Below are 60948 nucleotides of genomic sequence, written 5' to 3'. Positions count from 1 at the left end.
GGTTTCAAATAATGTGTGCTCATTTATTGGCTTTATTATAATGATTCTGTCCCCTGCCTTTATTTTATTGATCCTGTATCTTCCTGTGTCCAAACCACATCATATGTGACTAATGACACTGATTTCAGCCGCTCTCATCAGACATTTACGTAATGGGCTTATGGGAGATTTTAATTCAGGAAAGCAGGAGCAAATTGGTGATTAATAAAAATGAAAAAAGATCCTTGTAGCTCTGTTTCTTCATGACTCCGAGTCCATGAGGAGGCGGCTGCAGATTAGGAGCAGCTTTTCCTGGGAATTGTTTAAAAAAGAGCTCAGTGTCACAGCAGCACTGGGTTTTTACCTGATGTTTACAGATGTTTCTACAGCATCCTGTGACTCCTCTTCAGTTGGGAGGCTGAGTAAGATGCTGACACACCGGCCACTGGCATGAAGTTTCCCCATCTTCTGCGAAGCATGTGCGTCACAAGAGGCGATACTGGGGAAAAGCCAAACAAACTGCCTGTAAAAACAGCAGCTCGGTTCAGATTCACACAGGCGCACATGAGTTTTTCTTTTCCCTCACACATATGGACCTAATCATCTTTGATACGTGATGGGACTGACAACAGGGTGTTAACTTCCCTTTTGTTCTAATGAAGAGACCTCCTTCTTCTCCACTTTCAAGTTTACAGAGAGGATTCAGATGAGATGCAGCAATAATCGGATTAAACTATGCGCGCTACAGCTGCTGTTAACATGAACAAACACATCAGTTTTGAGTTCTTACAAACCCTTGTTGTAAATAAAAATGAATGAGATCACTTAATGATGTGTGTAATACTTTTAAGTGGTAAAAAACCTTCATGTCCCTTCTAGGTGGGTTCATACACTTCCACAATTTGTGACAGTTTTACGGCCGTGGGTCCAATAAGGAAGTGACAGAGCACTGTAGAAACAATAGGAAAGGGAAGAGAAATTAGCAGGGAATAAAAAAAGCAGCTATATTTAAGTGGTTTATTGGAAAATGGATCTCAGCAGTTTGTGTTCGCCATGTGTGAACTCGACAAATCACCTTACTGTATCTAACATATCAGGTTGGCTTTGTCGCTCTAATGTAAATATGTTGTCTTCTACTGAAAAGACAGATGTAAACTAAACCATGATGGTATACAACTGTGTTGAAGCTGTAGACGAGCATCTCAACCGTTTTGTTTACTTACTGACAAGTTAAATAAACTTTCCAAAACATGCCCAAATTAAAGGTTAGTGAAAAGATGCAGACCCAAGTTTAGTTCCAGCAACAAAAATGAATCTACCAGTGTTATACAGTAGTTGCACTTTTTTCATCTTAAAATCAACATTTTCTGTCTTTTTTAGTCACTAGTAGACAGAAAAACTCCATACATAGGCCCTAAAAGTTGTAGTTGTGAAATACGTAGCATTTAAACTAACATAAACTGAGCATTTGCAAAGACCCATTACTTAAAGTAAGTCAGAAAATGAAGGATATGTTACAGTTAGCAAGCCCCTTGTGTTTTGGGTTTCACAAGCTGATGCAAAAGCTTTGAGAGAAAATGTGATTTACTGTAAAAATGGGAGGAACTGGTCAGGAAGAGCCGTCTCTTTATTACGTGGGAGAATGAGGGCGATCCGAGCCGCCAGCCCCTGTGGGAGTGTGGGCAGCCAACGCTTCAGACACTCCAAGAACCTCTGGCAGCACATGAAAGAATCAAAGATAGAGACTGTCGTGCAGAGCCACCGTCACACTGCAGAATGCTGCCGGCTCTTATTGTGTTAAGCGGAGAGGTTTTTTGCACTTTGATTTTAGGCCATAAACTGTGTCCTTTTGCACTTTTTTGATAAACTTGGAGTGGGAGAGGTTTGTCAGAAAGACAGGGTGACCCAAAAGAACGAAAAGATCCAGGACTCTGCCCAACATATGTCTACCGCCTGTTCTATCGAATGTTGGTTTGATCACTTTCTCTAAAGTTTCAATAGTGTTTCGGCTCATCAGTATAAAAGTGTATATTTCGGTATATTTCAGTGTGGCACTGGCTGTGAATAACCCAGAGATGACAACAGGCAAAGACATTTATTGGACAACTCATCTCCAAGCCTTACATCCACTTTGATTTTGGTGTGAATTAGCAAACTAGCACCAGCTCAGAGCACCAATGTCAAAGTGAAGTCTAAGCCGATACAGAAATGTAATATATGACATATACAACAATTAGGACGTTGCCATATATGTTTTGTATAAGGTAATTTCTTATCATCACATATAGACATCTTCTTTCAAGTTTATAAATGACATGAAATAAGATTTGTACTGTATATGTACACATATTAAAAATCTATACTGTATTTCTTCCATGTATGCATATGTTTATAATGTTTAATTTAAACATAAGTTAAGTTTATTCAAACACATGTGTTTATATGTTTTTCTTGTAAAATCAACATATACTGACATGGCGTTATGATGGATACCATGAGATTTGATAGGCTAATGTTATTAATTGTAAACCCAACAGAGACCAAAAACTAGGATTTGATTATGCACCAAAAAAAACTCCATCCTAATAAGCAACAGAGAAGTCTATTGGAAATAATCATCTCAGTTCTCCTGTGTTTGGTTTCAATCTGTCATCTTCGTCTACTCACTTTCCAAAAAACACTTTTCCTAACAGATCTTATCAGCTCCTTCAGGCCTTTTGTTCCTTGTCCAGCAACAGATGACTGTAGAAAAATGTTGACATTCAGATGAGCTGAACCAGGTCAAGTAAAACATCTGGCTCCACGTCGTCGTCGACGGACAAAATAACCAAGTCCAGTTCAGTCCGGTCAGCTGATCTGAGAGCTGTCAGGTCAGGTCAGCTTCAGCCTGTTCGTGCTACGTGGGCACAGCTGTTCTGTTACAGAGCTGGACTGAACTGACCGGGATCCCTGTAACGCTGCTGAGCTCATTATGTTTAATTGTGTTGGATTTGAACAATGTGCAATCGGTTGTGTTGAAGTCTGGAATTTCAGACTTGAGTTTGTTCTGTGTTTGACTTCTTCCTTTGTTTGAGGGAATCTGTGCCAGAGCTGAACGGACTGTGTTTCTGCTTCTCAGGGGGAAACTTGACGGTTAAATCCACAATATTCAACAAACTTAGAAGATAAGCTCTACCATGAGACTTTCATTCGTTCTGTCATTGTCTTCTTATTCTTCCATCCTTTTTTATTTCCTTGCTTCCACTTTTGTCTTTAATTTTTTTGTTGTTGTTGTCATCTATCTGTGTTCTGTCTACCTTGATTCCTTTCACTCATCATGTCCTTCCTGCCCTTCTCTGTTTTTTACTCTCTGTTTTCCCCTCTGGCTGTCCCTTTCCTTTCTTTATCTTTGATTTTTCGTTCTTTCCTTGTTAGCTTATTTCCTCTGGACCTTTCCTTATCTTTTTTTCTTCTTCTCACCTTTCTATCAGTCTTTCTTTTTTCTCGAACTCATTCTTACCTTCAGTGCCTTTGTTCTCTTCCTATATACAGCCACTTTTGTCCCTCCTTCCTTCCTTTCCTTTTTCTTTCCTTGTCTCTTATCGTTCCAGATTTCATTGTTTCCTTCCTTCCTTCTTTCCACTTCCCCTTTGATTTCTTTATTTTTTTCTATCCCGCCTTTCTTCCTTTATCCTTCTTTCATTTATCTCTTTTATCTTTCTTTTGTGTTATGTTGAGTGCTTCTTCTATCTGTCCTTATTTATTTCCTTTACCAACCCTTTCTATCCTATCTTTCCTTTTCCAACAATCACAAGTTCATACTGTGAATATTTCTGCTTTAGCTCATTACCCTAGACATTTTATATGCATTTCTTGAGTATGTCCTCATCATTGTTGTGTTGTAGTTAATTCCACTTGGATGACTTGAGTTCTTTGCTATTTATCAATACACTAATGTGGCAGTGTGGCGCTGAGTGAAATGACAACCATGTGGGGCACAAAAAGGTGTCAGCAGTGTGTAAAGAAGCTGAAGACACTGGTGGAGAGCACCTGTCAAACTTCATATCAAGTCACCCATTTTTCCAGCTTCAGACGGCCCTCCTCTAACCTGACAAACAGGGAGGAGGCGCCTCACCCTGTCACATGTGTCCCATAAACGTGTTACCGATCCGGGCTGCGCGTCCATACGGTACCAGCCTATAGCCGATCTCGCAAAAGTGACAAAGTGTGTTGTAGGTTCTCCTCTGACGCAAGGAAACCATTTAGTTGTAGTGTCTGGTGTCACAGGGACGCATAGCAATGCAAATGCTGCCTATAAATATACTTCCACGTCCAGGCTAATTTTAAACTTAACAGGGTCAAACAGGAGAGTTCAACTTCCTTTTACCACAGAGAATTTATATCCTGAAATGTGAAATGTTATAAAAAATGATTAAGAGTCAGGCAGTGGATTGGACTACTGGAGATAGACTATAAATCTATCAATTAACCTCCTCATTCAGAAAGAGAATCAATTATTGTTCCCTTTGTCTGGGCAAAACTGCACTATCAATGATATAACAGGTCAAAGCGAGACATTCTTGCCTCATTCGGTTTGATTATTTGAAATAATCAACATGAAGCAGGAGTCTGTATATTTGTGTGTGAAGACTCAGGCACACCCATGTACGTCACATTTCCTTCAATTCAGTGCCGAAAGGCCGAGAGCTGAATGTTAATATAATAACTCATCACTTCTCCAGCCCATAAACCATCTCTCAGAAACACAAACACTGACGTCACGTTTCCTATAAACACTGAAAGCCGGACTAATTCACTGTGGCAGGTGGCATCAGCTTGTTAATAAACTCAGGCCTTCTCACCAGTGTTGTTTGTTTCTGCCCCACATTGTCTCATATTCAATAAGAAAATGCCACAGTGATAATGTGGTAATGAAAACGGCTATATAGATTAAAAGAGGCCTATTGTTTTATACCTGTGTGTTATGTCCAGGGAGAAACAGTGAAATACGCTTATCAATGTTGCAAAAGCTGATCAATCAACACATTGTATGTAGAAACCAGGTGCTGGGTGGTGAAGTCCTGGAACTATTTATTTGACAGACAGCGACTGAGTGTAAAGACCGTATGCATCCTCCAGCAGTGTTGTCATTACAGCGAGGTTGACAGGGTTTAAACCATATGAGCCTGCTGCCTGTATCTTATAACCCATGCTAAAGCTGGAGCCCGTCAATAGGGAAGTCCAAGCCTTGATCAAGTGCAGACAGCAGCTGAGCCATTCTGGACAATGACTGAATATTAAATGGCTGCATAATTATGCCTCATGTAGGCAATTTATAATAATTATTTCTGTCACATAAATGGCTGCATCACAAATGGGGGAATTGAGGCATCTTTTTTATTACATTTAATCAGTTTTTTTTACTGTTTTATCAGTTTCTTCTTTTTTAATATGACTCTGATTTGCTTGTAATGATGATGAATGCCATCTTGTCCTTGATATGCTGCTAACGTTAGCAACTAGCCTGTTAGTGAGAAGACTGGCTGCAATGCATGATGGTCTATAGCTTGATCAATGTAGCGCGCATTGCATTTTCACCAATTTCATATTGCATTAAAGCAGAAAAGTTACAATTAAAAAAATCCAACACAAAATAATGGGCAATGCTAGGCTGTGCTAACCCCATTCAATCTCCTTTTCTCAACTGTGACACCTTTTACATGTTTGTGCATTTATGAGTTTATTAAACCTCATGACGTCCTGTTGATACATGCAAAAGATTACATTGAAACAAAACATATATTTTTTTTACAATATGGAGGTACACAGTAGACAAGAAGATCATTGCCACAATTTTAACTATTTAAATGTTCCATATTCACCGTAATAAGCAATAGTACTCAACATTTGGATGTATCACTTATTTGAATTTGTTAATACAGATTATGATGATTATGAAGGATCAAAGTGCTTGAAGTGAATACATATTTAAGGTTAAATATTCCCTCTGTATGTATAACATCACCTGCCATCTAATCGTATGTGCTGGACAGAATATATCGGCAGATCTTTAAGAGTACCATACTTCCATCGTAATAGGCAATTCATAATCGCTCCCTGTGAGATGAACAATAACAGATATGTGCAAGTGGTAGTGTAGAAAATGAGGCATGAATCATTGTCCTGGATTTTTCCAGTTTCCCTCTCCTTTCCTGGGCTCTTAAAACCACAATCCCTCCCATTACAATCAAAGCCGCCACATCCAACAGCAGATTAATGGGGGACTTCCTCTACATCGCTTTGCGCCGTGGTAATTCATCTTAATTGTGATACATTCCTTCTGGCTGCGTTCCCAGTTCGCCAGATGCTCCTGCGTCTGTTTGACAAATAGATCCCTTACAATGTCTTCAAAGCTTTAAGTTCTGGGCCTTGAGTGTCTGAAGTTCGTGCTCGCACACATTAGCCATACAGGACAACATCTGTATACAGCTGGTTCTCCAGCTCTGAATCATTTGAAGATCAGGCCTAGAAGTCAAGAGTTTGTGACGTTCACATTGAGTCAGTTCAGGTAAAAATACTCCTGTGGTTCACGACCAGGGCCGTTTGGCTCTCCCGTCTCCTCTCCTTCTTCCTCTCCATTCTCACCTTCCAGCAGACGACGCTGGACGCTAGGAGCACCAGCCCGGCCGAGAGGAGCACCAGGCCGAAGTAGGAGATGGTGGATCCGTGGGAGTTGAAGCTGTAAGCCACCGCAGTGACCACGATGCCTGCGATGAGCACCACCACGCCGAACGGGACGGTGCAGCGATAGCAGGACAGCTCCGCCCCGCCGGTGGCTGCGGTCAGCTGGACCTCATTGACCAGGGGGATGTTGACCGTCGTCGCAGTGGAGACAGGGCGCTCATTGTTATTGGCCTTCTCCGGGGTGGCAGGTGTTCTCATGGCGTCCTTTGGAGTGTTTTCTGGCATCGCAGGGACCGGCAGCCTTCAGTTAACCAACCACAGATGGTTCGGCAGCCTTGCCCTTTTACCCCTTTTCCTTGCTAGGATCTCGCAGTCTGTGTGGAGACAGAAAGCATCAGTCAGACTTTATTGCTCAACACTGGACACAGCATTGCAGAAGGGAAAACAAAAGACCACGCAGATGCTTTTTGTTGGAACCCAACCCAACATTTCACAATTCACCTCCACTTTCTGACCACCACATGCTGCTTTAATAAACCCATGTAACCCCTCGGCGCAGTCCCAGCCGCCTCCTGACCCAGTCAGAGGACTTGTCTGAATGACGCAGGACCACTCAGCCCAGCACGAGCTGAGACATTCCCTGGAGAGCGCAGGATATGACATTACAAACTGCTCCGTGAAATGCGAGGAGCTTCAAAATCACCAGCAATTTCACAAGCACTCATTCTTCACCCCCCCTCACGTCTGCTGCTGGAAAGATGTGATTCAGATGCTGAGTGACAATAAGTGGGAAGTAGCTACAGGTTGAGTTATACTTTCCATCATTGTCAGGGTTTTTCAAACACGGCTTATTTAATCTTTCTTCACTATGGGAACTGTGGCGGTCAGGCCCCACCAAGGTGTCATGGCTCCTACTGATGCTGTTGTGGCTTATACATTTCTGTAAATGGTAATTGGTATGTTGTTGGCCAATTTGAGTATATTTGGACTCAATATATTGAAATCTGCAACTTTCAAAACTATAAAATTAAGAATTATGTAAATTTCTCCAGCTAAATTGTCCATTGTGTATAGACACCTTTGAATTTCTTTTTTGTTAATTTGGTTCACTGCAATATTCTGATATATTCTCATTGTAAAATACAACATGTCTGACGTTCCCTTTTGCAGTCACCGATTGTTTTCCTGTCGTCCAACAACCTTTTCAGGATTGGAGATACGCATATTCAGTCTCTTAGAGAAATAGAAAACACTAGGATCTTTTCAGAGAGCAGATGATAATCAAATGTTGACCCAGTATGCAGACATCTGCGTCTAGAAAACTTTTTAATATATAAATTTTTTTCCTCTCAAGAAATGAAAAGAAAAAAAGTTGATTTACCTCCAGTAATATAGTTGCACTACTTTTATTCTTTCGTTTCAGCTGTGTGAGTCTCTACTTTCATTTCCTGTCATTTCCTGTCCCCTTCTCCATGTGTGTGTCTTACCCACACAGAGTGAACCACAAACAGGTTGACATTTGATTATGTTTGGAGCAATAAAAGATTATAGCCTATCAAGGATAAACAGGCATTGAAGAGTCTGCATTTGTTTTTTTAAATGCAAACAATGTGTGGTGACAGGGGTGAGAGTAGTAGCAGGTAGAAAAGAGAAGTCCACACCCTATCTAAAAAAAAAAAACACATGTTGCGTAAAGCAAATAAAGCAATTAAAAGAAACTTAGAAAGTTTCACTTTGGCATCTGTTGCCTGTTTTCTAAGTGTGGGGGAATCACTGTGTTGACTCAATAAGTGTTTCCACATCTTGGCTAAAGCCCTGTTGGTGGTCATCAGATAACTCCGACATGTCTCAAGATGTTTACTTAGACGGAAAAAAAGAAGAAGAATCATTTATGTTTAAATCCCTTTGGAGAAACACTGGAGACTTTGGCATTTTAACAACTCTTCAGAACAAACCAGCATGAGAAGGAAACATCATTGATAATGGGTCATAAGGGTCTACACGTAGCCTATGACTTCACTATAGGAATTGGGAATCATTGCTCTAACTTGCGTTGATTCCCACTTGGTTTGTATCAGTTCTGTTAGAAACTGGAAACAGAAGTGTCTCATTATAAAAACCTGTAATCAGATAATTGATTCTTCATCTGATTAGAAAAACAACTTGTCTAATGTCTATACTGATGATGTTTCTTCCCATCACCTCAAGTTGTGTTTGTGATTCCTCTCATACTGTCATATCAATTTACTGTCATCTGCCAATAATTTTTTCTATGACATGTCAGACTATAATGAATAATGATGATGAATAATAGTGATGTCAATGCAAGAAGCACAGAATATAAAAAAAATACATTCAATATATAAATTATTAAAATGGTGGCAGATTAATCAACATCTCATCGCACAGACTGAAGATTTAAGTGGAGTTTGTGGTCAAGGATAAATTAAAGGGAGTAGTTAGGGGAAGAAAAACAGCAATAAAACCATCATCAGAGGAGGATCAAGTCTGTTCAGCTGTTTTTTTAGATAAAACAAGTGTTAGTGTTAAATACTGAAGTTAGAGGTTTGTTTACTGTAACTAAAGCTCAGCCTAAAGCTGTTATTTTAAGAATAAGTCCTCTAAATTCTCAGCAAATGAATCTGCAGCACCGCCGTGTAAACTACGGGATTACCTCAGTACAGCTGGTAAAAGATGAGCAGTCTGTTTTAACATTAAACAAACTCAAACTTCTCTCTATTTTCAGTGCGGTGACTCTTCATGACATGTTCGACAAAGCTTTGAATAGAAAACAGAAAAGTGAAGTTTATACCTCTCAGCTGTTTTCCATGTCGTGTCCAGTGTCCTCACTGGTGTACAGACTCCTGCGCTGCGGTGAAACTTGTCTCTGAATAAACCCGCTCATAAAATATTCAATCACATCGATCTAATGAAAAGTGAATGTTGTTTTTCCTCTGAGAGCTCAAGAAGCCCGCAGCCAACAGCGTCTCCTCCGGCAGGGGAACCTGACTCCCATTCATGAGACACGTCCGACTGTGGTGTCCCCCAGGTTATGAGCCTCACTGCCATTCCCATTGAGAGCAACAATTTCAAGTATCGATGACTGTGAAGCTCACAATAGTTAGAGAAATAACCTGTTTCCGTCTCGCATTTCAAATTAAAACGCGTGTTGCTGCGAATCATTTGTAAGGACTTTGCAGTTTACTGGATGCATTTATTTTGAAGTCCCTATTTGTGTATTTCCGTTGTTATTATTATTAGCCTATTATTTTTTAATTCTGTAATAAGAAATTAGGCTAATAAAGATAATGGGCAGAAATGTGAAGGTGAAGCAAATTGATGCAACAATTTATTTGGTCTGTTTCTGGTTTTATTTTTATTTTTTTTGTTGTTACTTGTTTGTTTTTCATGATTGCAGAATTTAGATTTGGTTATAAGAACATACAGTGCCTATAGCACTTGATAAACTGTTTGTATGTCCAACCTAAAGTAGCATTATTGTGAAATCAAACAGTTACAGTAGGCTACTATGTTTCAGTCACATTCAGTGTGCATGTGACTCAAAACTAACTGTTCTATGGTGCACATGAGAACATTAAGCATGTAATTTATAATTTTCCACAGATAAAATGTGTCATGTGTAAGCTTAAACATCAGAGTCAGTGTTCACAATAAAGTAGCCTAGGTGTAATTCTGTATTCCTGTGTCTTCAACTTCATAGATTTGTGTCAATGCAACAGCAACTATATGTTTATTAATTTAATTAATTCAATCTAATTTCTTAATTGGATTTTTTTTTTTTTTTTTTTTTGCGCCATCATTGCCTCTTTTATTTTGAAGGTGACACCCGGAAGCCGGTGTTGGGCTGGTTGCTGGGTGACAGATTAGTGTCAGAGAGGAGCCGCGAGCCGTCATGTCGCTGCAGTTTACAGATGAGGAGTTCCAGGGCGCGTGGAGGGAGCTGGACGAGCCGCAGCTGGACGGAGGATGGGAGCTCTTCACCGAGACCATGGGCGTCAAAATCTACCGCCTCTATGACAAGGTACCGACGAGCATTAGTCAAAAGTGCTGTTTTCTTTACAGCAGGAAGTGGCTGCTAACCGAATGAATGAGTGAGTTCCTATCGGCCTGTAGCGTCACTAGCATCATTGCTTCTCACTCCCTCTTTTCCCAAAATGATGTGATATTGTTATTTATTTATTTTTATCTGTGGGCTAATTTATTTTTTCTGTAACAAAATGCATTAAAGCATTGGTGTCGGTATCCTAGCGGCAAAAATGGGAAACATCCCCGGAAACTGAGCAGGAGCTGGTGTGTTTTTCCTTATTGACTCCTGTCACACCAAAACCCATTCAGAAACCTGCTGATTAATTACTGCCTCACCAATGGGACAGATATGCACGGCTGCTGCAGCTTTATTCAATATGGTTATATAATTATGCAATCCACGTTGCAGCTCGGCATTATTCTGAAAAATCTCAGCAGCAGTCCTCAACAATTTGAAACTGAATTTGAATAGAAGTTATTCAAATTCAGTGATTGAAGCCAGTAATGTTAAAATCAAAGTATAAACTTTACATAGGCCTAAATCAAATGCGATTTGGTTTCAATTATGCAAGAAAAATTAATCATACAATACATAAATCTAAAAACAAAACAATGCAATACATAGAAATATGTCCTTCACCATTAAGTTCAGTCAATAACACTGAATTCTCACCAACATATTCCTGTAATGTAAGAAAAAAAACCAAAAAAAAAACCCAATACACAATTCTAGTATCAACAGAGTAATAGTTTTAAGATACTATGTCCACTGCAAAGAGAAACCAAAGCAACTTTAAATGGATGGTTTTCTGAATGGAGTTTGGTATGGGATTGCTTCCTCATCAGACCGACACAAATTCAGCCACAGAGTCGTCAAAACTTGTGACAAGAGCTGTTATGGCAGTTAAGGGTGTTAACTGTATCTGACCTTCTGAATCAAATCCAACAACACTTCCTCACTTGGACTGAGACAGGGTGTGACGCGGAGAGGCTGTAATCAGAGTTATGTGGTTTGGGATTAGTTGCATACTGTGGGGTGTGGCTTGCAGCCTGCAGTTCGAACACCGAACTTTCATGTGCTGTTTACAGGAAACTGGACTTTATGAGTACAAAGTCTTTGGTGTGCTCACCACCTGCACCCCAGAGCTGTGTGCAGATGTCTACATGGACTTGACCTATCGTAAACATTGGGATGGATATGTGAAAGGTAAAAAAGAAAGAAATGGCAGGACGAGGTTCACGGTCCAAGTCAAATCACCCTCATACATCCTCAGCCTAAGAAATGGACTAGTCATTGCATTCAGATTAGTTTCAATAGATGTTTAATTGATTGTTTACAGCAGCGAATATGTAGCCTCTTGTTGTCGTAGCCTAATGTTTCAGTTCTGTAAGTAACATATTTCATTTTTGACTCTTGTCTTCATGCACCACTACAGTGACAAGGTAACATGTTGTATTGTTGCTCTGGTTCGTAGTCATATAGTCACGTAGTTACATATTCTATTAGAAACAACTGGATTCAAATACTGTCAACAAACTTCAAATGATTTTGTAGAAGTAACTACCCTGTCTTAGGATGTTCTTTTTGGATAGACTTGCTGTTTGTGGTGGAGTTATTTTTGTCTTCCCCTTATAGCCTAGCTATAGCTTTTCCCCATCAAAGTGTTTTTTTGTTGTTGTTTTTTTACAGAACTTGATCAACAAAGGGAAATGACTTATTTTGCAAATCAGTCAGTCAATACTATCTGATGGACAAAGTAACAAACTTTGAAATAGCACTAGTTTAGTTTAGTTTTAGTTTGGTTTTCAGTTTATTTCGGACATGTAAAAGGAAATAATAAAATAATACAGTAATGGACAGGCATAACAAATAAATACTTTACAAAAGACAACACATGAAAAATGAAAATACTACATGATGATTGAATTCTTCATATCCCAAAAGCAGTGGGAAGAAGTGAAACTTATCTACTCCCACCCTCTATTATCAAGCTGGGCAAAAGGTCTTGTAAACACCCTTAGATTTCCTAGACCTGGGTTTACAAAAACACAAGCTAACAGACTACAGTTTTTTGGTGCTGTCTGTCTTTCTTGCATCATTTAAACATGAGCATGGATTTTCTCATTTAAAGTATCCTCTCAGATCACAGAAATACAAGTTTTATATCATCTGAAAGCGTTTTACTAAATGTTTTTGTCTTGTCTTTATTCAGAGCTCTATGAGAAAGACTTCGAAGGACAGTCGGCGATCTACTGGGAAGTGAAATACCCGTTCCCTCTGTCGAACAGGGACGTATCCTTCTGGTTTATGTTTACGCCCTGATCAAATGTAGTTATGGGACACACTTTCACAGAGTATCTTCCCTGACAGCACGAACCTCAGTATGTGTACGTCAGGGAGAGGAAAGACCTGGATGTGGACGGCAGGAAGATCTGGGTGATCCTGGCCAAAAGCTCTCCAGAGACGCCATGTTCAGAAAAGAGCGGCGTGCTGCGGGTCAAAGACTACAAGCAGAGCGTTGCCCTGGAGAGCGACGGTGCCTGTGGAACTAGAGGTAACACAAGATGAGCGAATGTAATGATGCTACTGTCATCCTTTTTTATGTTTGCACAGAAAGGAGTGATAAAATGTTTAGCTGGTTTCATGGTTTGCATAAAGAAACAACATTATAAATGAAATTAAATGAAGAAGTTGACTTTTCATTGGATGTTTAAGCCATTTAAATGATGTAAAAAACCTATGCATGCACACAGTAAACATACAAACTTCTAATTTACATGAGGAGATGTAATGGAGTGACAGGACCGGGCAGTATGGAGAAGATTAATATTGCAATATCGGTTTTTATATTTCACCAATACTATTTAACACCATTTTTGGGCAAATATATGCCAAAATAAAATAATCAGTTTGATTCGATGAAATCTGCTTGATACTGTTGCAAGCTCCATTATCATCACTGTGTTAATGTGCTTTATTTCAGTTTTCCTGAATTACTTTGACAACCCCGGTGGTATGATTCCTGTCTGGCTGGTGAACTGGGCAGCTAAGGTGAGTCCCATTTGACTGCAGTACTACAGTACATAAACACACAGAAAAAAAAAATGCAACGTGCAACCTCCTTAAATCTGATTAACCCATTAAGTAGCTTTGGGGCAAAGGCTTCACTGAACAGTTACAGATGGGTCACATGTGGAGAATTTCCCCCTCACAGGGATAAATCAAGTGTGACTCAACCTGTGTGGGTTGAATCAAGGCTTCCTGTCAAACATCAGAGTTGCAGAATTGATTGATTTTAATCTTTTTAAATGTTTTTGTTTTGAATGTGACTCATTGTGCTTGTGCTTTTTTGTCTGCCTTTAGCTGTGCCATTGATGCTCAGAGTTTGATGTTAGATTAAAGAAAGAAAAGCCTTTAAATAGGTGTTTATTCCACTAAGTCCGAGAGTTATTGTGTGGTATTTCTCCCCCCAAATATAATGTGTTTAGACTTATAGAAATTATGGATACTCGAACTTTCACCAGCATGGGAATCGTGACGGGACCATTTCCCACCAACACATCATGATCTTTGAAATGTACACATGTTTGTTGTTGCCCTACATAAAAGGGTTCACTCACAGGCCTCGTAGAGCTCCATCCCTCCGCCTGCTTTATGGTTCTTCTGCGTTATTGTTTGCAGATGTGCGGCTGGGTGATGTCAGCAGCTGCTCAGTTCGTTGCCCCTCCTGGGTGGGACCCGTTGGCACATGTGTTTGTGACGCTCACTGACAGATCCTCTCTGTCTGTTTTTTTTTTTGTGAAACAGAGTGGGGTTCCAGGTTTCTTGACAGACATGCAGAAGGCCTGCGGCAATTACCAATCCTACTGCCAGAAGAAATGAACGCAGCTGACGGGACAGGAGCCTCGCACACAAGGGCTTTGATCCATTTTATTTTCTTTCTGTTTTTTTGGGAGATATTGTAATGTTTTTATGTTCAAATTTGACTTGAGGTGAATGGGGCATGGTGTGGGATGCTAGCATGCTGTTTCCTCAGGCATGATCTGCATGAACTGCCAACCTGCTAGATAGGCTGGATAATCAATTGAACCTAATCAGTTATGTTCCATTGTGCTGTAATATCCAATATTGTATTGTCTTTTCTGTGCAATCTCTGTAAGCTCCAGCCCCCTCCAGGACTTTGGAGCTTTCACACTATAGTATATTTTTAAGCAACTGTTTGTACAAAAACATAAAATGTATCATTACCTTGGGTGCTATGGTGAGACAATGATTAGTTGGAGCTTCTCGTATTGGTCTTAGTCACTTATCCTTGTTTGAATTTTCTTTACTGTGTAAGTTAAATGCGATACATGCAGTATAATTTTAATTTGTTGACACTGGAATCTCTGTAAGCTCCAGCCCCCTCCAGGACTTTGGAGCTTTCACACTATAGTATATTTTTAAGCAACTGTTTGTACAAAAACATAAAATGTATCATTACCTTGGGTGCTATGGTGAGACAATGATTAGTTGGAGCTTCTCGTATTGGTCTTAGTCACTCGTTTGAATTTTCTTTACTGTGTAAGTTAAATGCGATACATGCAGTATAATTTTAATTTGTTGACACTGGAATCATCTTAATGTCCAATTCAATTCACTTGAATTCGCTCATGTACAATATTGAGGTGAAAACGACAAATCTGTACTTGTAGAGGAATTAAGCCTCTTTTCTTTGGGTTCACTACTTATGCAAAGATAATATTATGAATGCATATGGTCAAGGATACAGTATCTAAGGTAGTACTGTATTTAGGCCATACCTCTAATCTGATGATGAAATGACTATTACTGTGTAATATTGCTATGTTAAAGAAATGAATAAACTTTAAATTGAAATGAAAAGACCTGACTTTTTTTCAGTACAGACCTGTTTCTCTCGTCATGGTCCACATCTCTTCAAACTACTTTGTTTGAACATTTTATTTGGAAGTTTTCTTACTTCTAATGTTTTTTCCTTCTTTAACTAGTTAAAAATAAAATAAAATGTATTGGCTCCATACTTGTACCTGTATATGTACAAGGAGTAAGTTTTTTGTTATGAGTGCCTTTTTATCATTACTAATATAGGCTATTTTACATATATTACCAGTCAAAAGTTTGGACACACCTTCTCATTCAGTGGTCTTTCTTTCGTTTTTTTAATTACTCTTTACATTGTAGATTCATACATAAGGCATCAAACTGTTGAAGGAACACATGGAATCATATTGTAAACACAAAAGTGTGTCACTTGACCTAAACCAGAGACGTTCTACCCAACTGAGATGGTTTGGGGTTGAGACACAGAGTAAAAGCAAAACATCCAACAAGTGCTCAGCACCTCTCCTTCAAGACTGTTGGAAGATCAGTCCAGGTGATGACCTCATGAAGCTGATGAGAGAATCAAAAGTGTGCAAAAATCTGTCATCAAAGCAAAAGGTGGCTACATTGAAAAATCTAAAAACTAAAACTTAGGCCTACTCAAAAAAGAGAAGTTGAGTCCAAACATTTGATTGGAAGTACATATTGTATATTTTTTGGATATTGTTAAAAAAGAAAAGAAAAAAGAAAGAAAAAAATATGTAGCTAGTAGTTGCAACCTTAGAAAAAAAACAAAACGAGACTACAAACATGTGGACTACTGAGGCCTCTGATTGGCCAATCAATCAAACCTGCATCACTGGTCAGGTGCTGTTGTTGCCGGCGGGTAAATTAAAAAATGGCTCCTTTCCAACGCGGAGCTTTTGGCAAACCAGGAGGAGGAGTAGGGTGCTGCTGCTGTTGTCGGTAAGAACCAAATATTCATCAACTTTTGGGACTAGGGAATTGTCTAAAAACCTTTTGCCGTGTTTTGTAAGTTGATTTTTTTTTTACGACCTCTCTTTACTGTATGTTTTGCTGGTGAGTGGATTATTTATTCAACCAGTTGTCTGTACTGAAGCAGGTTTTAATGTTATGGAGGTAACGTTACAGTAACTAACGTTAGGCCTAAATTGTATTTCTTTGCTTTAAAATACTCTTGTTATAATTTAACAGATTTGGAGGGAAAACAGAGTAGGCCTATTATTAGACACTCACACTTTGGAGCTACAAGTGACTATAATCTGTTATCTTCTGTAATGATTATCTGCTTGAGATTTTAACTCCTATGTCGGTGGTTCACTCGTTACCTGGGCAAATCTCCATAGTAACGTGTGTTGAACTGGGCTGTTGCTAGACTTGAGCAAGCTCGCTGCCTTGCTATGACAGCCCTTTGCTAAGCTAGCTAGCTGGTTAATCTAGTGATGTTTGTTTCTGAGTGTGACCAAAGTTGACATGTAAAACCTTTAAAAAGCAGCAGGAGTTTTATCTGAGGACATTTGTGTAACCATACAACTTTAACTAGTTTAATCCATAGACTGTAGTATGGTTTAATCAGATGAAGGTGAGCTATACAACCCACATTTTTGCTAACTTACACTAACAACCTTTAAGAGTGAAGAAGTTGTAATTCATATTCTTATATTCATTTTTTTTTTTTAGCCTTTATCCCATGTAACAGACCTAACAACAATTTTGAAAGCTTCAGAATACTTTAGGACTTCAGCAGGGCTCCAGACTGCCCCTAAATGCCCCTATAATTTAAGACAGTGCAAATGTTTCATCTTGCAGTAAAGTAAATGTGAATATTTGCTTCACAAGTTGATTTGTGCCCCTAAACTTAATGTTTGTGCTCTATAAATTTTAAGTTAAGGGCCACTGTGCACCCAGTAAAAAAAGTTAGTCTGGAGCTCTGGACTTATTTCACAAATTGGATGAAATACAATGATTATTTGTTGAATGATATGAAGATTTCAGCCAAACTGAGACTCCATAAGTATTCATCTAATCAACATGCTTTGATTGATAGGTACATCAAACGTTGTGCAATCTAAAGATGTTTTGCGCTTCGCTGAGTTAAAATGTTTTTACCACCTCCGCGTTTGTTCCTGTCACTGTGATGAGAAAATACGCCTCTGGCTTGATCCCATTATATTATAATGTGTTTTTACAAAATGTTTTGCATGATAACAAAATTATATAAGACATTTACAAGACAAAAGTTGGCCTCTCTTGAGGCAGACATTGCCAAACCAAAGAATAGTGAACAAGTGATTTGTGATTTATTCCTGCAGAGGGTCAGTGAGATCTTCTCCCTGGTGTGTGATACTGAAGAAGAATTTCAAAGCTGCAGCTGGAAATATTGAAGTGGGTCATTAAAGTGTCTTCTGTCTTCAACAGGTGATCCTTAGATGGTGTTTCTGTACACAAAAGCAAAGTATGGGAATAGACTGCCACATCCTGAGAAGGCTGGAGTGTCATGTTTTGCGGACAAGGCTGCTGCAGGTTGGAAACTGACTTTTATCACTGGCATTTTAATGTGACGTGATGTAAAGAAGTCTTAAAGTGGTTTAGAGCTGTATCTCTTATGAGTGACTGGTGTCTTTATCTTTCATTTGGACAATACACTACACTGTAGAACATTTTGAATTATAGACCTGATATACATTCGTTCACCTCTCGCTGTCTCTGTGGAGTTCTCAGTGGAAACAATGAATTACAGGGTCATTTCCTTTTTGCCTCTATAATGCTCCTGATTACTCTTCTACCACAGAGGCATAAATGAAACCAGGCCAGAGACCTCCATCCCCTCCCTAGCCATGACACACCCTCACGCCCTCCCACCCCTGTGCCCTGTGTCTTTTTTTTCTCTTTGCTGATGAGTCGTGAAACTAGTGCTGGCCCAGATGTTTCCTGATGGAAGAAGATGGTTGTAGTTTCCTATGAGGTCACTTTGCTGGTGGTGCAGTGATAGCTTTGGTGGTCTTTACTCCCTCCCTATTGTCCATCTACCATCATCATTAGACTGGATCTTTGCTCCTGCTTCATCAGGCACTATAAAAGCAAAATACTGTAATAGGTTGCAGATCATGTACAAAACATCATGATCTTGTATTTTGGTGTGTTTAACCCATAACCACACATAACTAACATTAATTGAGAAATAATGTTAAGCAACACTGGTATATTTTAGTCCAAAATAATAACGACTGTGGAGAGTGGGTCATATATTATTATGGTAATTAACATCCCAAGTGTTTATGACAAACATCAGTTTCAGATATAATCTTTTGTAGCAAATTTAAGTAGTGTTTTATATAATACAGCTTATGAGCAAACTAGGGAGAATAGCTGTCATAAAATGTCTAATATTATGCATGTCTAGTTTGAAAGGAGACATTTGGTCAGTCAGCGTAACAGAGAAATCTTTTTTGGGGACAGATCATTTCAGATCCTCCTCAATATGTTTTGTAGACAAGCAGACTTGTAAGTTTAATGTGATGTGGGTTTTATTACAAAAAAAGACAGCAGCAAAACCAATTTCAGCCCCATTATTGAACTAAATTGTCCCTTCTGTACAGCAGCTCTTTTATTCTTGCTCACTCCACCTACTTTGGACACAACCAGCCATTTATTTGTATCCTGTCGTCCCTAGACGCTATTGTTTCTCTTTCATAGTGGATAATTATTGTATCTCATTTCTCTCAGTGATATATAGACAATAAAGACATCCCCGTATTGCTCTGGTTCATACCTTGTTATGCTTCAGTCCATTTTCACCATGGCAAAATAAATTATTGTAACATTAATCAAATGATGATAACGGTGATCTTACATGATTTACTAATGCTATTAAATTTAACAGTCCAGAGTGATAAAACACACGTTAAAATATTTCCCACAGTAGGCCATGAAAAGAATGTTTTTTTCCAGGCGCCATTATGCCCATAAATGTGCTGTTTACTATGGAAGGACCACAAATTTTCAGTACAAGGCTGCTATGTGCAGAAATGCATTTGCATGAAATGTCACTGCCTGTCAGCTCGCTGATCTGTGATGTTTTTACTCCCTCTGGTGGTGAAAGGTACATATTACTTGTGCATCTTGGACAACCTCAACTCCTGGTCCATGGCTCAAATATGCCACTGTAACATGAACAAGCTTAATGCCTGAAAACACAGTCACAATATAGGCTATAAATGTAAATGTGAACCAAATGGAAAAAAAAATCAAATTTTACACAGTACAGTTGGATTCTGAATCAAGAGGGAGATCTGAAGTTGAGCTAAGGACATTTAGGACCAATTTACTTGAAAAATAACAGACACTGGAGGTTATACAAAAGATGCTGTCTTATTATGAAAACGTCAACCACCTAATTCTACGCCCCTTTGTACATGGGGATATTGTGACATCTGCTGTCAGAAATATACAAAGTAAAGTGAATAATACAAACAATAAAGTGAGATGGCTGAAACTGATAATTATATTGCCCACACTTTATCAGCATGTGTCCTATTGAACTCTGTTGGAAGGTTTAGCTCCGACACAATAAATTAAACTCATGAAAAACAGAACATTTAGAAGGAAAAATACTGTCAGGCATTATTTGTCTCCTTTTGGTAGTATAGTAAAGTGAGGTCAACAGGCACAATCTAGATTTCTAGGCAAACAGCAGTGAGTTAGTCATTAATATCACAATAAAAAAAGAAAAGAAAGTTGAACTCCAGTGGTGATGTTATAAGTTCATTTCAGTTTTTGATGTTAACTGTCTGACTGATTGGATTTGAAATGGTGAGATGTGGTTTCAGCAAAGTTCTCATGCGTTTGTTTGGGAATAACAGCGGCAGCAGTGACAAAAATCAGACGCTTAGATCCCACTTTAATGCAACATTTTATCCCCTGGAATGTCTTGGGTGAATAATATTCAGTCCTGGAGTCTTTCCACTGCCAGTCTTTCACAAATGGAAGACAAATATATTTCTTGGCCGGCCATTGTGTTTCAGAGTGAGGTTCTTTTGATTGGTAATATACAGGGCTAATTAGCTTAAGAAAGTGATATAGTTTTTCTGCTGGACTGCTGCTCCCCCTTAACGTCAGCTCAGATTTCCCAGGTGCCTCGCTGTCTGCCAGAGGTAACAAAATAATGGCTCCACTTGGAAGCCTATTTTTCAAAGTCGTTTTTTTGTGATTTTTAATAGATTACTATTAGAGATATTGGTGTACTCGGGGGAATCCTTGATCCTGAATAGGCTTTTATGTGTTTTCTTCTTTTTCTACACTCCGCTGTGCAAACCAGCTATACTACGGTGGAAGGCTCTCTGCCCCATTATGCATGCAGATTCACATGAAAGCTCAACGTGAGCCTGTTTTATAAAGAGGGAAAACTGCAATTTCAATGCTTGAATTTCTTTTTTTCCTTCTCTGTAACAGAATGAAAGAAAATCCTCCTTATTTTCTGTGATGTCTGACATTCCTGCATCTAAAGAAGTGTCATGCTGTAAGAGCAACAGTTTAACATTTTTTGTGATGGGGTGCATTTGAAATGACTTTTTTTTTTTAAATATATTGTTGATCCTTTGCATTGTAGCGGTTTAGTTTGAACTAACTAGGTCATGAAACCACAAATTGAAGGTCATTAATGTTTGTTGCTGTTCAGAATGGCTACACTCAAAGGCAGGATGAAGTCAGTCAAATCTGAGCCTGTTGTTCTCATGAAACCAGTGGAGGTAGTTGTACTGGGAATGAAGAAAAGAACTTGAAGTTCAAACCCTGCCTTCTCTCTCAGTCCCTCGCACCTGGCCAATCACGTAAAGTGAGCGTGCTAGATCGACTGTCGGCTTCGATTGAACTAGAAACAGAAATTTTTGGACGCAGCCCCTGCAGTTCTGACATTGGAAAGATGTGAAAGGAGGAGGTTTCAGACTCTCAGATGAGCTAACAAGCCTTCCGTTACTAGCACACTGACCTGACATGATATCTATCAGGGCTGTGACATTATTGTGCAACTCTGACGTGGTGGCAGGCTGGCAGCCACGCTGTTTTGCATCGTGCTAATTTAAATATTCTGGTTCTTTTCTGGTGATGTTAAGAAAAAGATGACTAAACTATCCAGTGAAACATCTGATGATACTTTCCCTAATTCAGCAGAAGGTCTCCACTTTCTAAAACCTCTGGCTCTTTGTCCAAAGAAAATCAGTAGCGCTGCTGCTTATTGAATTCTGAATTCCTTTGGACAGTCATGGACACGTTCAGGGTTTCACTATATGAAATACATTTTACAGTAGTCGTGACTGTCTTTTGACCTTTTGACTGAATGAACTCTTCCTCAACATTTTGATTTCAGTCGTTATCACTTGTAAAGTTACGAGATGTAGTGTCACCACTTTGGCTCTGTTTTTTCTTTTTCTTACACAGAACTTTGAATCTCCCTTGCTTCACTGCAGCCTCTTGAAAAAACCAAGTACAATATACGGCCTGTCTGTAGATACATGAGCGTAATGAAGTCATTTTAACCCATTGAAAACCTTGGATAGGTACCAGCTGATAATGTTCTGATGCCTCTCTAACTTTCACCTTCAGGCTACATAAGTTACACAATATAGTTTTCATTGCAGTCAACACCAGTAACTTTAGCACAGCTGTATTTCTCCTGCCAGTCTTCAATAGAGTAAATCAAACACTGGACATTTTGAGGTAATTCAACCTCTGCAAATGATAATTCATCAAACTGTACAAAGCTTAAGTGCTTATTCAGATGACTGGTTTCCTAAAAAAAAGAGGGAGTTGTCTTCAGGCTGTGTAATTTAGATATGATCTATGTGTGCATTTAGGAAACTACAACAAAGTCCCGCTTAAAAAAACAAAAAAACTTGCACTTAAACACATCTGTGCATTTCACTTTATTTCTACTCTTCTACTTGTTTGAGAGGAGAAATGTTTAGCCAATAACTACATTACATCCAGCTTCTAATTTATCAATCCTAATGTCTTTTACATATCAGAAAGGATTTTTGGTGAATTGGAAAAACAAACAAATTTCAAACTTGTCTTAAATTTGTCTCTGCCAAAATTGAGGATGGAAAAACAGTAAGACAAACAGGCTTTCTAAAATGCCAGTATTTTAAACATGGTTAATAAATGACTTCTCCTGTCTCCTGTTACAGAAATTACTTAGACTATTTGTACTTTATATTTTGAATCATGGTGACACACTTGAACAAATTCAAATGACACTTATCTGAACTACCTTTTCTCAGGTTTTTATTTTTATGAGCTCCCTCCACATTGGACAACATAGGAAAAGTGGCTAAAACTCAGCTACAACAAACCTGTGCATCACATGCAACATGTGATCAGTATGAACAGAAGCAGATTGAATATGATGATGATTGTCACCCAGTTTCTTCTCTGAACCAGTAGTTCTTCACATTCAAATATGTTTAGCTCCTGGTGTCTGACATCTGAACAATCTCAGGTCATAAACGTTTTAACAGCGATCCAATCAAATCCTTTTTTTCTGATCCGAAAACTGTCTGGAAATCAGATCAATTAACATTTATGTAAAATCTCAGTGAAAGTTACCTGCAAAATAGGGTTTCTTTACGCAGCCCCTGAGCAGCTTCGGGTCATTGTTTTCCAGCTCCTCTGTTTTCCTCATCCCTGTTAAAGACAAGTTTTCAGATTTGATTTACTCTGGACATAATGTTCAGGAAGCTCATGCCTCAGGTGTGAAAAACAGTGGTTTTATGTGGAAAGTTGAGAGACAAAGATTCACATTAGTCTGGCTTAGTGTGGACGTGCTACTGAAGTTGGGTCAGTCCGTACTTTTCATAAGAGGCTTTTAATCGTGCATATTATCACGAGCCAAGCGAGTGGTACACCGGCTTCTGTTAGTGGTGAGAGGCAGCTACAGCGCAGTTCAGACCTCCTCCTCTTTACAGTAACCTTACAGTAAATGCATGTCTAAATTTAAAAGGCTGAACTCTTCTGCTTGTCTGTGCTGGTTTGGGTTTGATTGCATAACAGTAACGCTCGTGTGCTGCAGACTGCACGGCTAATGCCAGCTATTTGTTTTCTTCTGTGTTTTTTTTTCTTGCATTCATTAAAAATAATTGTGTTTTCTGCTGAGCAGACCACAGACTGGCACCTCCTCTCAGTCACAGCTCCTCTCTGGGCCAACATAAGCCTTGCATACCAAGGAGGGACGACTTGTGTTTACCTCACCCTACCGGCACAGACCGACGGCAGACTGAGGGTCCTCTCCTTTTTCTTCTGTGGTTTCTGGCAGCCTGCGCCAGATTCCTCCATGTCTATCACTGCAATCAGCAGGCCAGACCCAGAGTCAGCCAAGCGGCTTGAAACAAAGCAGCATGAACGGCTGAACATAAAGTAGGTGAAGCGTTTCTTTCTGGATACTGAGAAGAAGAATCTGTTTTCTCTCTCAGCTTCGTCAGTTTTCCGCTCTTTGTCATTGGAGGACAGTTCTTCTCTTTCGTGATAAGCCAAAGTGCAGTACGCTCAGTTTCCTCCTCAGAAGCGGAACTCGCAGCAGCATGACATGTCCTACAATGTATTATAATTCTCTTGAAAATGTCAGTACATCTTCTCCATGATCTGTTTGTGCCATTGGTTCCTAATTAAATTTGATTTTTTTTGACTGGCTACAGAGCAGATTCATCCCTCTGTCTAAATATAACTCTCAGGATCCCACACCTCAAATTATGTCATTAACCGTAACCATCCACATAAAACCAAAGTATGTGCTGATAAGCTAAATGTCTTATTTAAATGGCAGAAGGTGTAAAGCACCCAGAAAATAAGGGTGTTGGTTAAAAATGCTTGTAATGCAGAGACATGTTTACCGAGGAATGATAAACAGCATGATTCTGCTCTGGCACCATCCAAGTGCTTTTCTTGGAGCGGTGCTTCACCTTCAGGGATTATTTGGATTAGACTAAATCATAGTAATGCCAGTCAAGAAAGAGCAGAGAAATGCTAGAGCTGCAGGAAACCAAGGTGAAGTTCTTGTCTTTGAAAAATGAAACAAGCTTTTGACCTCTGCCTGGTGGACTGGTGTAGTGTTGTGAGTAGTATTATGTCAGTCTGGTTGGGATTTTCAGAAACTGCTTTTGAATGATTTAGTTGGCAGGCGACTATAGGAAAATATTTATAGTGATTTATAGCAACTTCAAATTATTCTGGGTCAAATGAGCCAATCACATGGAGCTGTCAGCTCTTAAATCTTCCTGGCGCTCTGCCACAGTGTCAAACACAACCACTGGAGAAGCCAGAGGTGGCATTAAAAAGTAGCCTGACGATCAGTGTCATTTTGTTTTCACTTTAGTCAGACGTTTATGGGCATATTAGCAGTTTTCTCCTGGAACAGTTAATTTTGCCCCGATCAGTCAGTAGTGCCTTGTGTATCTGCCCCGTCTGTCAACAGCTGCAGTAGCTGTTGCTATAGGAGCAGTTAACTCTGGGTTTGTCATGAAATATATTGAAGGGCTCTCCTGCCTCTAGTCTAGGTCGACTCAAAACGACCTGATCGGCCATGCTTCCTGCCATTTCTTTGGCACATGGAAATGGTGTCCCCATTTCTTAATCCTGCCTAAAATGCTACGATCAGCTCGGCTGGCTTCGATCCTGGGAAACAGCCGTCAATAAGTACAAGACCAGACCCATTTAAATTGCTGAAAAGAAGAAAAAAAAATCAGATCAGAGTCCAGAACTCAGCAGGATCAGTGCAAATGGCAAACATCTGATCAGCGGAGTGACATCTTTTTACAATCTGTATATTTATGAGCTCTTACCGTTTTTATATAATCCTGCTAGAATTTTTTGTTCCAGTTTTTCTTTAAATATATTATTCAGCCTTGGGGAGCACATTGTTTTGTTGCATGCTGCATTTCACACCATAATTATCACATTAACCAAGAATGACACTGCACTGAAGTATGTGTTGATGGCAAAGAAGAAAAAGTTATGTGTAGTAGATATGAATCTTTGTGTCTCCACTGCTATTTGGATTCCATTAACCACGCACTTTCTATTGAGCAGTGAAAGAGTTTTTAAGAGAAATGTTTGTTATTTCACACCAAGCGCACGGAGCCAGCAGTAAACCCGTCTGTGAACTTAAGTGCTCTTCTATAAACTTCCTAACAGTGTATTCCCTAGTAAAAAAAAAATGCTGTGTTGGTCAGAGATGGATAGGGGGCATTTTGGGACCAATAAACCCAAAGTACACAAATGCCTCAAATGAGATGTCTCATTGTAGGCTGCAGACTGATTTACTGATTCCCAGAATCAAAGGCCAGTCACCCTCATGCCGTTGCGTTTCACAAACAAAGTGGGAGTTGGGGGAGGATGCACAATGGCTGTGACAGTATTACTGTTATTATCATTCCGCTGTTGCTCACTCCACACTATCAAATCACTGGTAATGGATATAATTGTTACTGCAAAGAGTGTTGTTGAAATCCCTGTTTAATTAGTCTGCACATAATGAGATGCTTCATGCATTAAGGCACGAGGGAAATGTGTAACTCTCAACCTGAGACTTCATATTTGTGTTTTTAAAATCGTCAGGAATGAAAGGTGAAGCTCTCTTCCATCTTGCCTGACCTGATCTCGCTATAACGACGGCAGTAACGAGCAGTAATGACTGCACATCCTCTCCTCTGCCTTCCAGTAATGCACTCAGATATGATTGAATCCTGCTCCTCGCCGGCTCTTTTCAAACACGTGCCTGAAAAACTACCCCATTACAAACCCAGTTAACTGCAGTAATCCGGGCTGTGGCAGGAGCACATCTTGCAGTATCATTAATGCCACTGCTCATTACGGCTTTGCCCTTGAATCCACACATACCAGGAGGAATCGAAAGTGTTTAATGGCTGCAGCCATGGCAACAGAAATTCTTCCTCTTTCTCTTTTTCCTGGAAAAATGCATCTTAATCAGCTGCACTGCAGACTTGTGTTTGGTTTTAGTGTCAGTTAAAGACCAGAACCATATCTCCGCTTTTTTTTCTTGCTGATTTCACGTTGGCTCAGCAGTGTACCGTAACCTACTGCATCCACAAACAAAACAGAGTTAATAAAATGAGACTTGTGTACATAAATTATTCAATCTACCTCAATTTAATCTAGTTATTTTGTTAGCATGTTTTTGGAATCGGGAGATAGGCCAAGGTCCAGACTCTCAGGGTTTCCTGAGCTTGGCACGTATCAGCTCTGCCGCCATTAACTTTGTGTTTGTAATTAGTTTAATTCTACAGTTATTAAGCCGTCTCACAAATACTGGAAGGAATTCAAGCGGCAGGCTGGATTCTCACAGAGCTTGCCATTCAGGCTCGTCTGGATGAGTCTGGTGCCACAGTTCTTTACATGGGATGATTCCACATGTTGTAGTTTGTTTTAGCTCTGCTGATCTGAACCATCAGTGGCACACATGCTCCTCAAAATTTAGATATACAGTATACACAATCACTAGCAGGCTGAACTGTACAAATATTGTGAGAGGAAAAGGCTTGACCCTTGAATACCAGTAGTCCGGGGTCAGTTGATCTAAAATCTGAGCTTGTTTAAAGAAAATGTATGTAGACTTTAGATGGCGACTGTAGTTGAGTCCTCTTCTGTGTTCACTCTTGCATCCTGTACCATAGATCAAAACCAGCCCCTTTATCTCCACTGGCATATTTCTTCCCTCTATTTAATTGTGATTAACTGATACCTCTTTGGCTCCTTTTCTAGACAATAATTATGTTTTTCATACTTTAGAAATATTAAATTACTTCTTGTATGAGATGCACTCCATCGAGCACATTTTTGATACCATTGCCAATAAGATAAGAGTTTTGGTACTGGTAGAAAAAGTTGTAGTTTCTTTTTTTGACACCTTTCACCTGACTTTTTTTTTTCCACAGACCCTTTTTCAATTAACAAAAAGAGGCACAAACAACAAAAGCTGAACAAAAGCTGTGCCTAAATAAAAGTCGGGTCTTAATTAACTGGGCTTTTGGGTACTCTAATCACTGACACACTGACAGGTTATATGGATGATCTAGACTCTAGAACAAAAGCTTATTACCATGATGTTGATCATTTTCTGTCCAGTTTATTGTTAAATGGTAGAAATTAGTGTAAAATCTTCAACTTACAACACCCTTACTTCAATAACAGTTTAAAGTGGGTTTAAAGAGTCATAGAACAATTACCATGTAGAATAATTGACAAAATGATGGAAGATCTAAGTCTCTGTTGACTAATGACCTAATAATTTCAACCATAATTGAGGACATCGTTCAAACTGTAAGTGAGACCATGTTTTTTCTCCAAATCCTTCCGTGGCCCGTCAGTGATCCTAAAAGGACTTAATTGAGTAATGTCTGTTTTCTAAAAACAGAGTCAGGAAAGAAGAATCGGCAAGATGATCACCTCTGGTGTTGATCTTCTGGCCTGACAAAAATTTATTTGGTGTTTTTCTATCTGGTCCATTTCCTTTTGTTATTCTAACCCACCATCCTTTTTCTGCCTCCATTACTATAATGGCCTGTGTATAGTGTTTTGTAATTGAGCGTTGTCCTGACAGATAAGTACATCTTTGAAGTGATGGGGTGTTCATCACTGGCTCGAAGAATATACGACACTGATTATTCGCGTTACCGTATCATCTGAACCCTTTAAGTGGTTTACCTGCCGCCTGCTCTGAGCGCTGGTCTGGATTCAGAGCGGATTGAGAGAAGCAGCTTTGGCCTTTGTAGTCCCCAGAGGGGTTGGGGTGGACAGGGCTTTGTTTAGTCTGACCTTAGTGTGTTTCTGCTGCTCCTAAAGCCTTTGGAGATGCCAATCTTAGAGTGTTTGAATGACCGGCAGGACATCATTCACTCTCAGCTCCCCAGTGCTTCATCTACTACCACACTTCAGCTTCTCAGCTAATGCCACTGTCCTTTTAATAGACAGACATCCCAACACACCCCTTTCATAGGGAAATTATAACTTTTGTCTTAGTCACAGGAGCTTAATTGTCATATGTTGGATTACAATACCAGTTGAGATGATTTTCCATTATTTTTAGATGTCAGTGATGATATCCTAATGGCGTTGAGTTCATTATCTTTGTCTAAGATGAGTCAGAAGTGGGGGAGTTTCTCTTTCTAAAGCAGCCAAATAGCACATTTTCTATGTTAAAATCAGTGGTAATAGAAGTACCAGTAGATCCTGCGCTTTAGTGAGTTGTTATACCACAATGTCAAAAATAATTTGCCAGAAGTTCAAATAGGTAGTTAATTCATCTATTACCTATTTTGCTCTGCACCGAGACGTTTGAATGGGCAGACCCACTTAACTACAGCTGTCAGATTGATGTATTCTTTATAATAATGTACTGTAGGCCGAGTGGTCGAAAGGTATAAATGGACCTTTTCTTATTATTATGGACTTATTTATTTCGGTTCAGATCCACATTTTCTATCTTTGGAGATGTTTAATCAGCATCTTGTGAAATCCAATTCTTTCCTTCCAAACATCTGGCTACATAACAGGAAAAAAACATCTCTTCAGTGTCTTTCTCAAGATGAATAAAACCTCTACCGCAGTCATCGCATAAACAAAGCACAGTAAATAACAACCTCTGTTTTGTGTATGTGTCCCAGTTCACTCTGGGAAATGTAGGAAAGTGCTGGACTAGAGGTGAGGGAATGGCACGACACAGGAAAAGGATACATTATCATAAAATAACTCCTGGAACAACAGTTAGGGTTGTAAGTTACTTTCTGTTTAAGAACCAAACCACAAATATTTACATTATATATACAGTACGGCAATACAATATCGACTCTCAAAGTCCCACACTGGTTGATAGTTGTTGTAGTCTACCTCGTCAGGGTACAGGAAACACCGCAGAAACCGTATCAGTCTGGACAAAGTCAGGCTCCCCACCAGGCAGATTCAGAAAGACAATAAAAACAACCTGACCACAGACTCCTCAGCTTTCACCATCAACATCTCCTCGTCTGTTCTCACCAGCTCAGGCTGTTTGTTGCTGTAGAGATTTCTGTGAAATGGGTTACAATATTAAATAAATCAGCCACGTCGAAGCACAGGATGTCGAACTACTGCCTGTCAAGCCGTGTCATAACCCGGCCTACATGGCTGCAAACGCTGGGGGATTGGATGCCACTGCCATTGTTATTTTAAAGGGCTCCACAAGGAAAGGAAAGGTAGTTTGTACAAGGCCTCAAACATACGACTTTGTTCAAACATTTTGTCCGTAACGGTGCTCAGAAATTACTTGTATGATTGTTGAAATGATCTGAAACCCCTTTTTTTTAATCTGCGTGTGTATGTTGCTTTAGTTGAAACAATACAAATTTTATTTGCTTTTATTTTCATAGTGATTTACACAAACAGCAGCAGCTCTCTGAGGGACCTGGGTGGTCTGTACTCTTTCTTTGTGGGAGCTTCTCGGTTGACTGTCTTTGAACCACTCAGGTAATTTGAGTGACTCCTAATTAATTGTTGCAGCATGGCAAATAGCAGCCCCCCCCTCCACCCCACCCACCCACTTTTCTGTCTTTACTCGCAGACTTCAGTTGGCGTCAAACCGTCATTTAAAGAAGGAAGAGGAAAAAAAGAAAATTGTAACAGTGAGTCAGTTTCAGGGTCAGGTACCAGGCCCCTGTCTCTGAGCCACTATTTTCATACTTCAGTGTCTGGGAAGCTGAATTGGAGCAATAAATGTTCATAGACGGTATGATGGATTTTCACGGCACTGTTAAGAATCGGTCCGAGCAGCTGGACAGAGCAGAGCCGTGTCGGGCTAAATGCAAGAAACAGATGAAGCTGATGGTGGTGGACGCATGTCATATTTATCATAAAGACGCATCATCGTTCCAGTCAATTTAAACTCTCCAGTTTCTGCATCACTTTCCACTGATTGACTAGAGGACATTAAAACTGCATCAGCCTATTGTGAAGTAAATTTCTGGAGGAGTAAAGTTCAAAATGTTTTTCCTGCTTGATGGCAAATTGGGCCTTTATTATATTTTAGACATCACAGCAATTTCTCTTATGGAACCATACTTATTTAATCAGATTAAATATCACTATACATAATACACATCATCCTAAATGATTTGTCATGCCAGCCCATGACTTATACGTTTAATGAAACCTCCACAGCCAGTTTTTACTTTATGAAACCTCTATTGCATATTTTGTCTTGAGAAAAGTATTTTATTTAGCATTTCCTCAAAGTTAGATGAAATATCACTGCACCCCATATACACAATATCATACATGACTTATTATGTAAACCCACAAATTATAAATGTACTGACCAAGACCACAGTGAGTTGTTTATACCTTCATATAACTTTGAATAATCCTGGGTGTAGGCTGTATGGCCATTGTGGCCAAAGTTGCAAATCATTGTGCTAGTGAGGCTGGTCAACTGAATCCATCTGTATGCATAAATCATCCACATAAACAAATTATTTTCTGTGATTTAGAGACCTGATCACACATTATGGGATATATCAAGTGATGATATGGTAACATATTAAACTGGAGTGGGCTGGTTTTAAATCAACAAACATTTCTTTAAAGCAAAGTTCTCTAGATTTAGTACAAAGAAAATTTACGATGTGATTAATGTCACTGCTACTTTGTGAACACAAACAACATAAAGGCTGATGATATTGAGTGCAGCAGTACAAACACAGTCTAATACATTCCTTACAAATACAAAACTTGAACTATGTTCACATTTTGGAGAATGCGGTTATTATTTTCCTCTTACATTATACATTTTAGCCACATGCAACTCAACCATTGTTCTTTGTTGTTTATATCTAAATTTTAATTGCATGTAATTGCGATGTGATTTAATAAGATAATATTTCTTGAATTGTCAGGTATTAAATTCACTGGATCAGACAAAAGACATTTGATTTTACATTATGGCTTTTACTGATATTGCAATATAAACGTACATACACCAAGACAGAGGATTTTATCTAAACATCACCACCCACTGCTGTCCTGAATGATTCATCGTGTTGGTCCAGAAATTCAACATCTACTAGAAACTTCCATTTCAGTAATATGGCCTTTTAACCCTTTAACTTGTTCAACACTGTCTCTTTTTTTTTTTCCTAAAATAGCTTTTTACCTTAGATGTAATACTGGTACATTTTAGCAATAAAAACCCTAAGCAGATGTTGAGGATTGCGTAATTTAACCCTTTCAAAGGTTGATGAGGAATGTGCCAGAATATGGCAGGTACCTGGTAATATTTCTGTTATTGATTCACAGCGTGACAAAATGAGCCCAAAGAGTACAGTTACAGGTTGCACATGCTTATATTTTAGACCTGAAAGTGATTATTTGATATAACTAAACCGATTTTTCAGCAGAGACTACGCCGGTCTTTGCTTCATATGGGCATTTAAGCACAGCTTCTGTTTTTCTTTAATAAAGCACCAGCTTGAGTCACGGAGTCGGCAGGGATCGACCATTCTAGTTGCTGAGACGAGTTAAAGATCTTAAGCTGGGTGTCTCTGCTCTGCACCCAGTGGGTTTAAACATATATCACACTGGCAGTAGGCTGTTTGCTTTCAACCACCCCCTCCTTACGTCCTCCCTCTCTGCCCTCAGCTGGGCCGGCCACTGATCCCCTGTGTCTCTATCTCACAGTGAATCCCTTCTAGTCAGGGCCACAACGTTGAGTTTTCACAGTCAAACAGCACCCATGCTGGCTGAGAATTTCTTTGATCCCTAAAGAGCTTGTGTCTGTCAGAGCTACTGGATTCAGTACCTCCACCAGGTCCACAACACTTAAAACTAACACAATTAAAGGAGTCATTAATAGTTTAGAATAGGCAAATATCTGTTTTGCCACTACAATGGCAAACAATAGCAATTTGATGAGCATCCAGTTCATTAAAGTTTTTATTGCAGCTGTAAATACCAGGTGTCAGGTAGGTCTTCCTGGGAAAAATACTCTCAACTGAGAAGTGATATTTGCCAAGAAAACAGCACTGCCTACACCAACCCAAACCCTGAAAAACACAATCCAAAGATGACATTTTGGTGCCTTCTGTGTAATTTAACAAACGATCTCAAGGAGGTCACATCTGAAATTGTCATTTAGCACTAATTGGAGGTGGAATTCAGCAAAAATGCAGATTGGGCATCAGAAATAGTTTAGTCTGCAGCCAAAAGTCAGACCTCCTGAGTTCACACTGCAGGGGATAAGATGGAAAAATATGCAGTGATTCAGAAGGAGGGCTGGTATGGGTGTGAAGACTGTGAACTGTCCTGCTGACCCCTGGGACTCCTTTGATCACTGGACCTTGGTGACAGTGCACCATTCCATGCCAAATTGCCATGTCACAACACAGCAGACCATCTATCAATCTAGATTTTCCCCAAAGAAACAACATTTATCTGCTGCAGATCTGAAAAGCTTCAAGGAGGCAGCGACTGCATGGAGAACGCTGCTGCATCTCGTGCATTTGTGACTCCTTTAATTAATTGACTGACAGATTATTAATTGGTAACAATTTGAGATTCTAGCTGCTAAACTGTCTTTGTTTTATATTGTTGTGTACACACAATAAGATCAAAAACGGAATAAGCAATTCAAAGACGTTCTCAATGTTTCCAGAGTGACTTAAAACAAATCTTAAATGCTCGTACATATGTTGAAAGAGTTTTTGATCATTCCTCTGAAGTGATCCATTTCCTGAGCAATTTCCATCCAATTTGTGATGGGGACAAAATCCACAGTTCTGTTTCTGTGGAATGTGAAGTCTGGAGTCTGAGTTAGATGAATCACATGTTTTTTTTTCACCAAAAAGCTTTCTTTGTAGTTCCTTTCTAGTAATTTATACTTTTAGATTGGGTGTCTTGCTCAGCAGCAGCAAAGAAAAGAAAACAGGAATCTAGCACTGAAAGGATTGTAACTGTGGTAGGCTCAGGGAATATCCCCTATAATACCATGACATCTTGTCAGAATTAACTTTTATTTATAAATATATTATTTGTTATGCAGTCATTCATGACTCAGCAGAACAGCATAATACAACATGATGTTGTCGCCAGTGAGATTAGTGTAGTTGTGTAGAATTGCTTCTAGATGTGGAATTCAACATGAGAATCATTTTTGATTTACCATTATACATTTTTATCCCTCTTGTGTACAAATAGGAAAGAGGACTATACTGTTCAATATTAAATTAATGACAGACGACAAAAAAAACAACAAACTAGATCAACTGTTTGTCTGTTTATCTATGTAATTAAAGCCTTTACCAGAAACTACTCTTCCACAGTTAGGCTTTCTTTTTATTCTCCTCAGATTTTCACACATTAAGTTTTGGGAAACAATAATTTGCAACGACCAGCTCCTTCTGATCTGCCTGCATCTGGGCCTTTAACAATAAAAGACCCACATCAGCCCCAAAACTTAACATGGATGTGATCAAAATATCATAATGTTTTTTGGGTTTTTTTTCTGGATACACAGATGTAGCTGTTGTCTGTTATGCAGCTCTGTGGACATCTTTACATCACGTTCTGCGTGAGAAAAATTCTTCAGAAAACAAACAGCACACAGCCTGAAGCAGTGGAAAATGTCTTTGTTTCTGTGTTTATGTGATGGTCTAATTTAAACTAAAACAGATCTCATTGGTACAAATTGCCCGTTAATTTGCTTGTGTGCAGCACAGATGTGTGATTTCATAGTCCAATAAATTTGCCCACAAGAATCCCTCTAAAAAATCGGATTAAATTCCACTTTGAAAATAGTTAATTCGCCTCTTCACATTACACATGCAGCATGTATGAATCCGTGTTAAATTATGCGTCTTCTCTCTGGCCCTGCGGGCGATCCAGGAATTCTGTGAATCAGCAGGGCGTATAAATCAAACTTAATTAGGCACCTGAGCAGGTATGATCTCTCTCTAGTAGTTTTATGCCTGACAAAAGAAAGATGGGGGAGAACGACCAACACATTCCCAGTGTTTGTCTGCGGGGCCCTTGGGAAGAATGTGTCTCCCATTAAAGCGTCACCTCTTAAAGAAAGCATATTACGTTACATACAAACATGTCATTTGTGGGACACTTGGGTGGAAATGTCTCCCTGGGGAGCAATCAGACTGACTCCAGCTTTTTAAAAAGTCTCCTCTCTCTGCCACTCCTCATTTTTCAGGCTTCTGAAATTAGTCGAAATTCTACCTCGTAGTATTTGCCTTCCCCACACAGCTCAGTTACATTGATTAGAAATCAATTAACATTTTCCTGTTTTGAAAGTCACTTTGTAATTCAACTCCACTGGAGATAAATCAGAGCTTGGAGCAAAGACTGTGCTGCACATTTTTACTTTTTAAAACCTGTTTAGGAAAAACTGATCTACAAATGAAACCAGAATAACATTCATCATCATTTTTATTGTCAGCAAGAAATTCTTTTGGCAGCAAGTAAAACCAATAAAAGCACAATGAATAATTGTGCAATAAGGTCATACAATGCAAAAATACAGTAAGCAGTCCTTGTGATTAAAGAACTGCATCAAATGATAGGAGTAAGATAAAATTAAGTTTTTGATTTTGTTTTATTAATGGATATGATCAAACTTTTCTCTGTGAAAATTCAAACTTCTGAAAACATGTGTCTCTCACCAGAAGGCTGACATTATTATATAACACGTTTTGGTCCATTTCACAATACCTTCTTGCGCAGTAATTTGTTGTTGTTTCCTTCAGTTAATGTTACTCCAACTGAAGGAAAAAACATTTGTGGAGGACTATTTATTTCAGTGGCAGATTAATCTACATGTGATGCTTTCGTGAGTATGTGATTGAGACAAAATAAACAAACTGGTGTGTTCATGGTATCCAGAGATGTGTTTTTAATAGATTCTGGGCAATAAAGAACCTCAATGACACAGATTATACGATATATCAGGCTTGAACACACACGATACTGTTGTTATTCCTTTGGGTGTTTTTATGGGTTTTGTTGAAAATAAGAAAATTACAGAAAATCACCTACTTCATCTAATTGTGCATATTCACTAAAAGCAGTTTTCCATATGATTTGTCAAGGAGCAAATGGCTATAAATAGCAATTATCTATGATGTTGTAGAAGTAATGACTTTAAAATAAAATATAAACTTGTGGTTTGGAAAAATTTCACTCTGTTCCCAGTGCATTTGTAATGAATATGCATTCAAGGAAAGCAAACCCGGTCTACCAGCTCTGCTGTGTTTTAGACCTTTTAGATCCTTTGATTTCTGCTCTGCAGACAGTTTCTCATCAGCCACCAACCACCATCCAGGCTGCTCTAACTGTTTCAAAGTTCAGGTGCTAATCCCGGCTCTGGGAACATCCAGCAGCCTCTGATTAAACCTGAGAGACTTTTGTTGTGGTGTCTCCATCATTTGGATTAGGAAATCAACTTAGAGTCTCCAGCATGTAGCCTGAAGACCCAGACCTGGTCCGGGCTGTTTATTCCAGCAACAGAAAGGGCATCTGCTCAGTGGGACTGAGGGTGACTGTATAAGGTTGCACCCTAACATTTACACACTTGGCACTGGCAACAAAGCAGCCATTCCTCTGGCAACCACCGCCGGTCATTAAGCATAATTTGTCTGGTATCCCTGTGTTGAAAATGCACAAAGGAGGGTGAGTAAAGCCAGCGTGAGGTTGTCTTCTGAGCTGTCATGTGGAGGAATGGTAGGGGCCCCATGCCGGGCGGTGGCGGTGGTGGTGAAGGGCAGACAGCGACAGAGAGGCTGGCTGGGGCAGCTCCCACAGGACTTCTTGGGGACAACAGCAACCCGAGAGGGACACCACCTCCCCCCTCCTTCCCCTCCAAATCCCACCTACAACCACTGCACCACCCCCTCCCTGCAGTTGTGCGTCTGTGACGGTTAAAACAACAGCCCCTGTGGCCAGCCAGGCTCCATCTCCCCTACTGGATTTACGCTTGTTTCTCAGTTCCCACCACCCTCGGCAGACCCTCCCCTGTGTCTCCAGCTTCATCCTCCGTCGGCCACAAACCTTCTCCTCTTCCTGACTTTTTGCCTCGTCTGCTGCTCTTGTAAACAATATCTTCAGGACACTGACATTAGGTTTTGCAACAGACAAGTTTAAGTCACTTTGGAGACGCCGACTGTCTGAAAAGTAGGACAGTTTCAGCATCATACTGTGATGATTATAACAAATCACACAATCCCAGCACAAAATCTGTCTGGATCCACTCGCTTATCGAACATATATCAACAAACAGCTCACCTGAACCAATTGGACTCAATGTAATTTGAACCAGGCCTTCCATGGTCTTAGATACAGATTTGAATAAAAGTTAAAGTGGCTTTAGTTTTTACAAAGACAAAGATGCCAATAACAAAGTATGTTTGTAATTTTCAGTCAATGATACTTTTCTTGAGCTTTTTTGAAGCATTTGTCTCCATTTGTCACCATAGGATTAGATGCACATATCAATCATAATGTCAGAGAACAATATTTGCATAAAATTCTGTTTCATCCACATTGTTGTTTTGCAATAAATCATCACATCTAAACAAGAAAAACGACTTGTTTTGTTGAAATTTAAGTATCTACAGCTGTATTATTCACTCTCAGGGTTTAAAGAAGCCAGTGTTGACTGGTAGGGGACAAAACACAAAGTCCAAATTTGCATATACACTGAAAACTCTTTCCGCCAGCCCATTTTAACATTCAACTACTTCCAGCTTTGACACTGAACTTAACACAGATTTACGTTGTTCAAACAAATAATAATGTTTTGTAGGTCTGAAGATGACATTGTCCATTTTTCTATTGTCTTCTTAAAGGTTAACATCTATATTGAAATGCAGAATAAACAAAAACATGTGTGTCTCTTCTCCCCCACTTCTTTTCAGTTCTCACTACCTCCATCATCGGACATTTCCAGGCCTCTCCCATGGTGCATGTTGGGAAAAGCACCAGCCTCCCCGATCCTGAACAGAATAAGCAACTGTAGAAAGTGGCTTAATGGATGAACTGACATCATCTGGTAGGTGCTTTAAAAAAACTGTCTTTGATTGTCTGTTGGGTAAAACTGACTCTTTGTGATCATTATTACAATATAGCTCAACACATTACAATTCGATTGAATGCTTATAAATTCAGATTTGATTATAGGTCATAAACGGTAGCTGTAAAGGAAGGCCAAAGGTAATTCCTGAGCCACAATGAAATCACTTTCATGCATGAGTCACGGTCATCCAGTAAATGTTTTTTCCCTGTCCACATGGGAAAATGACACTACAGTTTTCAAATGCATCCACTGCTGAGAGCATTACACTTGAAAAGCTCTCTTTTGTGGATGGAGAGCGGCGATGTGGTGCAGCTAAAAGCCCCCAAATGAAAAGCAAAGGGACTGGAAATGGGCAGGGATGTAAAAATGCTCCTGTGGGAAATGGGTACGTTTTTGGAAATCTCTGAAGACAGAATCTCAGCTATTGAAATTCAGTGTTTAACTTGCAATAACACACAAATGCAGTAAAATATCTCACCTTGCTGGAGATGCAGTGACGAATAAACTCCAGCCATGAAAGTGTAAACTGATCATGATAAAACACGACCAGTCTTAAAAAAAACATGTAAAAGAAGAAAGATGAGTTACTTTTACTCTTTTTTTCTTCTGTTCAGTTGAATAGCACTCAGCATGATTTACAGTTCACAAACATGTCACCCTAAAACACAAGAAAGGTTAACAAGTCTGAAAATAAAAATGCGGCTACACTGAACTGAATGTTTAAAAAAAAGTATCATGATATTATCATCTATCTGTAGCAGAGCTCTGATGTGTCAGTTTTTTTTTTAATCTTTCAGAAACGCTTAATCTAAACCAGCAGAGCTTCTGTTAAATAACAGGAAAAAAAGAGGGGGAAAAAAGGAGGAGAAAAAAAAAAACTACTAGCCTCCCAGAAACGGTGTGAAATCCCGTCTGTCTCCACGTCTGTTTGAGTTCACAGCACCGACACAGTCACATGTTGAACCAACACGAGAGGCTGAGGTGTGAATTGGAGGAAGTGTGAGGAGCTTATAGAGCCAATAAAGTGATTATAGGTTCCTTCCTATCAAGCTCACAGAGCAGCCTGACAGTTCAGTTAAACAAACATGTTGATTTTATCCTGCTCCATGAAACCCTCCTGATTACTTTCTCATTAATTCATTACGTATAACACGATTATTTCCCTTATTCTAATTCATTAATTCAGTCACTGTTTCAAAATTTGTTCCAGCTGAGGCTGCAGCTAAAGATTTTCCATGCTTATTGATTCCATGTTTGTATGTTCAAAAATGGTGATTGTGATAGGAAACAGACAAAAAACCAAAGATGTTCAGCTTGTTGGCGTGTACGCAGAAAAAAACAGCGTATATGAGAAGATGCAGCATTAAAAAGTTTTAATCTTTGGTTTAAAGCAAAAATGAATCTGATTAAAACAGTCCGTAGTTAATTTTTGTGGACAGACTCTTAGATTAATGGACTGTTGGTTCTGCTGTCTTAACCCCATTGCTGGTGTGTGTGTGGAATATTATTTTAATGTGGCGTGAAAGTGGTAGAAATGTCACTATGTCGTCACAGTGATTGTCCGTCAGAAAGCTGTTTTTGGTTGGATGCTAGCATGGAATCATTCCTTCATTTTAACTTGACGCAGAGCAGTGGCTGAGATGAAAGTGAGGTATGAAGTCATGTGTCTGTCACCCGCTGCTCTGGCCACTGTTGGACCGCAGGCCAGTGAAAGTGACTGCCTGTCTGTCTAATTGCCTGCTTTGCCTCCTGGTTGTTTGACACACTGAAGCCACGTGGAGGCCCGCCGACGGCCTCACCCCGATTTGCTGCTGCCGGAGCTGTGGAGGTGAGCTGGGAAGCGCCTGGGTGGCAGGGCAACACACGGGGCCTCCCTGGCTGGCGCCTGTAATTTTACCTTCCCATTCATCAGCCAGAGATATTAATAATAACAGCACATCTGGATTCACTTTACTGTCTCGTGTTAACCCCTTCCACTGCAGCACTGACTGCTGCCGTAGTGGCTAGCCAGGCTCAAACCCCCAAACCCCCTCCGCTCAACTCAAGTCCCATTCCTCTTGCTGTCAGTCTTCATTTCTCTGTCTCATCTTGTGCTGCGCTGCTTCTTTCTCATAGACAGTCAGCCAGCCCACCTGAAAAGCTTTTTGTGTATTGACGTGCCAGAATAGCTGCTGGACCTTGTGGGCATTTGAATCTTTGAAATCTTTCTCCTTGTTTTTTTTTTTTTTTTTTTCTTTTCCTTGACGTCCATGTAAACTGACAAGGATCTTCATGGTGTTTACCCTCTGGAAAGCCACTGAAGACTGCCGGCGCTGCAAAGACACACTCTTCTACCTTACTTACCATCAGCTGCACTGCAGCTTACTTAAACGCTTCACCATTTGTTGTTGCGCACACTGAAAGTAGATTGTATCATGCACTTGAATGATCAAAAAGCACTACACTGACATTAGTTTGCTTCGCCTAAGTTCTTGTTGGATCTTTGAAAAGCATCGAAGACACTGTTTTACACGTTTTGGTTGCTATACCCCATGATGAGTATCTTGATACTATATATCCCAGTTATTCCATTGGTATTTGCAATATGTCAAGGTTGTGTTGGAATGAGCCATTTGGAGGACGATGGATTTAACTGAACAACTTAAAACTGACAAAATACTGATGTCAGCTATATCAGTATTCTATGTCACATTGACACTGGCATTAGATGTTCAGTTCGATCACCTGATGCGACAACCTTATAAACATCTAACCATGGTGGTGGGTGGCCTCCTGGGTGTGGAGATGATAAAGTATACAAGATACTCCTGTCTATTAAAGGTCCAGTGTGTAAAGTGAGGGGAAAACGGTGACATCTAGCTTTTCGATTCTATTATTTATCTATGAAATAATTCTATTGTTTATTTATGAACGTGAAACTCTCGAAACATGCTCTCTAATTGGCTGGATTTTCCATTATGTACAAACATGGCGGCGCAAGATCGCGGCACTCTCTAAGCAACACCCTTGCTATATGTGTGTATATATAAAAGAAGAATTATAAGGCTATGAAAACCAAACTGATTTATTTTATAGTGATTACACATATACAAATATATTAATTGGTAGTATATTCAGATTTTGCCAATAAACCTTGACAAATATTGCACACTGGACCTTTAAGCACTCTCACCATTTTGCAAATGTGTAAGACAGATCATGGCAGTAGGACGCAACCAGAAGGAAGATATGATAGCACGCTTTCTAGTTATAACCATCATTGCCTTTAGCAGACTCAATCCTAACGGTCTCGTTTCAGTGTTTTCAATGTGAGGCTGCCTGCAAACGTTCTTATCCCCTGCTAATTCAGTGAAGAGAGAACCAATTAGCTGAGCTGTCCATTTGATTTTTATCACTGTGTCAAATAATCTAAATGTGAGAACTGCAGCTTGTTTCATGTCTTAAGAGAAAAACTCAGACGTCGGCCTGGCTGCGTGCCGCCGCTGCTGCTGCTTAAGCGAGTGTCCGTAGACACCTCTGCATGGAGGCAGAGTAAATCACCCTGTCGAGCTGTCTATAGGTGGAGCCAGGGCCCTGCTACTGGCTTCCACGCTTGGCTCCGCGCCCGTCGCCCCAGGACTCCCGCTGGTGGCAACAGGTGACAGAGGTCTGCTGTGTGTAGAGCTGACAGCCCCCTCACAACGCATAGAAACACTTGCTTCATTACCAGACCCCCTCCACCTCCCCTCCTCTCCCCTCCCTCCCCCCACAACTCTTAGCTGTGGAGCAAGAGACAGGGAGACAGACAGAAGGGGTGAGAGGCTTTACTACTTTTCTGTGGCACTAAACATAAGTTTGAGAGGAGGCAAAAAGCTCAGTGTGCATCACTCATCTGCTCATGAGTCAACACTCATGATGTCACACGCTGCCTTGCCAGCCTCACACACAACTATACTGTATTACCAATTTTCGTATAAAAGACCTTATTTATTAAAAAAAGGGGAGAGTCGGCTCTTTTTCCATGCAGTGGACTGAGCCGTACCTCCCAGAGAGCCCTGACTGTTAAACCATCGTGCCACAAACAACCTGCTAAAAACACTTAGAGTATTTCTCCCATACAGAAATAAACACTGGCCAATTAGTGTTCTTATTTTTGGAACTATTTTAGCTGCCAGAGGAGTTGAAAATATAACCAACCAGACATGGCCTGACACGGAGGACTGCAATTTCAGTCCTCGACGTCTCTGTATGGACATCCAGGAGCTGCTAGAGCTATCAAGCCTATATACATCGGCCTCCAGGATAGTTTATGTCTCTGAAATGAATCCTTGTGGTGGAACAATAGTGCCACTATTATCCAGCACAGAGAGAGATGAATTCACATGAGGACAGGCCATCTTGATTTATGAAGTGTGAATTAGGAGCTGAGAGTTTGAGACCAAGGTGGGGTCGGTGGGGGTGTTGCATGGCACAAACAGCCGTCTGTGTTGTAGGGGAGCTAGAGACACCGCGACCTCCCGTCATCCCCTCCCCCTCCCCCTTCCCCTTCCCCTTCCACACCACCACACACCCACCCACCCACCACCACTACGCTCTCACTCCTGGCCTGTTCGCTCATTCACAGGAGCATCTGGCACGGCTGCAGCCTTGGCTCCTGATGATCTGTAGAAATGCAGCCAGATCGCCATGTGGGGATCAACGCCTCGGCTTCGGCAGGACGTTGAAATGCGCGAAATGCCTCGCTTGGCTGCAGGGGACGCCTGCTGTGTGACTGCGCTGCTCGTCAGGCTTCATTTATATCACACGGCGGGTTGATGGAGTGCTGAATCATCCATCAAGGGTCCAAGTATTTACTTTGATTCCAGTAAAATAAAGGCTGACCTAAAACTGCTGACTTGGCCACCATGGTTAAATAAGAGGGGATGTGTGAAGGTGTTGCTTTATATCAGGATTTGACCAAGCTGATGAAACTCCCGTTGAATTATAGTCTCTACTGCAAATACACACAAGTGGCCTTTGATAGGGTTAATGTCTTGTCTATGGGAAAATAATTTAACAGTGACAATACACTTAAATCACTTTGGGAGAGAAAAAAGTAGCTAAAGATGGTTACAGATGTGGTTGCAGGTGAAATATAGCCTCTGGTATTGTTGTGTGAATTGTCCCTCGTGGTGATGTGGAGATTTTTCTGTCAAAAGTTCAAGAAAAACACCTCATCTCCTGTTTTGAGCAGGAATGATAATATATCTATCAAGATTTGGGAGTGCTTATGTATTATTTCAAAGCGGTTTTCCATCAAGGTTATTTTGTGGAATCCCCTGGTATAAACGCCTTGGATTGGCTGCTTTTGCAGTTTGTTTCAGCTCCTGTACACTGAGTTGTGTTGATTTTATTAGTGTTGATATTGGATTTACATTTGACTTAGTCATTAGTTGGTGACTGTTCACTAAATGAGTGCAGCAATGTGCTGGTGTAACTTCTGAATCATCATTACTGAGTTTGTTTTTCTGTGTATGGAGTCTGAGATGATAGAAGCTGTAGAAAATGTGTTTGGAAGAAGAAGCCACAGAGGTTCCTAGATCTTATCCATCGTCCTATCATCACCCTGTGAAATTGCCAAAAATTACTATGATTGACGGAGGTGACATTGAGTGTCTCCGCGCTTTCAAGTATTATTTACAACCATGAAAAGCAAAGGGTCTAAGAAACCATGTATATGTGTGCTTCGGTGATACAAGTGTTGGTTATACTCATGTGAAGCTATTAAGTATCTTTAATTTGATTTTAACTTAATGCTGCAAATAATAATAATTCACTCAATACTTCAGTGATAAAGCAAGCTGCATATATTCTTACCATTGGCAAAGGCATAAGTTATTGGAGACGGTGAAAATGTTGTGTATCACTGAGAGGTAAACGGTGTCAGCGTCACATTACAGACCTATGTACCACGAGTTTTCACTTGAATATATTTGCAGGACTGTCTTTCCAGGTGGTAGCATGTTGCTTTCTGGTAAACCTTTAGCTAATCTCAGCCTGACCGTGGCCGTAAGCGTAACTTCCTGTTTACTGTTTTTTGCTTTTTCCCACAGTCACATAATGGGAGAAATCTCTGCCATTATTTGTGATCTTGGAAGTTTATATACTGTATATAAAATTTAATTCAGATCGACCTTGACAAAAAAAAAGTTTTTTCAATAAAATTCAAAATACTGGAAAAATTATTATAGCAGAGAGGAAAATGGGTTCACACAATGAGCCAAAGGCTCTGAGGGGGGAAAAAAGTTAAAAAATTGTTCATAGTTCAGGAGTGCGAGCCAAAACATAAAAATACTTGTTACAGTGCCACCAGTTGACCAATTTCAGTACTTTTACTTTACATTGTGTGATAGTTGACTTTTGAATCTTACGAATCATGTGATCGCTTCAGACCTTTTATTTTGAAAATTAGAGGAGTTAATTATATTTCTCCACCAGCTTTTTCTGAACCAACAAAAGAGAAATATCACGCTGGTTTCCTCCATTTTCATATTTAAGATAAACTCATGTCACTTCTGTGTGGAAGCACAAATTCAGTTTCCTGAGGATGACTGAGCACTTTGTTCTCAGTTTTGGTTTAATGACTTTGTTTGGATGCAGAGTTTCTGTCTGTTAAAGTTTATGGAGGAATGGAAGGAACATACACTCACACTGAGATTTGGGTGCAGCTTTGGGAATCCACTCTGCAACCTGTGGGAAAAATTAGTTAAATGAACTAATAATAGTCCCTGTTAAAAGCCACAGATATTTATGAGCGCTGTCTACAACCTGAGGACGACTCTGTATGGATTTAGCATAAAGGTTTCATTTGAATAATAAATCATGTGGCTAACAACGGATTTTTGTGAACTGAAATAACAGACCAAATCCTCCTGTCTCAGGTTGACACATGACTCAGTGAAAATGACTGTTAACAGTATTGACAATAGGTCCTTATATTCTCAAACAGGAACGGCGTGACATGCGAGAATGCAAATCTGCCCCGCGACTCATGGTCAGTGGTCAGAAGCAGCAATTAATTTTAATTAAGCTCACAGCAGGAGTGATTATTGTGATTGTGTGCTTTTGGATTGCAGAGGAATGGAAAAAAGTGCTAAACAAACTAGCAAATTGCACACCTCCCAAGTGCCAGAGTAAACAGAATAGCACCCACTTCATGTCTGTGTGTATTCAGCTTGGCAGCAAGGCCTCAATTAGCACGAGGTGAGAAACAACGTACTGATGGAGATAAAGCACGGTGAAAGGTGCTTTGTGTTTTTCTGAGTGACACTGTGACTGCTTTATGTCATTGATAACCTCCTGCACAGAGCCACAGCAGAGGGGACATCAGGCCTCACATGGCCGCTCAGGTGATTTAGTTCAATAAAATGAGGACCAAAAGAGACTTCACTACATACGCCAGGTCCTTTTGTGTGGATGAAAGCTATCAGAGTCCTCTCTGCGGTGTGTGTTTCTACCTGAGCGTGCCTTTTCTTGGTACCGGCAGCGAAGGTGTCTGCCAAGAGAGAAGTCTGCTTTTCCTCACGAAATGAGAAATCAGCAGGGAAGGCCACAATGTCCTGTGCACGGCTCAAACACGGAGATTCATTTTGAACGCATATCCTTAAGCGCAGGTTTTAAAGTCTTCAAGAACCAGACCCCGCCAAAAAAAAAAGGAAAAAGAAAGGTCATTATGTGGGCCAGATTATTAGCCAAAGGGAATTGTGTTTAGTTAACTTAAGAATGAAAAAAAAAGCTCTCAATTAAGCAGGCGTCTGTCTCAAGTAGCCTGTCTTTTTAAGGAGGAATATTTCACTATCAAAATGTTCCTGTGGTAAAACAGTAGGAAGGGATTAGAAGAAACAAAAACAACTCGGCGTTAAATGAGCCTGGCAATCCTGATGACACTTAATGAGAACCATATTTGGACTTCACCCATGCAGCCACATTAGAAATGAAATATTCCAGTGTGTGAAATATGATTTCTTAAGGGGGAAAAAACATGCCAATTTCATTTTGAAACTTCCTCAAGTGTGTGATTGAGCACTGCAGCTGAATTCAGCTACTTCATTTTAAGTTGTCAGGAACAGAATAAGTAATTGGTTTCAATCTTTATCTGTATCGAGCCTTTTAAAAATCAGTGCGTTCGAGAGGATTTAATGGACACATACATTAGGCTTGTATGTGTCTGTATGCATGTGTCGTTAACTCTGCACCGTCTCATGTGTGAATGCGCTGGATTGAGCCTATCTGTCAAGGAGCGATAGTTTATGATACGTGCTGGTCAGATGAAAAATATAAGGGTGACATTTTCCAGACTTTTCACCATCATTCGACCGTAAACTAAATGAGTCGTGTGCTCAAGTGCTTGTGTGAATTAGCTCATTCAAAATGAAACAGAGATGCATTTATCTAAAGCGGATGGTTTATGGCTGATGTAGCAGCTGGCTAAGTTCTTCCACTAAATTATTTTTCAAAGAATGATTCTCTGAGCATGAGTTTAGACAGGTTTGCAAATTGTGATACTTTCCATGGCTGCTGCTTAGTGAGCGTTGTTTATTTGGGAGCTAATTTGGCCGGCTTTATTGAGAGGCTCGCCGTGGCACCGTTACAGGCAGAAATATTGTCCCACTTGAGCTGGACACAAGCAGTAAATACACTGCAAAAAGTGAACTTAACAGGACATTTCATCTTTCACATTGCATATTTTCCCTCCCTGCTGATTTTGCTTGTTTACTGTGCAGTTTCATTTGTAATAAATGCAAAAACGTGGACAGATCTATCAGGTTGTTGTTGTATGTTCCTTCAAATGGAAATGCAGCTGTCTAACCGAGTCTTCTTATACATGTTTCCTAACAAATTCAGCCTGATGAAGGTGAGTTAATGATAATGATGCTGCTGATGAAGAGCTTAAAGACACATTCTGACAATAAACTAAATGATTAAGGTATTTCTGCAGGTTCTGCTATTTGAACATCTGCATAGACGTGAATCTGACTGAGAAGTACTGATGACAGGGATGGAAGTTCAAACTAGAGTAATATTGTCCAATTTTGACTGAAAATTTGAAGCATATTGCAGTGATGTTTCTTCGTTCGGATGGAAATGGGCCGCAGCATGAATGCACACCATGTCCAAATTCAGATGGTGCCTTTTGTGATGGTGCACAGATTTTTTATTTGCAAGATAAATCAAAACATTAAAAAAATCACATTATATGTGCATGGATCCGCTGACTTGCATGTGCCTTTGATTAACACTGTCAAACTTTAATCAGACAATAAATGACTGGAACTTTCCCCAGATACAGAGAGGAGGGTTCAGATCCGTCTGAGCTGAAGCAGAAACTGTGAAATCCTGAAAGAGCGTCTCTGGACTAAATGACGTGTGAAACCACATTATGGTTTTACATGTGGCGAACAAAAATATTCAGATCGTTTACGTCAGGTAAAAAATATCAATTCTAATGTTTAAACAATCCATTACAAATGAGAGCCCTAAAGGTGAGAGTAATGGCAAAATGCACTTTTTTTAGTGTTGAAAGTGAATAAGCACATGCGTTACTATGGTAATTAACTTGATTATCATTAGTGCTGCATGCATATAAGCTACATTTGAATGCTGTTGGAAGCTAGTTGGAAGAGCTCATTTAACAGCAATGAATACATTTTATGAACTAATATTTTGTAAGTTAATTCTTAATCTGCAGCATTGTTGTGATGAAGCCTCTAGTGTATTGAGGTATAAAGTTTCACTACATGAATATACATGCTCATATCTACTTAAATTGAGTTTAAGTGCCTCAGGTTCGTCGCTACTTGCTTAAGTGCATTTCCTCGTGACCACTCTGAAGAGGTTTTGGGTGTTCTGGAGGCTGCGGAGACTCCCAGCAGAAGGATTCATCAGATGACCCACACCCCTGAAGAATGAACGACTTCAGCAGTCATTCCTACTGTGAGACTGATTTAAGGAAGTCTGGAAAACCGACAGGGGGCGTCTCCTCTCCCCGCATCCCCCCACCCCCCGCCCTCCCCTCTCTCTCTCCAGTGCGATGGAAGAAGGAGGTATTGGGGATCTCCTCCTAGACAACAAACCCACATTCAAAGAGGGGCACACGAATTACATCACGGTCCGTGCAGAGGATATAACGGAGGTCGCGGGTTACGCTCAGCGCTTTTCTGCAGAGGAGACAACAGGGGCATCATGCCAAGCCCGCGCGCACGGAGCCCGAGGAGACATCTGAGCTTTGTCACGCAGTTCATTATTAAAAACAGGTCTCCCTGATGCTGCTGTTTTTCGCTCCTGTCACGGATTTTCATCATGGGAGTTTGTGAAGTTTGAAAGGACTCTCGGAAGACGAGGATTTGGATACGGCTCACGCGTAATTGCGCACGAGAAAGTAGCAGCTCCCTGTGCGCACTGAACTCACCGCTGGAGCCGTCTGACATGGATCAGTCTCAGCAGTGTGTCGCCATGTATCTCCTGGTGCTGTCTCTCGGACTTCTCATGGGCAGGGGGGTTTGTCAGCACTACTACCTTCTCCGCCCCATCCCGAGCGACAGTCTGCCGCTTGTGGAATTAATAGAGGACCCAGATCCCGTCTTCGACCCCAAGGAGAGGGACCTTAACGAGACGGAGCTGAAGAGTCTCCTGGGAGACTTTGACAGCCGCTTTTTGTCCGTTTTACCGCCCGTGGAGGACAAATTCACCGGGAACGATGAGTTCGATGACTTTGAGATCCAAAAGCCCAGCGGCGTACTGCCGAAGGAGATTAGAGCGATGGACTTCGACGTCCAGTTCGGCAAGAAGCACAAGCCCAGTAAGAAACTGAAGCGGCGGCTGCAGCAGTGGCTGTGGGCGTACTCGTTCTGTCCGGTCGTGTACACCTGGACCGACCTGGGGAACAGGTTCTGGCCGCGGTTCGTCCGGGTGGGCAGCTGTCTCAGCAAAAGGTCGTGTTCGGTCCCGGAGGGGATGGTGTGTAAACCCGCGAACTCGACCCACCTGACGATACTGAGATGGAGATGCGTGCAGAGGAAAGGGGGACTGAAATGCGCGTGGATACCGGTGCAGTACCCGGTCATCACAGACTGCAAATGCTCCTGCTCCAGTTAAAAGTCTCTGCAGCAAAAATAAATTATAAGCTCAACATGTTTGTGATTTTTCTCTCACATGCACTACCGAGTGTAGGAATGTATTTTCTGTATATGCGGTGCCATGCAGTTATATATAAACTCCCTGTACAAAGTCAGTATTATTAGTAACCAGAGTCTACTTTATTTGTGGAGAATATTGGTTATATATTTTGTATTTATGGAGATATGGCGCATAGAGCCACGTAAGGACTTGCTGTTTTCCATATTTGGATGAAGCAGATCAACCTCAGAGTTAAACGTGGGTTATTGATACAGCCGTCTATCAGTGACTTGTTTTATCTTGTAAATTAAGGAAATTTACTATTTATTCTTTATATTCTGCAATAAAACGACACTGAAATCAATGGAAATGCTTTCCCTTTCCTTCTTTTCATCACACACACCCAGGCTGAGCGTCTGGACACCTTTCAGTCACCTGCCCCAGTGCGCACAAAGTGTGATTCCCAGACTAACACCATCATATGCATCCTGCTTGCTTAGAATCACATTTATTATCATAAGTGATAAGTATTTACATATTTATTGCAGAAAGGACTACTCTCTAGTCTTTGGAAGTAGATATTTCAGATGCACACAGGTTAACCCCACTTGAGAAGTCCTATCTTATCACTGTTAAGCTGTCAGTCATACATCAGACCCATTGTAATCTGATAAAGGAAGCAGCCAAGAATTGAAAGTAATTGAAGTAATCAGCAGCTGCAAACAGTTCTCACTCTTTCGCAAACCCTCCTCCTCTCCATTTGCAGCCCAGCAGGAGCTGAGATGAGCAGAGGAGCTAGATTACTACGCCAGTGGAGGAAACAGAGGCTGATGCTCCACGTATCTGACCCACTGAATCTGTGACACCTTTAAAATACCGTATATCTGTTCTTTCACACGTTGGCGCCAGGAAAAAACAACCTGTAGGATGTTCATTAAAGCTTTGATCCCTGGTGTCCACTGCAGATATAGAAAATTACATACTTCACCCTTTGAAGTGAAGTCCAGAAACACAAGACTGAAACTTGTGCAGTGATGTTGGCTGTATTTTATCAAACAACAACATCAAAATATGAAGTTTTATTGTTTTTAATCAGTTTAAGATCCCTGTTAGTGATATGAGGTTATGAAATAACACGCATACTGTTGAGTAATGTGTTAAAGTTGTAATTGACGAAAACTGTTAAATAGTTTAGTAGAGGCATAAAGTAGAAATACTCACATAGTATACTTAGTTACTTCCACCATTGACTGAACTAATCAACATGTACAGTAGTTAATAAAGCTCCTCCTCCAGCTACAATAGAAACCACAAATGTTGCCTAATGCATCATTGATAATGTTGCAGCTTCATATAAATCTATACATCTGTGTCTGCAATAATAACATTTCCTCAGTACAAGTGTGACGTGCATCTTTTGGCCTCCCTCAGGCATCGGTGACTGCTTCACATCTCTTGGCATCAGGCTCCCTCTTCTCACTTTACCACCACTTATTCACCATTTCTACTGAATCTGATGATGAAGCTGATAAATCCCTTAAACCTTTGAACCCCTCCCCTCAGGTTTCTTTAAAAAATCTCATATACTTAACACCCGTATCAGCTCGTTCCAGCTCTTGATTAAAACTATCTGATGCTTTATTTTTAATGGCTGCCTGCACCACCAAATCACACAGACGTTCTGTTATTAGAATTTCCCTAAAATTCAAACGGACATTTTAATACTTTTGGAAACGCTGAGATCTTCCCTGCGCAATCTGAAGTGAAGTTCTGTTAGTGAGTTGGCCAAATAACACGAGTCTGTAAAGACGGAGCCACCGGTGGGTCTGGGAATTTACAACTATAGTATTCAATGAATTACTTTCTGTAATCATCTAAGTTTTACGTAGCTGCTTCTCTCTCATACTGACTGAGACAACCACCCCCTACTTCCACCCCCACCCCCCCTCTGTTCTTCCAGAGCCTCAGTTGGGTAGACTGTGGGGCACCAGAAAGCCTGTGTTTTGTTTTAGTTGTGTTTAGTCCATAATGATGCTCCTTAGCCTCAGAGCCAGCTCTGCACGTACACATGCAGCAGACAAATCCCTGTGCTTGTCACCAGATAGCGACATAAGGGGGCGAAGATCTGCACAATACAGCTTAAACAAACACAATAAATAGCCTTTGATGTATGTGTATGCGTTGGATCCTCGGTGTTTGGCGGTGATCCTTTCGTCTTTTACATGATACCGTTTGTTCTGCTGCATAAAGCTTGCGATAGTCAGGCCTCATGGTTGACAAGCTCAGTGGATATCCACCTATTTCAGGTTTTGTGTGTCATAGTCGGGTGTTATAGCTCACAGGAGGATTAAAGTATAGTCGGTTAACAGCTGCCCTGGAAGATATGTTGGATTTTTATTCTGACATCTACTTTCTATTATTTTCGCCATGATTTTGTCTATTTTAAAGAACAGGTGTCAGACCCTTAGTGTTTCTTGAGGTTTTTGTGATGAACAAACCTTTTCAGTTTCTTCTGTCATTATTTTTTTATGACCACTCTTAATGGTTCTTATCACATCTGAGGAACATGAGTTATTCCTCTCAAAGTTTCTATCTTTCTTTCCCCTCTGCTTTTTTTTTTTCTTCTGCTGTAGCACAGGCAAAGCGTTGACGCCAGTCAGATGATTTGTGTGTGGAGTAATGCGTGTTGACAGAGCGCTCGGTGCCTGCTAATACCAGCTGCAGACTGGAGGATGCAGGGCTGCTAATGCCCTTCGTCACTTCTGAGCCGGCTCCGGGCTCCCGGCATCGTCGCTCAGCGTGGCGCTCCTCAGCCTCGACCGTCCACAGATCTTTTACCCAAAGCTGTAATGCTTTTAGCCAACAGCAATCCATTAACTTAATGATCTCTTTGGGTATGGGCTCGCTTTATTGCTCTTTTTTTCTTTACTCCCTCCCCCTTTAACCTAATCAACTTTATTTTTTTTCTCTATGCAGATATTCTGAAGCCAAAACATTGTTACTGATTAAATTCTCCTACAGGGTTCAGATATTTCCCTGATCAAAGCAAACTTCTCCTTGTTAGTTTTGCCAACAATATCAAACACAAGTCATTCATTTTTCATTACAGATGATAAAATTAGTTTTAATAACCTTCACTGGCTCATTAATAGGCCAAAGGTAGCCTCTGTGGCACCTTCATTACGAATACAATAACAAGCTGAGCGTGCCAGTCGAGTTTGTAAAAGTCAGACTGCTTAGTGATGTTTATGTAGCGAAAATGACAAATTTCAAATAATGCTGTTAAACAGTTGAACACATGAAAGGATGTGCTGTAATGATGAGGTTTGAAAACCATGAATACACATCCACCACTGTACTTGGATCACAGCTCTGTAATAAAATGATACACAAAGTTTTATGCAGTGATGAAAGCTGAGAAATATCTTTTGATCTTTGGTAGCTTAGAGACAGTTTTGACTCTCGCACTAGATACTTTCTGTCATAAGACACATTTCATATAAAATAAAATTTAAATGTAAAAAATCAAGGAGTTGTTTAAACTTTAACTGGCTTAGATGTTTTGTTTTTATTAATAATTTGGAAAGTTTGACAATGAACTGCTGCTATCATTCATCTACCCATAATTGCAACAGTTGTAATGTCTATGTAGTGTATTTTTGCCTGCTATGACCTCAAGCTATAAAACTATTTCTTAATTTTTTTCTTCTGTTTTACATCCTTTAATAGAGTCTTTATATTGGAAGTAAAACGATTCATTATTCAAATCAACAACTGATAGGAAAAACAAAAACTTATGATGGCATACTATAAATGGTTTACTTTGTCCCGAAGAGTATTTTAAGGTCGGCGTTTCAAGCTTATTCCAGAGCTTTCATCTGCATTTCATGGTCTTCCTCTACAGATGGTGTTTGCTTAGTTGTCTTGGTGATACCTTAGTTGTCAAGTTGACATCATTTGACTTTGGTACAGAAACAGATCCCTCTGAATGAGATGCAGGTGAAAACTCTGAGTCGACCTTGAGTTTCTATGATCAAAAGTGAACTTTAATATTTAATTTGTGTATTTCATGTTGGAGATCTACAATAAAAACAGCTGCCCAATGTATACACAGTAGTACAGCGGCTAAGCATGAAAATTGTGCACTTTTTGAAAGAAACATGAAACTTCTACCATAGTTAGTTTATGCCATGAGGTTTATTTTAAGATCGGGAGGGAAGTCAGATTTGACCTCTGAGGCCCGGGAGAGGTCAAATCCAAGATGGCCGCCAATAATATTCAAAAATGCCTATCGCTGGAACCAAACACAGTAGAAAAACACTTAAGGTGTCATTTCCCACTTATTTTTGGGTGCCCATTCTGTTGGTGATACCTTTGAGACCAATAGAATTCAAAAAAATGCATTTAGATCAATGTGGAGGTCAAATTATGCAGACATAGGGAGGTGAACAGTGCAAAAAGGTAGTTTATTTCCAAAATAATAGCCTAACAGTGATGATGATGTTAATAATGATGATAATAGTGCCAATAATAATAATCATTATCATAATAAGTTCTTTTTTTTAACTGATTTATTATTAACGCATTGGCTGCCAGCCATTTTCAGAGTAGAGAGCTGCATACTGCCAGCCGTTTTAGAGCATTTTTTTACAGACCCTTTCAAGACCCACAGAATATTGTGTTCATGTAAACATGTAAACACCAAAACTACCAAGAGTAAGAGTAGACTCTCTTCTTTCATTAGGAAAAAAAAGTTTGTTTCTACCTTTCTCCATTCTTTAGTAAACGGCAGTAGAACATTGGCTGGTTTCGCCAAAAACACCTGTTTTTGACCAGAACACATTCAAGAAAATGCATTTATGTAAAGGTGCAAATCTGCAATTTAATAATACTGTCGCCCTCATCTTTCCGCGGAGAGAGGGGTGGTGTCCGACGCTGTGTGGAAGCATTGCGAAGGCCCATGGAGGGGAGTTGACACAATGTGCTTTCGCCCAGTACTCTGAATTAGAGTTCTCAATTTCAACCCAAACCCGAGTAAGGCCGATGGGTCGGGTTGGTTTGGCACGAGATGCTGTGTGTATCTCCAAAAAACCACAATGTTTTTTGTGGCCGAAATTGAATCAGTTTCACCCACTGATAAGGTGCTGCTGCGTCACTGGCACCATCTGCTCTCGCTGCAAAGAAAGCATGTCACTTTTTTAGTTTAGTTTTCTTTTTTTTTTGTTGGGCTGGGCTGGGTTTGGCCAGACAACTAATGCTGGTGTATCGAGCTCTGTCGGGTCCGGGCTTAAAACCCACGGGCCAGGTCAGGTCGGGTTGTAATTTTCAGGCCCGTTGAGAACTCTACTTTGAATGTCAAAGTGAAGAAATTTAATGAAGTGCAGGTAAACGGAGTAACTATTGGCACTTTTCCACTACACAGTCACGGCACGGCTCAGTAAAGGTGCTTTTCCATTACAGCTGAGTTCTCTAGTTCCTCCTCAGCAGGGGGGGGGGATCGCGAGGCCACACTGTTTTCTCTCTCTATTTTCGATCTTCTCGTCATGCTCCAAACTCACTTGTCTGTTCCTCGATTACGGACCACAGCGTGGTTTTCCACACAGCATCATTTAACTCGGGTGAAGGAATAACAACGGTCTCGGTACAGATGAATTCTCATGTCGGACATCGCGCTCACGACTCTTCCAGTGACAACGCTCTGCCCAATCAGTGGAAGGCAGTCGGCTGACGTCACGTTTTAGGTATGGCCGTTCCAGGATTGAGGACTACGGCCCTCTCCAGGAGCCGAGCTGGTCCTCAAAGGGATGAGGGACGGCCGCAAGGGTGGCTGGTGCCCTGAGGGGACCTCTACACGACGCTGGCTGGCCCTCTATAACGGGAACCCCGCCTGGCTGCATCCCACCGGCTGGCGGTCAGCTGGGGGGCAGTTTGGGCTCGTAATGATTATAGAAGGTGGCGGACCAGCTGCTGATGCAGAAATGGGTCCGTATGGGCTGTATCATGTCGTAGTACTCACGATGGCGCCTGACGTGCAGGTAAACACGGAAAGCCGTATGACCCAGTAGCCAAATGCCTCGTCATCTAATTAGTGACACACATGAATGGATGAACGAGATTCCCACTGTCCCTACCTACTATCTAGCGAAACCCCCTGACAACCGGGTTTTGATTACAGCGAGTAGAGCCGTTGGTGACAGGGTTGGCGCGTGGCCGGATGGTGGTCCGCCGGTCCTCTCCAATCTCGCACCGCATGTTTGTGGAGAACCTGGTGCTAAATCACTTGCAGACGACCTGATTCTGGGTCAGGGTTTTGTACGTAGTAGAGCAGCTCCCTCGCTGCGATCTCTTGAAAGTCAGTCCATGATCCAAGCTTTTGTCGGTCTGAGGGCGTGGGCCCCCAGTTGGCAGTCCCCCTCATCCCTCACCGGTGGACCAGGGGCACGGTGGCAGCCCTCAGTCAGGCAAGGATAGAGGAGGAGGAGCACCAAATGGACCGGAGCCTGAGAGCCAGGGAGAGAGTAACAAGCGGCTGTGGTGTACTAGTGCCACGAACAGAGCCGAGAGACAGTGTCTCTTTAACTCATTGGCTGCCATTGATGTCTATAGACATGTTGTTTCTGTTGTATATTAACTTCAAAGTCACTGTTCTGCTTGACATGTTTCTTTCCACAAAAAGCTTGTTTTCTCAGTGTTCTGGTCAAAAACAGGTGTTTTGGTCAAAAACAGGTGTTTTGGTCAAAAACTGGTGTCTTTGGCCAAACCAGCAGCACTGTGTTCTATACTGCAGTTTACTAAAGAATGGATAAAGGTAGAAACAAACTTTTTTTTCCTAATGAAAGAAGAGAATCTACTCTTTCTCTTGGTAGTTTTGGTGTTTACATGAAAACAATATTCTGTGTGTCTTGAAAGATCTGTAAAAAATGCTCTAAAACGCTGGCAGTATGCAGCTCTCTGCTCTGAAAATGGCTGGCAGCCAATGAGTTAATATAATAAATCAGTTAAAAAAAAGAACTTATTATGATAATTGATTATTATTATTGGCACTATTATCATCATTATTAACATCATCATCACTGTTAGGCTATTATTTTGGAAATAAACTACCTTTTTTGCACCGTTCACCTCCTATGTCTGCATTATTTGACCTCCACATTGATCTAAATTGCATTTCCTTGAATTCTATTGGTCTCAAAGGTCATCACCAACAGAATGGGCACCCAAAAATTAGTGGGAAATGACACCTTAAGTGTTTTTCTACTGTGTTTGGCTCCAGCGATAGGCATTTTTGAATATTATTGGCGGCCATCTTGGATTTGACCTCTCCCGGGCCTCAGAGGTCAAATCTGACTTCCCTCCCGATCTTAAAATAAACCTCATGGTATAAACTAACTATGGTAGAAGTTTCATGTTTCTTTCAAAAAGTGCACAATTCCCCTTGATTTGAGGGCTTAACCGCTGTACTACAGGTACATATTGTTAGGTAATACTGTTGTGTTAAAAAAGAGTACACTTTAACAAGATTAATCAAAAATATGACAGAAATTCAGCCAAATATGAACACATTTTGTGACTTTTCATTTAGGTCCAAATCTGAGAATTGAACCTGTCTGACCTATTTTTAACTTACAGTTCATTAGTGTTTCACAGCTTGTCTGTGTGGACAGGCACTGCTTTAATGACCTGAGGGACGTGTCTGCGTACATCTGTCACTATGATTAAATATAAAGAGGTTTCATTCATCCACTGTCCAGATGTCCAGCTGTGGCTGCGACAGAGGCCTCGGGGAAACGTCCCTGAATGAAGCCAGGTGTTCCCTCCCAGTGGAGCAGGGAACAGCTGTTTCTGTTGTTCACACGGCTCAGATATGAACCTGTTGCTAGGTTAGACTCTCATTTTTTATTCCTCCATTTTTGGTTTGTTCCCATATAGAGGCTTATTATGCCTGAGAATGACCAGAGGCCTTTAGACTAGAGAGTGAGAGGTCAAACGCATAACAGGACACATGACTCGGAGCTTTGAATAGTTTGAAGCAGTGAGTTAATTTGCCGTTAGTTATTTCTTATTTGGGCCCTTGGACGTTTTCCCACACCGTGACATTTCACCTCTCTCTGTATGATTGCAGGCTTTTACTCCCACCTTTGAGTTTGGATGTTCGAAGCGGTGCAAAACACTTTTTACCTTCACATTCACCTACGCAGTATACTACACATCGATTGAGCACTACTTTTATTAGATATCCTTACATTTCTAAATCTGAAACAAAAAAGCTCATCACTTGTCTCACAGTTCATGGCCTGACTTTAAACCTAATCTCACTGGTGTCAGTTTAATTCTTTTAGGAAATGTGATTTCAGGTGAGCAGTTTTGATCTCAGTGTCTCAGTATTTTTTATCTTTTTGGGAAAAACATTCATATTTCAACTAGTATTCGGCTTGTCTTGTATTTTCACCATAGAAAAGCATCTTTTCTTTTTGTATAAAAGTATAAATTCAGTTACAGAAATCAGTGAGCACTAAATATCGGCATCGTTGAGGAGCAGTTTGTTGGTGTGCAGTCCTCTGAAAGGCAGACACGTCCTGTCATAAGTTTTATTTGTTTGGTAAAGGATGCTGTTTGGCATGCGGCCCAGTTCATTGTGCTCTCCCACACATCAGATAATTGGAGGCTTTTGAAATATCCTCTCTGCTGCTGCTGCTCCCCGTCCTGGTCACGATGTTCAAACTGAGATGCGTGGCAAGGTTGATGTTGATTTTTCCAGCATTTTTGTCCGCCGTAAATTTCGCCGAGCTGGGTTTGATGACTTGTGGGTGGTGATCCTGCTGTTTGATGTCCAGAGCTCGTTAATCCAAACCTCATATGGTATGCAAGGTCAGACCCTACTTTGATGTGCACGGGTCGGCTCTGCCAAGTCTGCAGAGTTGAGAGGGCACTGTTCGTTTACGAAAGATCAGGAACCGTAGCAACCCTGACACATTTTGGCTTTTGTCCATCCACTACTGTGAGGATGAGGTCTGGTTTGTTAAAGGGGCCCCCTTAGATCTCCTACTGCTGATAATGCACACATGAACATTTCCTGAGAAGCTGAATCAAATACAAATCATTTCCTAAACACGCAGGGTAATTGGAGGAATGTGTGGAACTTTCATGTTTCCCTCAGGGAGCCACCAATGCAATTTATAAGATGAAAGCGCCATGATAACCTATAATATATACATAAAATGTCAGCGTGATCTGACCTGCTGCTTCCTCCTTTCCTTTTGTTTTTGAAGATGATAAAAATTGCACTCATTTTTCACATGATGACAAATAACGCTCGTTAATTGCTCATTTTGTGGGAAGAGTTTCGTCCCAAGCTCGGAGCCCAAAACCATCTTTGCATCTATGGTTCAACTTCCTTGGAAACCCAGTGGAATGAGTAGAAACAGTGTGTTTGTTATGTAAAATAAAGAAACAACAGCCCCCACTTTGCACCCAGCGCAGGAATTCAATGCAATTAACTCTTGAGCGCTTGAGCGTTGCATGTAAATATGAAGGTTTGGGGCTCCACGGGCAGGCCGGCGCTCACTCACTCACTCACTCGCAGGGATGCTGGGTCTTTGTTGTCCCGGGGCTTTGGCTGGCCGCCACTCTGCCTCAGTTGGCGGTACTTAGCTATAATTTTCTCACAATGGCTGGCGTGTGAGCCGTCCATCATTCCTCTCCCGTGTCTCCCTGCTCCTTCCATTGCAAACCCCCTCACTCCCCCAGCCCCCACAGCCCCTCCACTGGCACCTCTCGAGCACATTCAGGTTTACCCGCTCCTGAGTGCGTGCCAGGTTTTTCCTATCATCCTGTCATCTTGCAGCTAAACAAACCGCCTAAGGATATTTATTAATTCACTCTGTTCGCACTTGGCTGTGCTTTGATCAGATGTTAAGTATCTAAAGAGGATCATTTCTGGAGGTTTGTGAGATTCTCAGATGAACTGAGGCATCTCTGCAAATTGTTTCCAGGCCCACATCTCTCTGATTCAGCCTCTTACCTCCAATAACTCCAGAAAGTAATACCAAGGAGGGCTGCTCTGCTGATATTATCCCTGGTTCCTTAAATACCATTCAGTATTCACTTCATACCAACAACATGATACTGGAAAAAAAAAAAAACTCAGCGTTTAAAGGAGGGGCCCACAAGATCGTTGCAGAATGTCTTTTTCCTGGAGTTGTAGCAAGTTCTAGTTTTGTAAAATGTATAATTAGTGGTGAGAATAATTCAGTCACTCAGTGCATAAAGATTTTCAATACTGTAATAATTATGCAACAAATCACTCTTAAAAATGCACATATTTGTCTGACATTTCTGTCATTTAGGTCCAACATGTAACCGCAGTGTTTGACTGAATCTGGTACAGATTATCGCCCAAGTTTCTTTGATTCTCTATTGATGGGAGAAAAAAAACATAAAAGGCCAGAGAAGAATATCATTAAGAAAGAAACAAGAGGCTCTACAGGACAATTGCATATTACAGACAGACTATATGTCACATTATGCCATGATGTAGCTGAAAGCAACCAAAGACTGAGCAGCCAGGAGGAAGCTGGGAGCCTCCTGTCTTGGACTTGTTTTGTAATCTGAATCGCCTCCTACGGTCTTCATCTTCTAGTCAGAGGTCTTGGTTCAGGATGGTTTCAGGACGATTCACAATAGGCTCTTGGCAACTGTAGCATGATAGGAAGCAAGGTGTTTGGGAAATTGGGGATACGTTTGGCAGCTTTCCTGGATAGGCTCAGCTGGAGTGTTTGCCTTTCTCTCTTTTCTGCAGGCGTTGAACATTACATGGATACACATAAGTGTTAAAACAGGTTCAGTTTTGTTACAGAAGAATTTAGAGTGGTTTATGTGTGAGAGCCTGAGGAAGGCCACGACTGGTGGTGACCACTCACAACGCTGCCTCTGTGTGTTGGCAGCCACGCTCTGCATCCGTGCATCATGTGGCTGCAGCAGGATGGCTGAGCAGCTCAAGCTTTTTCTGAAAATTTATCCCAACCTAAAGGTAGAGTTGCTGTGTTTTCTTGGCAGAACAGGCCTTTTGCTAGCTCACACATCCTTAGGACATTTGTTGGTACCCAGTGTGGCTTCCTTGACACAAGCCCATCATGTCCAGACAAGTATTTTATCTTATCTATAACCATACACGTACACTGAGCATGATAAGGTCCAACCTTGAAGCAGTTGTGAATGTCTACATCATGGTTTCAAAATGTCTCAGTTTGTGTCTGTCCAGACTACAAGACACACAGACACAGAGGTTTCAAACTAGAACTGGTCGAGCAGAGTTTCAGTGTTAGGTGCTTGAAATCTCTGGAGCAGTCTGGATGCTGAGAGTAAACCTCGTAAATTTAGGCAACATCCACATGCTAAGACATCTTCTTGACAAACTTTGGCTTTTACATCATGATGCTTCATGTCTCAAAACCTTTACTCCAGGAGTAGAGGGTAGCATTGCAACAAACAGTGAAGAGGAAGGCCCTTGGTTGTTTCTCTAACTGAATTGTGTTTGCTGTATTACATGAGCAGCGTTGCCAGAAGTTCGACATAAAAACACTTATCTAGGGCGAAAGCCCTAGAGCACCACACAATGAGACAAAATCAACTTTACGTCTCCATGGTGAAGGAGCACCCTCATTAACACGCTTGTGGGTTGCTGATATAATTGCATTCTGTCAAGGTGCTGCACAAACATGTCACATAAATACTTTATGTGTTACGGGCAGGACGGGCCTCTACTTCAGGCAGAATCCCAGGTTTCACCAGTGACATTAATGACTTGATTATTTATATGCCAGTTATTGAAAAGGAGAAAACCTCAAATGAATGACTTACTCATTGTACATACATTTGGTTTGAAAGGCATCTCTGAAGTCATTATCTATCATGAATTTGTTCCCGTCAGAACCTCGCCTTAAACCACAAATGTTTGTTTTAATAGTTTGCTTGTATGCAAATTAAATAAAGAAGATACAACATGTTAATAAGTTAATTATAGCTGAAACAGAGCATTGTTTTCTTTGCCTCAGAGAGAAACAGGTTCCAAAATTTTCATGTACCTCTCTGACAGAGGCTAAATAATCCAATTATATAAAAATGTTGAATTATTCCTGTAGCGGAGCGATTTCCA

General features: G+C 40.5%; 3 protein-coding genes across 4 annotated transcripts; 2 read left to right on the top strand and 1 right to left on the bottom strand.

The window, feature by feature from the left end:
• Positions 1–5679: 5679 nt before the first annotated feature.
• Positions 5680–9711, bottom strand: tmem100a (transmembrane protein 100a). 2 transcript variants are annotated; one of them, XM_085783653.1, is made up of 2 exons: positions 9455–9711; positions 5680–7016 (listed from the first exon to the last, which is right to left on the bottom strand). In XM_085783653.1, exon 2 carries the CDS (start codon positions 6925–6927, stop codon positions 6523–6525), a length of 405 nt encoding a protein of 134 aa, XP_085639779.1. In that variant the 5' UTR covers positions 6928–7016; positions 9455–9711; the 3' UTR covers positions 5680–6522. The 2 variants fall into 2 exon arrangements, with proteins under 2 accessions (XP_085639779.1, XP_085639778.1); XM_085783652.1 differs by having other exon boundaries at positions 5680–7008.
• Positions 9712–10478: 767 nt separating this feature from the next.
• pctp (phosphatidylcholine transfer protein) lies at positions 10479–14896 on the top strand. The gene is made up of 6 exons (XM_085783651.1): positions 10479–10684; positions 11779–11896; positions 12903–12982; positions 13073–13244; positions 13674–13741; positions 14498–14896. Exons 1-6 carry the CDS (start codon positions 10556–10558, stop codon positions 14570–14572), a joined length of 642 nt encoding a protein of 213 aa, XP_085639777.1. The 5' UTR covers positions 10479–10555; the 3' UTR covers positions 14573–14896.
• Positions 14897–47728: 32832 nt separating this feature from the next.
• nog1 (noggin 1) lies at positions 47729–49158 on the top strand. The gene has a single exon (XM_085783634.1). The coding sequence runs from the start codon at positions 48105–48107 to the stop codon at positions 48771–48773; it is 669 nt and encodes a 222-aa protein (XP_085639760.1). The 5' UTR covers positions 47729–48104; the 3' UTR covers positions 48774–49158.
• Positions 49159–60948: the final 11790 nt, after the last annotated feature.

Source organism: Trachurus japonicus, chromosome 8, assembly GCF_045865225.1.
Source record: "Trachurus japonicus isolate A0001 chromosome 8, Traja_1.0".
NCBI classification, from domain to species: Eukaryota; Metazoa; Chordata; class Actinopteri; order Carangiformes; family Carangidae; genus Trachurus; species Trachurus japonicus.
The sequence above is the reverse complement of the archived record's forward strand: the minus strand, read 5'-3'. Positions and strand labels throughout refer to the sequence as shown.

What these genes read in the sequence shown, in the direction of transcription:
- tmem100a (XM_085783653.1), bottom strand. Translation starts at nt 6,927, where the DNA reads ATGCCAGAAAACACTCCAAAGGACGCCATGAGAACACCTGCCACCCCG.
- pctp (XM_085783651.1), top strand. Translation starts at nt 10,556, where the DNA reads ATGTCGCTGCAGTTTACAGATGAGGAGTTCCAGGGCGCGTGGAGGGAG. An exon ending in TCTACCGCCTCTATGACAAG is followed by an intron (nt 10,685 to 11,778) that starts GTACCGACGAGC and finishes TGCTGTTTACAG; the next exon opens with GAAACTGGACTTTATGAGTA. An exon ending in TTGGGATGGATATGTGAAAG is followed by an intron (nt 11,897 to 12,902) that starts GTAAAAAAGAAA and finishes GTCTTTATTCAG; the next exon opens with AGCTCTATGAGAAAGACTTC.
- nog1 (XM_085783634.1), top strand. Translation starts at nt 48,105, where the DNA reads ATGGATCAGTCTCAGCAGTGTGTCGCCATGTATCTCCTGGTGCTGTCT.